The 52,953-nt window shown below is 34.8% G+C and overlaps 6 protein-coding genes across 10 annotated transcripts in view; 1 reads left to right on the top strand and 5 right to left on the bottom strand.

Moving 5' to 3' along the window:
• Nucleotides 1-2,139: 2,139 nt before the first annotated feature.
• LOC109181509 (E3 ubiquitin-protein ligase PRT6) lies at nucleotides 2,140-13,978 on the bottom strand. Of its 3 annotated transcripts, none has more exons than XR_002054210.1 (19): nucleotides 13,515-13,978; nucleotides 12,088-13,203; nucleotides 10,455-11,596; nucleotides 10,164-10,304; nucleotides 8,939-9,182; nucleotides 8,131-8,838; nucleotides 7,427-7,627; nucleotides 6,644-7,323; nucleotides 6,493-6,544; nucleotides 5,787-6,414; nucleotides 5,479-5,687; nucleotides 4,857-5,395; nucleotides 4,674-4,778; nucleotides 4,527-4,593; nucleotides 4,327-4,404; nucleotides 4,136-4,204; nucleotides 3,540-3,648; nucleotides 3,312-3,440; nucleotides 2,140-2,448 (listed from the first exon to the last, which is right to left on the bottom strand). XR_002054210.1 is itself a non-coding variant. In XM_019331313.1 (18 exons), exons 1-17 carry the CDS (start codon nucleotides 13,581-13,583, stop codon nucleotides 3,574-3,576), a joined length of 6,123 nt encoding a protein of 2,040 aa, XP_019186858.1. In that variant the 5' UTR covers nucleotides 13,584-13,978; the 3' UTR covers nucleotides 3,108-3,440; nucleotides 3,540-3,573. The 3 variants fall into 3 exon arrangements, 1 of the variants encoding a protein (XP_019186858.1); XR_002054211.1 differs by having other exon boundaries at nucleotides 3,353-3,440; XM_019331313.1 differs by lacking the exon at nucleotides 2,140-2,448 and having other exon boundaries at nucleotides 3,108-3,440.
• A 1,072-nt stretch (nucleotides 13,979-15,050) lies between these two features.
• LOC109181833 (probable serine/threonine-protein kinase NAK) lies at nucleotides 15,051-17,883 on the top strand. Of its 2 annotated transcripts, none has more exons than XM_019331762.1 (6): nucleotides 15,051-15,430; nucleotides 15,838-16,163; nucleotides 16,437-16,572; nucleotides 16,707-16,849; nucleotides 16,977-17,100; nucleotides 17,249-17,883. In XM_019331762.1, exons 1-6 carry the CDS (start codon nucleotides 15,376-15,378, stop codon nucleotides 17,692-17,694), a joined length of 1,230 nt encoding a protein of 409 aa, XP_019187307.1. In that variant the 5' UTR covers nucleotides 15,051-15,375; the 3' UTR covers nucleotides 17,695-17,883. The 2 variants fall into 2 exon arrangements, with proteins under 2 accessions (XP_019187307.1, XP_019187306.1); XM_019331761.1 differs by having other exon boundaries at nucleotides 15,051-15,436.
• A 919-nt stretch (nucleotides 17,884-18,802) lies between these two features.
• On the bottom strand, nucleotides 18,803-25,187 carry LOC109181832 (ribonuclease II, chloroplastic/mitochondrial). Its single transcript, XM_019331760.1, has 14 exons — nucleotides 24,825-25,187; nucleotides 24,328-24,487; nucleotides 24,134-24,247; nucleotides 23,952-24,029; nucleotides 23,753-23,884; nucleotides 23,119-23,340; nucleotides 22,705-22,887; nucleotides 22,351-22,413; nucleotides 22,172-22,278; nucleotides 21,944-22,093; nucleotides 21,112-21,271; nucleotides 20,467-20,862; nucleotides 19,919-20,143; nucleotides 18,803-19,352 (listed from the first exon to the last, which is right to left on the bottom strand). The coding sequence occupies exons 1-14, from the start codon at nucleotides 25,103-25,105 to the stop codon at nucleotides 19,227-19,229; spliced, it is 2,397 nt and encodes a 798-aa protein (XP_019187305.1). The 5' UTR covers nucleotides 25,106-25,187; the 3' UTR covers nucleotides 18,803-19,226.
• A 4,150-nt stretch (nucleotides 25,188-29,337) lies between these two features.
• Nucleotides 29,338-34,459, bottom strand: LOC109181834 (RHOMBOID-like protein 1). The gene is made up of 6 exons (XM_019331764.1): nucleotides 33,988-34,459; nucleotides 31,503-31,666; nucleotides 31,243-31,406; nucleotides 30,872-31,128; nucleotides 30,343-30,469; nucleotides 29,338-29,617 (listed from the first exon to the last, which is right to left on the bottom strand). The coding sequence occupies exons 1-6, from the start codon at nucleotides 34,275-34,277 to the stop codon at nucleotides 29,495-29,497; spliced, it is 1,125 nt and encodes a 374-aa protein (XP_019187309.1). The 5' UTR covers nucleotides 34,278-34,459; the 3' UTR covers nucleotides 29,338-29,494.
• Nucleotides 34,460-38,017: 3,558 nt separating this feature from the next.
• Nucleotides 38,018-41,763, bottom strand: LOC109182366 (uncharacterized protein At5g02240-like). The gene is made up of 7 exons (XM_019332530.1): nucleotides 41,443-41,763; nucleotides 39,624-39,895; nucleotides 39,508-39,544; nucleotides 39,323-39,420; nucleotides 38,741-38,802; nucleotides 38,540-38,663; nucleotides 38,018-38,449 (listed from the first exon to the last, which is right to left on the bottom strand). Exons 1-7 carry the CDS (start codon nucleotides 41,669-41,671, stop codon nucleotides 38,330-38,332), a joined length of 942 nt encoding a protein of 313 aa, XP_019188075.1. The 5' UTR covers nucleotides 41,672-41,763; the 3' UTR covers nucleotides 38,018-38,329.
• Nucleotides 41,764-50,596: 8,833 nt separating this feature from the next.
• The window catches only part of LOC109182337 (suppressor of disruption of TFIIS), a 2,840-nt gene continuing 483 nt past the window's right edge, over nucleotides 50,597-52,953 (bottom strand). For both annotated transcript variants that reach the window (XM_019332489.1, XM_019332488.1), the window contains exons 2-9: nucleotides 52,465-52,536; nucleotides 52,308-52,373; nucleotides 52,124-52,221; nucleotides 51,994-52,031; nucleotides 51,806-51,893; nucleotides 51,368-51,694; nucleotides 51,215-51,280; nucleotides 50,597-51,056 (exon numbers count right to left, since the gene is read on the bottom strand). In XM_019332489.1, the coding sequence (XP_019188034.1) occupies nucleotides 50,901-51,056; nucleotides 51,215-51,280; nucleotides 51,368-51,694; nucleotides 51,806-51,893; nucleotides 51,994-52,031; nucleotides 52,124-52,221; nucleotides 52,308-52,373; nucleotides 52,465-52,525 (900 nt within the window). In that variant the 5' untranslated portion in view covers nucleotides 52,526-52,536 and the 3' untranslated portion in view covers nucleotides 50,597-50,900. The remainder of the gene's footprint in view (nucleotides 51,057-51,214; nucleotides 51,281-51,367; nucleotides 51,695-51,805; nucleotides 51,894-51,993; nucleotides 52,032-52,123; nucleotides 52,222-52,307; nucleotides 52,374-52,464; nucleotides 52,537-52,953) is intronic.

Raw genomic sequence — 52,953 nt, 5'->3', positions numbered from 1 at the left:
CTAGTAAATTGAAATCTTGGTTAATTAAAGCAAATTTGATAGTTCTAATCTAGTTTTTGTTCAATAAAGAATTCACAATCTTGACATAACAAGCATGTTCCATTTTTTCAACTATTTCATAATAAAATTCATTAGAGTTAATACCATCTGAGATCCTCCGAGTATAGTGATTTTGTCATGTTTACTTCTAGAGGTGACCACGGGCCGGTTCAAGGTCGAACCAACTCTGAATCGGCACGAAAAAAAGTGGGCCTGAGCCGGGCTTAACTCGAACCGGAACCGCCTTGTTAAGGGCCGGTTCAGGTCCTTTTAAAACAAATTCGAGGCCCAGCACGGAATCGGCCCATGGCCCAAGCCCGAGCACAACCCAGGCCCCCTAACCGGCCCAGGCACGGGCCTAGGCCCGGGCAAACACAGCCATGGCAGCAAAGCATGCTAGCTTTGCTTCCATGACTAAATGCCTATAATTCTAAAAAATTTAGTAATTTTGATTGTGGCAGTTAGACTTATTACTTACTACTCATTCATGCAATGTGCAACGACCAAATATATTTGGTCGTTGCATGTAGCCTCTGTCGGTGGCTAGACTAGACTTGGCCTCCGGTAGAGGCTACTCCTGTTCTCGCCTCTTGGCTAGTGCAACGGCTAAATTTTTTTTATTTTTCTTCTTTTTATTTACCATTTTACTCTATAATTACTCTTATCCAATTTATTTTTATCACACAAAAATTCTTAATCCGACACTTTCTTACTTCTACTCACAGTAATTCTCCATAAATTAAAAGCACACCCTATTTAAAAGTCTTTTAAAAATTTTTAATTTATCTTCTAACATAATTTAGTGAGTAAATCAAATGAACTTTATAAACTATACCCAGTTTATAATATTTATAAGTTATCAAATAATATTAATTCAATAAGTCTTATATAAAGTTTTAATAGTACAAGACTACAAGTTCAAATGTATTTAACGTCATTTATAAATTTTAATGTAGTAGAAAATCATGTTAATTTTAAATTTTGAGATTAATAACAAAAATATTAATCTTAGAAAAGTGTGTGACTGTGTGTAATGTGTATATATACATTAATTATTATTAATATATCAAGAGGTTATGGTAGCTTAATTGGAAAGAACTTAAATTGGTAACTAGGATTAAAAGGTTAAAGATTCAAATTTTATTTTAAACAAAAATATATCAAATTATATAAAAATTTATATATTTAAAAAAAATAAACAATATAATAAATTATGGGCGTAACCCAGGATCGGCCCACAAAAAGTCCGAGCCCAGGCACAGGACTAGTCCTGGTATTCATGACCAGTCCCGAACTGCGATGGCCGAGGCCCGGGACCGGACCCGGACTTTGGCCAGCTCTATTTAGTCCTAAACTTTCAAATTGACCATACTCCTTCGACTTTCAAACTTAACTATTTGTGGTCCAAGTTAACTACACATAATCCTTCAACTATTAAATTTTAACCAACCATGATCCTTTCATGAAGACCACTACTGGTTAAATTTAAAAACTTAAAGGACCATGGGTGGTTAACTTGTACCACGAATGGTCGGACCACAAATGGTCAATTTGAAAGTTTAGGACTAAACGTGACAAAACCAGTATACTCGAAGGACCTCAGATGATATTAACTCAAATTCATTATTATAATAATAATCTAATAAAATTAAATTTCATGGTGTGATTATTGAATGTGATATATAAAATCAAGTCGGTTACAAGTATAACTTTCATTCATTTGGAATAATATTAGATGAAATTGTAACTAAAAAAAATGATTTATCATTTGAATAGTCATGACATTATATGAAAGTTGGTAATGATGCAAATAATAGTAGCAAATAAATTTCAAACCAATTAAATGATTATGAAAGTTGGTAATGATGCAAATAATAGTAAAAAAAATTATATTAAAACTCGATTCATTCAACCCTTCCAATGGATACGGACATCAACGATGTAAACATTTTAAATTTAATCCAACTATGACATAGTGAGAATATTTTTAAAATCAAATAACTCATCGCCTATGTTGTGTACCTCCAAAGAACCTATTTAAATTTCTTAAAAACCAAAACACACACACACACACACAAAAACAGAGCTAATTCAGCCCTAGGCATTAGAAATTTATGACTTTTATTGATTGGACTGAAATTGTCACTATAAGGAACCAATGCAATATTTTAGAAAGCTAAGAAACGGGTTGAGTAAAGAGTAAAGAGCCCAAGCAAATTAAAGTACATATATATCTCACGTAGAGATGAGAAGGTGAATAGATTACAAATTGACAGACTAATTTTTTTTTTTTTTTCATATGCACAACTATACAGTAGCAGCATGTGCGGCAGTATGTTTGCAGCCTCGCAAACCAGCTGCCACCGTGCCCTGGCAAAAGGAAACCAGACATATCTCCCACGTAGATATCTGCCACACAAAAATGTGTTACTTAAAGAAGAAAGTGATGCACATATATACCTTCAAGTATAAAAATACTTAAACTTCCTCTATGAACAACTCTTTATATGTAGGGCAAATACTTAAACTTCCACTATGAACATCGCTTAATCATAGAGTTCTTTGACTATCTGGTTGTCATATCCTACTTAAAACTAATTGGTGATAAGTAAGTGGACATTAACCATTTAACCACATCTCTCATTGGTAAGTCACAGTGCCACATCTCAAATTGAGTAGAGGGCTGAACTCGGAACGCTCAACACCTTCCCCAATAATTATATGGGGGAGTACCCTCTCCACCCCACCCCACCCTGACACACACACACACAAAGACCATAAAGAAGTCTCCCAAAGTTGCAACATAGATGGCGCCAAAAGAAGAATCAGAAGGGCAACATCAGTACTAACATTTTGCTGGTTAAGGTATTCGGCAATGGTTGCATATCAATGGAAACAAGTGTAAATCTCTCCCCTCTTTTGCCCCTTTAACCTCTAATTTCTGATTTATATATTTGTTAGTGTATTATTAATACTATTGTGTTTCTTGTTTTATCTGTTTCAAAATTTATGTACTTCATTTATGGTGGGGGCCAGTAAGCATAAACTGATAAATCTAGTCAGACCCGTGTTCCCCACCCCTTGAAGGGGGAGGAAGGGGGGCAAAGTTGGGGTCGAGCTTTTGCCATTCCTAATCACATGGTAGTTTGATAAGCCAAATTCAAAGCTTCAAATGTCAGATTTCATTGCTTAGCACTAAAAAGTGTTTACCCTAACCAAAATTACTCAAAGGGAACAGTTCTCTATTAACTAAATTGAAAAATTCCACCAACCTAAATATGCTGTACATGTGACCATAATGGACAACACTCACTTGTGGATCCCTCTTGCATTTGAACCAAAACTTGGAAATATGGACAGCAGCCTCTTAGCATCTGGCACAACTTTTAGAATTCTTTTACCTGCTTGTACCATAAAAATAGAATTAAGATAAATATCAATTGTTAAAGAAAGAAAATAGTGAGATGAATTGACTGCATAATCCAACTTCAGCAACATACCTCTATTAGAACATTGCTATGACAATGATTGAAGCTAAAGCATGAAAAAGGCACCAACAGATGTTTGACGGAGCACCTTGGAACTTCTATCAAGGCCATGAGAAGCCACCTAGAATAACAAAATGATACAATGTTAGCATGCAGCAAGAAGAGAATTACTTTTAAGTAACAGTTACAGCGAAGCTTGTGGATGCATTCTTAAGATTTTGATGGGCATAAAACTCTACAAATACAGAAAAAAAATGTTCTATTCATTGTAATATTTTTAAGCGAACTAGTCAGTCAAACTAATTCAGGGGAAGAAGAAAGATGAAAAAATGAGCTCATCAGTCATCATATGTACTGAGAAACAAAAACCAAATATTTAACATATTCTTGGAAATACTATGTCAAATTTTATATTTTTCTTGAAAAAGATATATCCTTGCAATTCTCAAGATCTTGGGCATTTTCTCTGTTTGTTCAACCTTTTCAGTCTCTATTACAATTTTTTCTTTCAAGTAAAATCCATCTCAATTACAAATAATTATACCACCAAACTGCATGCAAATAAAAACTGTCAAAAGCAGCAAGGGTAATATAGTGCTTCTAAATACCATATGCGTCAGAGCTGCATAGCGTTCCTCATTCAGATACAATGGCTTCCCTCTATGCATCTCAATGTCCTAGAAATTGTTGGAAAAGAAAAAAAAGTGAGATCAGCATTGATTGGGAATGTAACTTCAAGTTAAAACGTAAAATCAAGATGCACTATCAGGGATAGCTATTGATAAAATAACCAGATTACCTCTTCACCAAATGCATCCAAGTAAGGTGAATGCCACAGTGCTTGACGAGCAGACCTTTGAAGCAAGATTGTGGTTTTCTACAATGACAACAAGAAGTGCCCTCGTTGTTCGTTTTTTTTTTTTTTTGGTAATGATAAAGCAAAGATGAAAGTATGCAACAAACAGAGAGCTGTGTGAAAAGAAAAATCCTAAAACTTACTCGAATTAACAAGAACACCCCAGTACCAGCACCACAGGCCAGTGCATGAGCTTGGCAACTGTTTTGCCTTGAGATTAGAACAAACTGCATCAATGATCCTTCAAGAGCATAGAAATTAAAAGTAACATGCAGAAAATGTGTCCAAACCTGCAGCATGTTCTCCAGGATGGCGAGCACAGTTTACCACAGAGCAGGCATAATGCAGGTTCCTCAGGAACACTCCCACAGTCGGTGCATTGTTGCTTAATATACCTTTAAAAAAACCAGCAAAACCAGTTGGATCTTTGAAAGAAAATGGATAAATAATTTATGGAATTTAAAGAAACTAACCTTTGCAACAAATCCTGATAAAGATGAGGCAAAACCATTAATCTGAATGGGACAGCCGGGGTGGAATACAGAACACACTGTTTATTACAATCTTGAAACTCCTTGGAAAGACAACGGAACCATCCTGGAACTACAAACCGTAAAAATTCATCATTAAGAACAATACCAAGTGGGGGAATTTTAAATATCTTCTCCAGTTTTCCTATTTCTAAGAGATCCTCTGCAGAATCCTCAGCACTTTGCATCATCTCATCTGTTGATTTTGATAATCCATCTGACATGCAAGACCCTTCACTAAATGGAACCAAGGTTGAAGAATGAATTAATTTCCACAGTAGTGCACATCGTCGCAAATAAGGAAAGCTCAGGCTACGAATTGCCTCCGTGATATCACAAGATGTTTTGATATGGTTAGAATCAAAATAACCACCGGTAGCTCTTAAGTCTCCCATAACTTTGTAGACATCTATAACCAGACCATCATAATGGTCTAATTCACTCAAACTGAATTGTTGCTTTTTGCAGTATGTTGCTATCCCCTGCAACCAAAAGAAAATATTAACATTGATATAAGGTTCAAATCTAGACTTTATCAAAGTTCAGATAAATGAAAATTTCAAACCTGAATTATGGTTATGGCATAAAAGAGATGAACAAGAGACAAAAAGGTCTCCTCGCATGAAAGAAAAGGACAAGGAAGACAATAAATTATCCACATTAGTGATGAAAAAGCATCATGGGCAAGAATAGGATCAGAAGCCCGGTTCCAAAACTGCACATCAGGGTACTGAACTTCGATATCAGTAAGTTTCAAGATTTCTTGCATATTACCTGTAAAGCATATCGCCAAAACTTATTTTTAGCAAATCGCTCATAAACAACAGGATGAATTTGAAAAACAATTAAGAGTAACCAGCACAGGAGCCATACCACTGCATCTATTGCTTGGGTTTTCACCTATAAAAATGCTTGAGCATATAGACACTGCTAAAAGCTGGATGCCTCTTAATCTTATAAGGACATCAAGTGAGTTCTTTGTTCTTGTCCTATTTACAGTACTAAGCAGCAAAGACAATATAAAACCATTTGAAGACTTGAGTTCTTTATACAGCGAACCAAGGGTGCAGTTTGATGCCAATGAAGTCTTTCTGGATCGAGCAGCAACTTCTGTTGACATGAGGGAGTACTTAAATGTGTCATACAAAATTAATGTAGGGCTTAGCCTATCAGATTTCAAAATCTTATCACCGCCTGGATAGTACATTCCACCAAGTACACTAGAAACAGATTCAAGATTTGATCTTGACCTTCCATATTCTTGCATTGGAAGAGCTCTAAGAATCTCACAACTCTCAGCAATATCAGCCACACTTTGCAGGAGGGACATGGCTTCCTTAACATGCAGTGAAGTTGCTACTCTATTCGACGAGGCTAAACAGCCACTGGAATCTAATATAAAGCGGGATGAATCAACTGGTGGTGCTATTTTTACATCTTTGGGCAGTCTCGTAAGGACTGAATTTGCAAGCCCACGACAAACAGGACAGAGGAACTCTCCCTGATACCACACGGGATGTCAAATCAATTTCACATCATTAAGTTTAAACAAAGTAACAGTATGAAGAGAAGTCTGTACCTGATCCAGATCAACTATATGACCACCTTCAAAAACAATTCTTCTTGTATATCTGTATAGCAGTGAAAAAAATATTTTTAGGAGATGGAGAAAAAATGGTAAACGTAAAGTACCATAGCAATCCAATGCATTCCTTGATGAGGAAATTTACCTTTCTTTAAGTGATTGTAAATAGCGATCTAGACACCCTTGATGCACTGCATGCCCACAGGATGAGAGATAAATCCCATCACAATCTGAGGGGCCAAAGCCATCATATGCAGTAACCTGCTTCCTAGGCTCCGACACCGACTTATATTCATTTCCTGATCCAGAAGGATTATCCGGTGTTTCTCTAGCAAGAGCAGCAATGTATTTTCCAAGCACAAATGATTCAACATTTCCCTTGCAGACCACACTGTCCTGTTCAGATGGAGGTTTTCTCTTGCTCCATATAACTTCTAAACGTGAAACATTGTGGTGCATTCTTTCCTGAATCAATGAGTACATGTACTCATCAAATGACTGGAAGAGAGAAGTTTCCATTTTCTCCACTGCAATGTTTGGTGTGCAAGGAAGTTGAATGTTCTTCACAGAGGGAAAATGGGACTTGATAAATTCCATAAACCTTTCTACTTCTCTAGGTTGCCCTTCTGAAGCAAAATCATTGACTGCATCTTGAATTAATGGAGTTAACTGAAATGATGAGACAACATCTGAACTGCTTGAGATATTGCTCCTGGGAGAAGAAACAACTGTTTTTGCGACAGTGGACATAGGCTCTTTCCCTGAGCGGCGAGTTTGTTCCCATAGAGGAGGCCCTTTGTCCACAAGACTTAGAAGCCTTGATTTCTGGTTTAAAGAATTGAGATAAAAATCAGCATCATGGACAATTCAAATGATCACCCAAATTTAGTTATGAGATAGGGACCAGGAATGTCAAACTGTTATATACCTGAAGAAGAATTAGATATGATAAGGGACTCTTAGAAGTTGAATTATGGCAGAGAGAACAAGTTATTGACATATCTTCTTCAGAAGTATGTCCAACATCAGCATCGCATTCTTCTTTTACAAATTCAGAATCATCAGCTCCGGCATCTTCAGTGGAACCAATGCTTGCCAAAAACTTTGATTGCTCAGCCCTCATTTTCTCCTGTATGCCAAATAGAATAGCAGTTAATGAGTCAGAGTTCTCAACGAGTATTGAACTGCCAAAATGTCAAAATTGGAGCAAAGATACCAAGCTATGGCAATAGTTTCAGACTCACTTTTACCTGTCAAAATTTACAACTATAAGAATCTCACTTTTTAATGGAGAAATTTCTTATATAAAGGTATATCAGGTTCAGGTTCCTACATATTACAATAAATTAAAGCAAGAAGTCTCACTTGCTCAATTAATTTTACTGCCCCTAAGAAGTACATACTAAACTAGCCTTGTTCTGAGACAAGCACCTACGAAAGCCAGAAAGCAGAATATCTGATTTCTGGTAGAGAAACAGACGGAAGGTCACTAGAAGCATAGCACAAACAGCACTGTCCAATTACCAAAAGTCAAGAATGAAAGTATTGCTCCCACAAAGCAAAAAGACATGTTTGCATCTAGCAACATTAGCAAATAAATTCAGTCATTAATTCCATAGCATAACATCTCACCAGTATTGCAGCTTGTCTCTCTCGAGCTTTAGCCTTGCGCTTGTCACTATCTGAAAGTGACCCCGAGCCATTAACATCACCCCCGGGAAGAGACTGTAAGAGTTGATTGGCCATTTCAGGTGCAAGGCTTTGGAGTTTGGTCATGCATCCATGTTCAAGCTCAGCAAACTTCTTCAGCAAACTTTCAACCAAAGATGAAAGGTTAAAATTTCCAATTTCCATGAAATCATTCTCTTTCTGGTATTTCCTCATCAGCAAAACAAGAAGAGACAGCAAACTCTGGTCACCATATTTACTAATTGAAACTTCCTCAATAGCATGTGCCAAAAGAGGAATCACATCGCCTTCATAACAAGAAGGGTCACCAGATCCCTTTTGCACATAACAAATGTCCAATGCTAGTGATAGTAAATGCAGCACAGTTAAAAGAACATCATAAGGGGCACGAGAAGCATTAGCCTTATTTGGAAAAACAGCATAAACTAGACTAGAGCGGATAATTTGGAGAGTTGTCCTACAAGTTGCTACTCGTGCAATCCCACCAAGAGGTGGATAAACTTTCGTCCATTTTGGTAGTTGAGTGGTTAAAGCAGAAACATTACAGAACCGCATATATCTTTCTTCTGCAACTTGCAAATCCCTTGAATTCCAACGAGGATGATACAAATCAAGTTCCTTCCAATACGGCTTCCGCAATTTATACATGCCCTGCAACAGAAAAGGCAACAGAGAAAATAGGTCCAATCCATTCTTTCACCTATGGTATCATTTCACCCAATCAAATGAAACTTCAAACAGCAAACCAAACCTGATTCGTGCCAGAGGGGTTAGAATACACAGCTATGGAGTCCAAAACTTCCTGAAGCTTATCAATCTTCGATAGATCACGAGGAAGAGACTTTACCAATTGACTGCGAGTAGCATCTCCAATGGATAACCGATATAACAATTCTCTTTGCAAACATTCACTGCTAGTTAGCCCACAGAAACGGCGTTCTTTCACTATTTGTATAATAAGAATCAGCATTTCTTGCACCAAAGTTGATTCATACCTGAAAATTATTATCAAAACAATAGGAAATTCATAACATTATCCTACTAATAGTAGTAGTAGTAGCAACAACGACAATAACAATGAATGAAAAGAAGTTAGTAGATGAGAAGTAGAACTGGTTTTCCAATGATGTACCACATCACAGACCAATGGTGCCTGATCAAATGAAATGACTATATCATAGGTTAAGAATAAAAACTTCTAATGCCTTCTAGATTGTCCTAGTTGTGAACGAACAGGCAAAACATGAAACTTGGAATTCAGGCAAAACATGAAATTTGGAATTTGTTGTTGACAGACTAAAATATACAGCATATATAGAACGATTAGAATCAAAGCAGGAGCTAAGACATCCACTATAAGAACAATAATTAACCTAAAGAAATGGTATAATGTGTGTGTGTGTCAACACGAAATCCACATATTGTCCTCCAGGTAGCTCTTTTAGCCCATAACAGGGCGTTTGGTTGGAAGGAATTACAATTCCATTCCTACCTAATTCCCACATAATTCCGAAGGCAAGCAAATTCATTCGTTTGGTTGGAGGGAATTTTAATTCAATAGATTTTAGGAAGAAAAAAATAACTTTGAGACAAAATTACCCCTCTTTTTTTAACCTAAAATTAATGTTTGACATCTCTCATTCGATTATAACGTGCCTTCTACTCGCAACACAAAACGTCAATTAGTACTCCAACCTCAATCAAATATATTTTCTCAAAACTCTCTTATCTATTTTATTGCTTTTGTTATGCAATTCTAGGGTTTATTTATAGTGTGCTACATAAAATTTCAAAAACAGAATTTGAATTTGGTCATTTAGGATTTATAATATTTAGGTTTATATCACTGGAGAAGTTTCAGTGATAGAAAAGTGAACATGACATTTAGACTAGGCTAAGGAAAAACAATTAACAAATGCATAATTAAGAGTAAAAGTCACCATTCACAAACAGAAGAGAAGAAATGTATTACGTACTCACTAGACTGTTCAAAATTTAATAAAAGGTAATTTGATAACTCAAAACGTTCCAAGACTCTCTTGACAAAAAGATCAGCGGGAGCCAGGGCAGCACAGCACTGAAGCATAAAGAGATCAAGCTCTAAACCTTGTTCAGACCTGCAAAACCAGAAGCAAGGAAAGCAATAAGGCTATGTAAGTAATCCTCATATGAACAATCCAAGAGAAAAGAGCACAAGAAATTATATCTAATTCTTCATGCATGCAAACATATTAAATTATTAAGTATCAAATAAAGAACTCACATACCATCGAACTGAACGATACCATTCATAGGACAATATGGCAGCATCACCATTCTTACGCCACATTCCAGCATGTACCTGAGCACAGAACACCCTAATCCGAAGAGGATGCTCCATAACAAAAGCAGAGAATCCATGTGGATGACAGCCTCCCAGAACATAGCCAAAAAAATCATGATGTATGGGCAATGATGAAGCAACACTTTCACCATAACATTTACCTAATGCCCTCTGTAAAATAATTGAAAGTAGCCGATGCAATGGAATGTGAACAGATATATCTTGCACACTAACTGTATATGCAATATCACGCCAATCAGACAAACTAAGCACACGGAGGGCTTCTAATTCAGGAGTATAATCTCCTTCCTGTATACTGTCATTAGAACCACTGGTTCCAGTAATTTCTTGGTCCAAATTTTGAGCAGAATCTAAGTTAACAGTACTACGAGAAGGATGTTTACTTGTAACTTTATTGTTAACAGGTAGAGGTCCACCGTATAACTTAAAAACATGTCTGCCTCTTCTGAACTTAGAAAGTGTTTTCCTCAATGCTAAAAGATTACTGCCAGAGCTAGGGCTAGTATTGCGAGATAGGAGGTAAAGTAGTGGTCCTGATGTATCATCTACTCCCAACCAATTCTCAATAGCCCTCAAACACTCAAAAGCTAACCATAAGACAGATGGTGGAAATAGAGAATTCTCAGTAGCCTTAGACATATGATCAAATGAACCCCTATTTGTCACACTACTAACAGAGCTTTCCTGTGATAACCGTCCAACTTTTGCATGCCTCTGGCTATCTTGCTCTTCAAAATCTGGTATACATGAGTTGACCAAATCATCCTCTTCAGTCTCATCACAAGCAGAGAATGCACCACCCACTAATAGAGAATGAATGTTTGCAATTGAATGACCCAACACAAAGGGTAAATGCATATTTTCATTTTCTACTTCCACATGAATTCCAATTTCTCTCTTCTGGGGGTTCATTCCTTGCACAAAAGACAACAGTTTCATCCATGTTCTTAGTATATCTCGCCTATCACGAGTCACATATCTCGGCACAACAGAATGACTCATAACAAATCGGATATCTTCAACCACACGAAGAGTAGTCTCATACAAACGTTCCCATTTTGCAACCTGCAAATAAAGGATAAGGTCAAACTTTAATCTATAAAAGCACATACAAGCATATGTCTACATACAAGGTGAGTTCAAGATAAATTGATAAGATAAACACAAATTGCATGGACACTGAAGAAACAGTATGAAGATATGAACAGCACCCTCTATTAGTCCTTACAATTTCAACTAGTGATATATGGTACTTGAAACTTTTCCCACCAACCTTCTACCGGCATTAGGGTATGATGTAACAAGGAAAACTCATTCAATATAAATGATAGAAACCAGTTCAGGTGGCTCCAGTGCAATTTAGGAATCATTCAAAAGCCAAGGAGTATAGGACTATTAACGGGACATTCAGAAGAGGCTTGCATGTGATAGAATTATGTGTAGACATACATGAAACAGGAACAGCAATAAAAAAGTTATGTTATTACTTTACTGCACAAATAGATACTATGCAAATGGATCTTGCTCATGGGGATACGTAAAGCTCATTGCAATACCTGTAATCGACCGTCTTCTCCAGAACAAGAAACAAATATCTCTTCTAAACATTCTAACAGCATAGCCAAAAGATCCATTTCTTTAACAAGACGCGGAGTTAGAGTAGGCACTGTAAATATCTGCACAGAGAATGTAGAGAGCAGCGGATATTTTTTATAAACTGTATCAATACACTCTTTTATGGCTTCATTGACTACAGTGGGATAATAGCTCAGAAATTCTTTTGCAAACTTGTACTTAAATTGAGGTTCACCCAACAGTTTCAGAAGTAACTCATGTAGCTTCCTGACAACATCCTCTTCACCCATAAACCTCTCCGCTCTCACTAGAATTTCTAATAAACCAGCTGAAGAGAATACTTTCCCAGAAATAAAACTAAGTAAACTCTCACTTGAGTTACAGAATTCCAAGAGCATCTCCACCACTACAGATGTCAGCTCTTCTGCTGCCTTTTTAAGCTCAACAGTGTGATTATCAGCTCCAGGACTTGACATAGAAATAGTTTCTCCAGACAGCAGCCTTTTTCCCCAGCAAGAAAGTAATGAATCAAGGACAGGTCCCAAAGAGTTTGCATAATCATCTGGAAGTGGTTGTATCTGCTCTGCACCTCTATGCTTGGAACAGAAACCTTCACGCTTCCATGCAGTGACATCCCCACAATCACAGCATCCGCCACCAGTATATATAATAGAATAGTCATGGTCCTTGTGGTTACCATTCTGGAAACACGGCACACATATTGCACATGTAGGATCATGCTCACATGTCCGGCACCTATACGCAATATCATTGTTTCCCCAGACAGCCCCACAAACACCGCGTTGACCAACATTCAAACTAGCTAGGTGCTCCAGTGCTGTGCACGGATCACCTTCAAACATCAACCACTGTAACCAAACCATACTTTCATGGTATAAATCTTCAATACCTGAGCCACCCCTCGCCTTTGGAGATTCTGCTGCATCTTCTTTAACAGCCTTCACTGCCTCATCATCTGTAGGCAAGATAGCTGAGACAATCTCAGCAATTTGAGACTTATTATTCTTTACATAATCAACTAGTCCAGGCTGAAGTTGTTCCAAATTCTCCTTAGGGACTCCAAGTATCTCAAGCCTCTGATAACAATTCAGGAGAATCTGTAAGTCATTGAAACTTCTCCAAACAACTATGCAACTATAATAGTTAAATGAATGAATGCTATGTTCATAAAGCAACTAACAATTGCCTGGAAACCAATTTACTCCTTATAAAACAAAACAGTATGCACCATTAGGAAAAGACGAATACAAATCACATAAACTTTGAATATGTCCAAAAACTAATTTATCTACGAATCTTCCTACAATTGCAAGCACGATGTTCACCAAAACTACAATCGAGAGCGAAATTTGTAGTTATTTCACAGAAAATTAAGTACAAGCAGTACCTCACGGATACACAGTCGACTGAGGATATTGGGTTCTGGGGTCCGCGATGGAGGAGAATCGATATCCATTCGGAAAATCAACCTAATCCAAACGGCGAAATTGCAGCAGAGTTTGATTCCGGAGATTCCACTCCCCAGCTTGAACCACACTGTCACTCTAGGTATAACCACTATGCATTATTGTATCATTCTATCAATCATATGTGTGATGATGATATACACGTAGCATACGCATACGACTCCGAAATGAAAAAGCACGGAATCAGAAACCCTAGCTGTTGCGGGTGATTCTAGAGCATCCGATCCATAGAATTCGAGAAAATGATTATTCTTCTTCTTCTCCCTGGATACGTATTATAAGACGGTTTAAGCAATTTATCTGGAACGATCTGAATTTGGTGAGCGTATCAGCGTAATGGATAAAGGTTAATTGCGTACTTGCCAACTTTTTCTCTTCTTCTTCGTTTTGACTAATATCCTTCTGTCTAAATTTATTGTAAATTCAATATTTCGAGATGGACCATATTGGCCTTGGGTAACCGGAGTTTGGAGACCTACTGACCATTTTGTCCCCATTGCTCACGCTCACACGAGGCGGCTATCCTTTTCCCTCGTTTAGCACTAAATCTGTGGTAATAAGTGGGTAAAATTTTTTGCCCACTATATTTTGCCCTTTATTTATTTTATTTTATTTTTTTCATTTGATGCATATTATAGCTTGTAAAGTTGGAAAATCGGACTAATTTGAGGTGTTTTTATTCATAGTTACATCACCTACATAATGATGGGAAAAGAAGCAATTTTGACAAATTAAGGAGCTAAGCAGCGAATATAAAAGAGTAAAATGTCACATTGTAGCAGGAGAAATTGTGAAAAATTTGGTTAACCATGGTATGACATCTTTCCAACACGGTCGTGGGCATCATCATGCCCGTTGCGAGGTCATCATTGATTACGAGCGTCGACACACATGTAACGATGCTGTGTCCGCAAACAAGCCATGGCACCCCTATGTTATTACCCCTACACTGCTCAGTTGCGCGTTTTAATCTGTATTTTTTGTCTTTTGGACGGTGATTCGAACCTTATACTAGAGAGACATTTTTCCTTTATTCAAGAAAGTAAATATTCTTCTGATTTTCAAATTTGATCTTGTAATACCTTACTTATAAAAAATGTCGGACACTACTCTTGCTTCTTAGACAACTTACTAATAACCAATTGTGCATCACAACCATCAATATATACATGGAGATCGCGCTTAAAATTCTAGAAGTCAGCATTAGTAACATAGGCAAATTCATAACCACATAATAAATATATACAAATATATATTATGTTAATTGTATAAAATATAATATATGTTAATTATAACGAAGCACATAATTTATTAATTAAAAATACATAACATGTTAACCACATCATATAATTTGAATATCATTTTAAACAAAACTCTTATTATATAAAAGTTGGAGGTAGTATCCATGATAATTGGGTCATTCGGGTGTCGCCGGTCTCACAGTAGTCAACGAGTCAAAGAAAGCGTACCAAGTCAACCTTCCAAGCTCCTGTAAATGGACTCAAGCAATGGCTTCTCTCCAAGACAAGCTGAATTCTTGAATCCCATAAACGGCAAATAAAGTTCCTTTTATCCATTATTGCTTTCTCTCAAATTGCACTCATCTTGCCATAAAGTTCGCATCTTTATCATTTATGGTAATATATGTATATACGGTAGATACACAATATACGGAGTATTATATTTACAGGGAGAGGGAGGGATAGAGAGGGTGTCTTTGGCAGAAAGAGGAAAATCTATTGGATTGACAGTGGATAGAGAGGGTTTCTCATTTTTGAAGTTATGGGGATATGCATGAGCAACCAAATCAAGGCTGCAGCAGCCACTCTTTTTGTTGGTTCGGGTGTTTTTTCTTCACCACTTAAACCTTAATTTTGTTTTAATTATTTGTATGTTATTGGATCATCTAGTAGTTGATTGCTGTTTTTGGATCATTTGAGGTTGGTGTTCTGTTTTTTCCTTGCTAATTCTGTGAATCTCTGTCAACATTATTGAATGCCTCTTTGTCTTTTGTATTTATTTTGCTTTATGCAATATTTCCCAGGTGCTTAATATGAAGAAAACAAATAGATGTTAATTATTTTTTTGCAGTTCGGTTTGCTTATCAATCTCAGACTGTTGATTTATCTTTGAACATGTGTGGATTAAGGGGTCAATATTTTGTGCTTTGGTTTCAATACCCAAATTGCAGACTGTTGTGGATGTGATTATGTGAAGACAGCTTATCTTGGCTGTTTTGTGTAGGGGTGAATTCTAGAAGTGTTAGTGGAACTGGGACCGAGTCTAGTACTTCTAATAGGAGACTCTCATCGGCTTCTGCTCCACCTTCAAACAGGAGTGTGGGCGAAATCTTGCAATCCCCGAACCTGAAGAATTTCTCGCTCAGTGAACTGAAATCGGCCACCAGAAACTTTCGCCCCGATAGTGTAGTAGGGGAAGGAGGCTTTGGTTTGGTTTTCAAAGGATGGGTTGATGAGCACACACTCGCGGCTGCAAAGCCTGGGTCTGGGATTGTGATTGCCGTTAAAAAGTTAAACCAAGAAGGCTGGCAGGGGCACAAGGAATGGTTGGTGAGTATATGTCACCTTATTGAACTTGAAAATAGTTTTTGCGAGCTGGTTACTGGACCATAGTCGAACCCATGACCTTTGGCATAGGGCTGGCTCTGATACCAAATTGAAGCATGTGCTCCATCTAAACTAAAAGTCTAAGCTGATAGTTGGACTGCACATTTATGTTTATATGTTATATGCTCAACAGTTTCCGGAGACACTTTCCAATATGATACAATGACATTTTCCAAAGCGTGGGAAGTGATCTTTTTGAGCCTTTTGAACTTGCAGACGGAGATAAACTATCTAGGGCTGCTACAACATCCCAATCTAGTGAAATTGATTGGTTTTTGCTTAGAGGATGAACACAGGCTTTTGGTTTATGAGTTCATGTCTAAGGGTAGCACGGAGAACCATCTATTTAGAAGTGAGTTCTGCATAATCCACTTAAATATGCAGTTATTTCAATCATGGAATACGTTCTCGCTCTACTTTGGACACATCTAAGATGGATTCTTAAGATACCTCGTATACCTTTTTTTTTTTTTTTTGTTTTATCAGGAGGTTCCTTCTATCAACCTCTTTCTTGGGGCCTTCGAATGAAGGTTGCTTTGGGGGCTGCAAGGGGGCTTGCCTTTCTTCACAATGCGGAACCTCAAGTCATATATCGGGACTTCAAGACTTCTAATATCCTGCTTGACTCGGTACGTGACTTTTCTAGGTCTTGGTATCTTGTTTTCTATCATTATTTGAGCAGGTTATAATCGTTAGAACTTTTAGATACGTTCCTAACGAAGCTTTTCCTCTGATATCTATGCCTCACAATCACAGACCTATACCGCAAAACTTTCTGATTTTGGATTTGCCCGAGAGGGGCCAACCGATGACAAGAGCCATGTCTCTACTAGGGTTATGGGAACCTATGGATATGCTGCTCCCGAGTATTTATCTACAGGTTTATCTTTGTGCAATAGGGTCTCTTAATTTGATATATAAACTGACCGTATTCTTATATGATTATTTCTCGCTTTATTTTGTACTGTGATTATCGAAGCAAATGAAGTTCATAACCATATCCTATTCCCTTTTCCGTGATTAACTAGGTCATCTCACAGCCAAGAGCGATGTATACAGCTTCGGGGTTGTGCTTTTAGAGATTTTATCTGGTAAAAAAGCCATTGACAAGAATCGGCCAACTGGGGAGCACAGTCTTGTGGAATGGGCGAGACCCTATCTGAGCAGCAAACGCAGAATCTTCCGTATTCTAGACGCCCGGATTGAAGGCCAGTATTCACTCAGTAAAGCTATGAAGGCGGCTAACCTGGCTCTTCAGTGCTTATCGGGGGAACCCAAGTTGAGGCCGGACATGGACGAGGTGGTTAAAGCTTTAGAGCAACTCCAGGACGCCAAGGACCCGACCATAGCCGAAGAAAACAAGGGGCAGTTAACTCAGCACGGCCATCTAAAAGGCCAATCGAAGTCCTGCCGGGCTGCGCCTGCTCCCATAACGGAGTATCCCAGACCTTCATCTTCTCCGCTTTATGCATAATCAAAAGGCACAGCTTTTCTTTGCTTGGAAGTGATTCACTTCCTGATTTTACCAGAGATTACAGAAAGTATAGATATTTTTTCTTTTGACATAGATGTATAGTTCTGACTTCATTTTATCTTCTTTTTGTGTCAAATGTTACCACTTAACCTCAACTTTAGTAGCATGGTTAGCAAATGCTTTCAAGTCTTTTTGGTGCATTTAATTGGTGATTGGTCAAAATGAGATTCAACTTATGTTTGAGAAGAAGCATAGTTTATCACCAAATTGGAATCCCATATATTATCACATCAAATAAACAAATGCTGCTTGAATATAATTTTGATTTTTCACTTTCGGTTTGCATTTTTTCTAAAAGAGTGGAAAGTTTTTCTATGAGCTTTCTTCTTTTGAATAATAATAAATACTCTCAATGAGTAAAACTCTTACCATATGTTTTGATTTAAAAAATAAAAATAAAATCTGTTGTCCATTTTTTAAAATCTAAATGACTAAATAAATGAATTACGTAAACAAAAAGTTGGAAGGAAAGTATACACAGTATTACATTATATATATAAAATAAAAAGTTCCTCTGCTTAATCTATTGGTCCCTATTGGCTATATTGGTGTAGAGCAAATGGAGGTGGTGGATTATGAAGCCATCCAAAATCCCATCATGCTATCAATTGTATTTTCTTTGATTGTCACCACTCAACCTTCTTTGAGATTATATAGTATGTACAGAGCTAGAATCAAACCCAGTTGAAATAGAAAATTTCTGCGCGAAAACGGGCTGAAAACATCGCCTGGGCTGCATCTCGCTCGACGCGTCGAGCCCATGGTCCTCAATTTCTCGGACGAGCACTGCCCGACTTCGACGCGTCGAGTCGGGGCGTCGTTTTCTTGCATCTCGGCTAGTGCTCGCTCGACGCGTCAAGACCTGCTGGTCTCGGCCAAATTGCTTACTGGAAAATTTGCACGCTGGCTCGACGCGTCGAACTTGCTGGAAGACAACTTTTTATAACAGATATGGCCAATTGCATTTCAGACATTTTTGTGTAGAAGATCCATTGATATGATATACATAGCCTGAGATTTAGTAAAAAAATGCCCCCCTCCCCCTTTCTCAACTTGCATATTGGAACAAAAATTTTCACTTAATACAGTAAAGAAGTTGGATTTACATTATACAAAATGGACAGAATTTCCTTGAATTTTGGCAACCACCAATATGCGCCAAGGCCATAGCTAGCTAGCTTATGAACTCCAATACCATGGGAGGACTGATTACAGTGCATATAACCTTCGGGGATGGAGCATTAATGATCAGTCAAAAATGATGGGTGGAGAACCGCCACCACATTGGTTGCATCTGCATTGCCTCATTGCAAGAGCTTTGATAGTTGTTTGAGGTCAATGATCTCAGCAAAATGATGCCAGCGATTTAAGGCTATGTATTACCAACTCTTGCGGCCATCTGGGCTTGGGTTGGGTTGATAAATCTTTTGCACATTGTATCTCTACCATAATCAATATTGGGAAGAACACTGTTATGCACGTGGAACCTCTTTAAGAGAGAGAATGTCGTCACGTGGATGAGCTTCTTCAACTCGAACATCCACTTCGTCCCCAATTTGTACTCCGGTAGACACCCAAACAGAAGCTTGTGTTCCAATCTGCAAACAGCATACGATCATTAGTTTGCATGTTTATCAGGATAACCATAAGCAAGCACTTTATACATTTGTTCCTAAGGTGGAATATCGCTTCCTAATTAGAAGATAAACATTTGATGACAAATTGACAATTGAGGTGAAGTTACAAGATCTATGAAGAAACTTCATTACTTTCACCACGTTTCAAATATTACCTATTAACCTAAAATGTCAGATACTCTAGATATCTATATGTAATTCGAAACGACAAAACCTGACAGCTCATTTACTTTCAACTGACAAAAGAAGTCTCCCAAATCTCTCTTCTCCAAACATGTTTAAGAACATAACGCAAGGAAGATTCTCGATAATCCATTTCATCACTCTTAATGTGTACTGTACATATTTCATATGATAAAAGAAAATTTCTGGGGGATAGGAAATTCAGTGCTGTCTAAGATGCTATCATGCTGGGACCAAGTGCACAATTTGCCAGAAGCCAAATTTCTGACATTTTTGCCACTAAAGATGGGGCATTAGTACTAGCAATAAATAGTTTATTATTTTGAACAACTGGAATGTATTACCTCCAACAAGAGTATTAATGCATTCCTGTCTTTGATGAATTTGAGGACTACAGCACGGAATTTTGTATTTTTTGATTGCCTTCTCAGGTACTCCAATACCCAATAACGAAGACTGCTGTTGCAGAGCCTCCTTACCACTCTGGTGTACATGTTAATCATAGATGCCATCCCTTCTAGTTCACCAGCTGAGAAGGGAGGAGAATCACCCCTAATAAATGCTTTCACCTATAAATTGAAGAAAACAACCCAAAAAACTACACATGTTACAACAGTATTTAACCTGTAGATTAACTATTTAAGTCTAAGAAACAAAAGCATCACACGTTTGTTACTGAAAACAGACTACTTTCAACATGAAAGATATCACAAGAAAATCCAAGTATAGTGTCTCCAAGATATATCAACCACAAAATGCGCACAATTTGAGTTGTATTACTCACTTCAAAAATAAAATTTATTTTTAAAAAGTCAAAAGTAATAGCAAGTAATAATTAAATCTGTGACAAAAATGCAGTAAGATTCATTGTCATAATGCAGCATAAAATCACCTGATAATGAGCCAGGAGGTCCATATATCTACGAATAGGAGATGTAAATTGAACATATCCAGGAATTCCCAATATCCCATGACGTACTGGCTTCCTGAAATCCAATTCAGCTGCATGCATGATTCGAACAATAGCTGAATTTCTAACAGGCCCTTCCGGAAGATGTGCAAATGCAGAGGTATCAATATTTGATTGAGGCTGTCCTCTATAGGGCAAAGGTATCTTATTGTAAGAACCATATGTGGCTATAACTTCTCCACAAAGTATCATCATCTCAGAAACAAGTCGCATAGCAGGATCAGACTGATTTTCTACATAAAGCTTGATTGATGGCTCCGGATCATTGGGATTGGTCACCTTAATTCGTGTTTCTAAGTTACTTGCATCTATTGCACCCTGCAAAAGGAAATAAAATAGGATGCTAATGAAATAAACTAATACTCCATAATATAATGCAAGTATATAATTTAAGTGCATTTAACAAGGATGTTTTCTACAATAATCTAGAAGACAGTGGCTCAGCAAGATATCTCTTCATGTGAAGTTAGGTAATTAATCACTAATCAAATTGAATTTCTCCTCTCTATGGTTCAAGAAGCAAATTTTACATAGAAACATTAACCTTTAAAAAACATCAGTCCCAACCTGCTGTTGACGCCACCGAAACCGAAGTGTAGCAGCCTCAGAGAGAATCTTTAGCTCAATCTCCTCATCCAGGTTCAAATGAAGAAGTTCAGATGCACTCTCATATGTCAGCATATATGTTGGTTTAATGATTGAGTTTTCCACAGAGTATTCTTCAATGCTAGTAAATCCACAAGGAAACAATAAGATTATGTGCAAAAAGCTTTTATCCCAACCCTACAACATTTGACTTATTGGTCATTTAAGAGAACCATTTTCAGTGCTCAAGACTGAAGCACACAAATTCTACTAATAAATTATGGAACCTCAAAATGCAGCTGCAATGAATTTTTTTTAGGAATAGTTTATCCACAATAGACTGATAGCATTCAAAATTCTGAACATATATAAACGTGCCAAATTTTCCTAGGGAACCCCATTACCCACAATGGTAGGTTCTAAAACATAGTTCTGCTATCTCTCAAAATTTTGATCATCTAAGTGTGCCAAATTTCCTAGGAAACCTAGTTACCCACATTTCTAGGTGAAGCATGTGCTCCATCTCAACTAAAAGCCTAAGCTGATAGTTGGATTGCACATTAATGATTATATGCTCAACACGCCCCCTCACGTGTGCGGTGAGTTCCAAGCAACACGTGGACCGTAGTCGCTTATCGAGTGACGTGGAGATTCGAACTCATGACCTTCAGTCTGGCTCTGATACCAAATTGAAGCATGTGCTCCATCTCAGCTTAGGCTTTTAGTTGAGATGGAGCACATGCTTTAATTCAAACAATAGGCCTAAACACTTTTTTTTTTTTTTTTTTTTTTAAAAGGGTCTCGAACAGCTCACCTTCCATCAGAACGCAGAATAACAGATACAGTAACAGCGTTGCATTGTTGGCCTTGCTTAAGACTCATGCCTTGCATGGCCAACCTTTCAGGAAACATTGGATAAGTAGCAGTGGGCAAGAATACAGAAGTTCCTCTTCTCCTTGCTTCTCTAAACAGTAAAATAACTATGAATAGTATCTCAAAAACAACTACACTGTAACTGAATTAGCATGCAGTTCTGATATACTTGTCTATTATGCTCCCTGGCTGAACTAAGCTAGCTGGATCTGCAACATGTATCCAGATTCTTATCCGGCCATCCTCCAGCTTTGTTGCACTCAATGCATCATCAAGCTGCATGTGCTTTTGGAATGATTGCTTATAATTGGTAAAGAAATAGTACATCAGAAGAACAGAACAACATACCTCATCGGCTTCATCAACATCAATTGCATAAACCTTCAGGTGAGTCAGATCTACTCTATCAACCTAAAAATAAATGATTTTGTAAGCAAATAACATAATGATTCTATGCCTTTTCAAAGAGCAACCAAAACATTCACAAGATCACATCAAGATTCTTTTCAAGTTAGTTTCAGTTCATGAGGATAGTAAATGTTATCCATCTACAAAAGGGGATTCATGATTCATCTATAGTGGATATTTCAAAGCAGATGGTATATCCTCAATTCATATATGGAGAGAGACTCATAAATGGTCCAAGCTGAACACATAACTTTTGAAACTTGATCAAACTTAAGGATATAAAGCATAAGATACCTCATCCAGGTCAGTTGACTCTAACAAAAGACTTTCCGCAGCCAATACAATCTCATCCGGATGATCAGTACGAATGCTTAGCTTTAGTAAATCAAGATTGACATGTACAGGGAAATATCCAATATCTATAAGAAGGGTAACTGCGGCTGATGCTGTTTTTGCCATGCCCATGGCCTTCAGGATCTGACAATGGGGTGAAGACAAAAAAAAAAAAAAAAACAAAAAAAAAAAAAAAAAAAAAAAACCAAGTATGAGCTTGTGAAATGCATGTGGAGAAGTAAATAGAAAAATGGACTCGAAAAAAGCAAGATAAAATTGGCGTCCAAAAATATTTCAACTTGTCTTCCACAAAATGCCTTGTAAACAAATATAGTTATTGAAAAAATAAACAGATCAGGAGATAAAACATCTCACCATCCCTGTCATTCTCTTTTGATCATCATTTTTGCAAGCATCAATAGCAAAAGCTTCAAGAGACTTGATTTTCTGCCAGTTTTTCTCTTCAGTCTTCCACATAGAGTTTGGAGGTTTAGCATGCAGAGGCATTTCTTTAATAGATTTTAGCAACTGAACAAACTCCTCAATTTCCTTCTCCTCAGCCTCTTTAGCCAGTTTCTTTTGTAAAAGTTGATCTACCTTTTTTAAATATACATTTTAAAATTGAGTAACTTTAAGCATGTAATTGAAACCAAGCAAAATGAGAAATTATGAATTACAAAGCCGGGTACTAATCACGCTTAAGCCAATAGCCAACTAGAAGAGCAGAAAGTATAAAAATTAAATTCGACATCCCAGCTTCATGATTCATGAATCATAGTAATTGCCCGTGAGAAATGAAAAAGTGAAACATAGAAGTAAAATGTTATGCATTAAAAAAAAAACCATAGAAATGAATACAGCATATTCCAAAAAGTAAACACCCATTTGCATCTAAGTAATTCATATAGAAAGGGAGTAAATTTGAGTCAACATACTAATTCAAAATTGTGAGAAAATAAGAAAAGGACAGATATTATCAGAAGTCGCAACAAAGAAAAATACAGAGTACCTGTCTAACTGGTCGAGGTCCATAAATAGACTGTGGACCTTTAGACCCCAAAACTGTGAAGTATATGTCATCTCTAGATAATAATAGATGGGCACAATAACTCTCAAGAGGCTCCGCACTACCAAAAATCATCTGTCAAGAAAGGATACAGTCATTAATCAAACAAAAGGATTCAATAATAAACACTTCAAATGCATACCTCAGCCAGTTCTTCCACTGTAACAGATTTGTTATTTTCAAGAAGCTCATTCCAAGCGAATTCAAGAAGTGCTGGATCCTTTTATTTATATTAAAAAAAAAAAAAAAAAGTTAAGCTTTGTAATAAAATAGAAGGGGCGAGAAAGTGCAATTTAAACTTTCCAGACTGCATAAGGAACAAACCAAGTTATTATGAGCTTTCTGGACAAAGTTTGATATCTCGATGGGGTCAAAGTTCTCAATTCCAGGAACAATAAAAGTAACTTGCTGTGGTTTTATTGAGGTTGTTACACCATTCTGCACCATTAAGAGCCAAAGAATAATCAGACCAAATACTTTAGTGAGACTACTAGCAACCTCTTATAATTGTTGTAAACCTGATCTGAGACGGTCCAATTCTTTTTCCCATCAGGTCTAAGAGCAACTGCTAGCAATAGCCTTTCAGAGTCCTTCTTGAACTCTAGCAGCAACCCCTTTCGCATTGCTTGTTTTCCTACTTTATCCTCAAGAAGCTCACTAGTGCTGGTTAATCCCAATCTGCAGTAGGCTAGTAATCAATTTTGACCACAAAGAATGTAAATCTAAGTTGACTGTGTATGTAATATTTATTTAATCCTGTCATGAGGAACATAACATCAGCCAAAATAACTAAAGAATGTATGAATGATGAACCTGGATCACCTGATTAGTTTCACATTTTCATAACTTATAACTGTGACTGCCGTATCAGTTTGCTTAATTAAATTCAATGCAATGCAATAAACTTCAACTCTACAACTCGTGTGATGTTAGGTTTTCAAATTCGCAAAATTGAAAGAATTAGCTGAGAATGAACTAATAAAGATAAGAAAACAGCGAAATGACTGAGAGGTACTCGGTAGAAGCACGAATTCTCCCTCGTTTGCGCAAGGAATAGAGCTCTTCTATGACGGTCTCAACCAGGCTTTGCACAGAGTAGCTCCGAGCACCGTCATGGCTGAGAGGATAAGGCGTGCAACGGGGAAGCGAGAACCGAGAATGCAATCTTAAGTATCTGTGAAACCGCCGCGTTCTGAGTTGGCGCTGGGGACAACAGCTCCAGAACGTCGGCGCCAGCGGCGGAGGCGACGCTGCGGAGCGGATAAATATGCAGCTATTCATGGCGCGGGCTGCCATGTTCGGCGGTTACAACCTATAACTACCTGGTTCAAGAAATTGTTTGGGGTTTGGATTGAGAGAGCCAGTCAGCCAGATGATTGCAGCTTGCCCGATTAAGCGAGTTTTTTTTTTTTTTTTTTTTCAAAACAGGGTTACTTTGAAATTTTTATTATTACAAGGGGTTGTTTTCAAATATGATATTGACCGTACTTGGAAGGGCTGAGTCTAAATACGAATTAATAGAAGTTAAAGGGTTCAAGCCCCAAATAAATCCAGGATTAATTCAATCTTATGTCCATTCTGGTTCCCATAAGATATTTGACTATCTAGTTGCAAAGGTATATAAAGTTCGTTATTTCTGTACAATTACTTTTATTGATGCAATTGTAGGGAATTACCCAAACTTCTGTTGGCGCAGTATTATGGTAGCACATGGCTTTGTTTGTAATGGGGTTCGCAGGAGAATTAGAAATGGCAAAGCGACTCTGATTTGGGGACACCCCTGGTTATCTGATAATTCTAGTCCTACGGTACAAACGTTAATGCCGGATGAGTTGAGAGAGGCTTTGGTTGCAGGTTTGATTGATCAGCATAGTGGCTCATTGGATACTCATATTTTATCTAATCTTTTTATTCCAGAAGATGTGGCTAATATTTCCAGAATCCTTATTAGCTCAGACTATGAGGACTCGGGCTCGGACTCGTGGTATTGGCTCAAGGATCCAAAAGGAATTTATACAGTAAAGAACGCCTAAAGACAGACGATGGGAGAATATGATCACAACCCGAGTAGCTTTGATAAATGGGTTACATTATGGAAACTCAAAATCCCCCTAAATGGAAAACTTTCTTATGGAGAGCTCTATGTGACATTCTCCCTGCCACAAATAATTTGCTTTTAAAGAGAGTAGAGGTGAATCCTAAATGCCCGATCTGTGGGTTGGCTCATGGGGATGTTATGCATGCATTAATTTATTGTGATTATTCTAGACTTGTATGGAATATTTCTCAGTTGCCCGTCATAAATATTATGACCGACTCTTTCCCGACTTGGCTTATGAGTGTGTTGGCTAACTTGACAGAGGAGCAATGCGGATTGGCGGCAGCCGTCCTCTACTCTTTGTAGACTGACCGCAAATTCAGGGTCGTTCCAATAAAAATAGGGGTCCTGTGCAATATCTTAATTTGGACCCTTTTCTCAAGTAATTTATATATATAAATAATAGTTGTATCAAAATATAAATACTTTATAAAAAATACATCTAAAATTTCATTTAAAAAGTGACATACGCTGTGCACATTTAGACGCAAAATCATCCACCAAACTTTTGATATCAACTTCTTTCAAAAGCTCATTTTCAATGGAGATTAAACCTATTCCATTGAGTCTCTCTTGCAACATATTTGATTGTAAGTAAGATTTCAACAATTTCAACTTTGAAAAACTCCTTTCTCCAGAGGCAACAGTAATTGGGATAGTAAATAATATTCGATATGAAATAGTAGCATCGGTAAAACAACCAATCTGTTTTAATGAATTCAATATACTCACTACCCCTATCTTTTCTTTCGATAAAATCTCTCTAAGCAATTTAGCTCAATATACAATTCATTTTCATCAATATCACCATACTGTCCATTGAGATTTGGGAATTTAATTAAAAAATAAAAAAATAAAAAAAATAATGGTAATTGCTAATTAGCAGAAGATCCGAAGATGCTAATTGTTATTTGAGATTTTGAATTGGAAATTGTCAATCTTAATTAACAATGGTACTTGTCAATTGAGATTTAGGAATTGGGAATTGCTAAAACTAGGGAAGGGAATAAGGGGTTAGAAAATACACACACATACACACACTTTTTTTTTTTTTTTAGATTTTTAAAATAATTGCCAATTTGACTCAATTTCACCTTATCACAAATTGGCCCAATCTCTCAGGACTTAGCTTGAAATCTTGTTTACTATATATACATATAATTTTTATTTTTTTTTTAAATATGGGGCCCCCAAAAATTGGGGGCCCTGTACGGTCGCACATGTTAGACATGCTTAGAATCGGCCCTGCCCGCAATTCGATCGTGTGGGATGGAGCAATGCAGCGACCCAGCCGGGTTTGGAGACGGGCGACGGTGGCTATGGAATTTATAGCGTCGGCGCTGGACAAACCCTATTATTTTCTCTTAATATGATTTTTATTTTGTTTAGATATTGAAGTTCTTTTTTTGGGATGACTATTTTGTCCCTAAAATATAAAATGCGATAATATTCACTGTCAATTCGGCAGGAATGATCAAAACTGATAAGAATAACAAAGTTATGCCGAAATTGAAAAAATTTAAACTTATGCACCAAAAGTGATAAGACCTCAAAAGTCATGAGATCAAAAATGAAATTAATTAAGTAATTAATAATAATAATAATAATAATATTATTATTATTATTATTATTATTATTATTTTGATAATTTATTTTTATTATTATTATTATTATTATTATTATTATTATTATTATTATTATTATTATTATTATTATTATTATTATTATTATTATTATTATTATTATTATTGTAGTTGGTGGTATTGTTATTCTCTCTCTTTCTCTCTCACACACACACACACATATATATATATATAACATTATTGTGAAGGATATTTATGTCATTTGAATTTTGAATACTTATTTTGTATTTGTTTTTTTACCTAGAAATTTTTTACTTTTAATTCATATTAGAATGTAATAACAAATTTCGCTATCAACCAACTAAATTTATTATTACAATTTTTTTTACGAGTATTTCAAAAAAAAATGTTATCTCTATATTATGACATAATCACTTTTAGTTCTCAAGTTGTTAGTGAAGTAGTGTTTACAGTTCATTTATTAACAGATTTGTCAACTTTTATCACTATATTTTATAAAGTCTGGTTAATTAAGATTACTACTCCTTTCAAAAAAAGAAGAAGAAAGATTACTACTAAATTTAATTATGTTAAATTATATTATTTACTTTTGTTGTGGCTTTTAATATTCATCTAAAAATGATAAGATAATTAATTAAATAACATAATTCATATGCAAAATTAAAAATTTGTATTTTATTTCAACTATGGGATAATATTATCTCTATCTAGTTTTTAATTTATATTTTAGGTATATTAGATTTTTTACACTTAAATATTAATTTTTAATATGATTACATTTTTTCGATTTCTTTCAAACAAAATTGTTTCATTTTTTATATAATTTTATCTTCTTTTTTTTTTGGGTGATGCTTCATCTGGGCTATTCCTAACTTTTTCTCGATTTTTATGTTGTTTATTAACTCTCATATTGTTTTAATTTATTTTCAAGAATGCAAAAGAAAATAAAATTATCTAATTTATAACATTTCCAATTATTATATACTAAGATTTATTAATTTATTAGTACAATTGCAAAATAAATAAAAAAAAAACGAAAAACAAAATAAAAAATATAGGTATCTCACATTACTAATTTTACTTTCAATGATTCATGCACTCTTCTATGATAAGGGAGCTTTAATGCTCCCCTTTACACATATCTCTTTTTGAATTGAAGAGTGATTTACTATCTTATTTTATGAAAGTATTTAGTTAATTATTATTTTTAAATTTTAATTTACTTTTTAAAAATATTTTAGTAATATTAATAATTGTAGCGTTTTGAAAAGAAAAAGATTTTTCTCCAAAGTATAAAACATGTTACTCTAAGTAGCATTTATTTTGGATTTAAAACAATAACTGAAATTTGTGTTTACCAAAATTTATTTAGGGATTTGTTTAGATAAAACGGTTAAAATGATCAATATTTGATAACAAATAATTAAGCCACTGGTGAGTTTTCAAATGAAACAATTTTTCTAAATAGTTTACCATGAATGTTGTACAAAAGTTTAAACATTAAATTTGGTTTGAAATTGCGAAACACCTTGTGCTTAGATGACATGTAGTGATTTTTTTCATGTGGAAGGTCATGAGATCGAATCTCAATAGAGATGTTGTTGACTCTTTGTGCTTCATTAGGTTGAGAAAATATGTTTGAACAGATATTACAATCTAATAGAGTCAATAGCATTCAAAAAAAAAAAAAAAGGGTTTGAAGTTTATAACCAAGAACAATAGTAGCCATTTCTTCAATTCCGCCTATACAAGACAAAAATAAAGGAACGCAATGAAGACCATAGCATAACTATATGTCTATATATCACAAAAATATTTTTTTTTAAAAAAAAAATGAATATATTTACTGGAGATTGGTTGTCTATTTATAAAGCAAATCAAAGTGCATCTGCAAACTATCAATTTCAATGAATCCAATTACAGACAGACAGTGTGATATAAGAAACACCAATACACGACAGTTTATAAACAAGATTTGGAGTATCAACGGCAGAGCTGACCACATAGCCCTTGAATCTGAGACGTACTCAGATTTTGCAATTGATATGTTCGGGTTCTGTTGTTGTTTGAGCAAGTTAAGGTAAGCTGGTTCGCCATTTGCTCCGACTGCAAGGGTAAAATCGAGCTCGAGTTCATTAGATCATGCATGCACGTAAATACATCTCTAGATTTAGGCATATGCACACTTCTTCTATTGCTCACCAAAAAAAAAAAAACCAATTCTTCTATTGTTACATGTTATACAGTGTTAAGAGTCCTACATTGAAAATGAGAGAAACATATAAGTTTATAAGCCCATGGGTCAGACTAGCTAATGGATTTGATTCAATCTTTTAGTGTGATTTGGTCTATGCGCATTAAAGCCTAATTGAGTTGACCTCGACCCAATCTTTTAGTGTGGTTTGGCCTATTGGCATTACAGGCCAATCGAGTTGACCTCGGCCAATCTTAGATTCTAACATATAGCAAATTTTGCATAACAAGGCAACAACTTCTTTTGAAATATACTGTTTCTATGGCCTGCTTGGAGTTGCTTTGATTTCCATTACTATATCTATGGTTACAGGATTGTAGTGTTTACTATATCTATGGTTACAGGATTGTAGTGTTTACATGCAGGTGACTGTTCATTGAAGATATCAACAACAGGAGACAAACATGATGTTCCTATGTAGCTCTAGTGATTTATCAGTTGCGGTAATGCAAGGCTGTTAAACTAAAAGATCTCCCAATAACAAGGCTAGCCATAATTCATGAAAATTTTGATTATTAATAGCAAAAAGGTCACGTTTTGGATATATTAATAGCAAAAGAGAGTTAAAGATGCATACCAGACAGGAAACAGGTTCTGTGTTGCAGCTCCACTTTGAAGTAGGAACACAACTCATATAGTGGCACCAAGAACAATGGTCATTCAAGTTTACTCCACGAAGAAGCATAACAATGGCAGTGGTTAACCTATTAAGATAAATATAAGTTTAGAACCACAGATTTTTTCCCCTTTTTGCCAGAGGAATGATGTGCCAAATATATATATAATGAATACAATGTAATAAATGACTGCACTCTACATATTGTTCTTCCATGCTTATATTTGGATTGTGATATTTTTCATATACGGAGTAATTGATTTTACAGATATTGTAATCCGGACTATTCCCACTGTTTACAGAGAAATTCCAGACCAAAGTAAGGTTTATAAGTACCAGCATTACCTATGAAAGAAGAAGAAACACCGTATGGAAAAAATTTCTTCAGAAGCATGTTTCTTTGTTTTTTAGAGTTTATTCTTTAACAATAAATTTCAGTTGGATCTTGGGAGTTGAGACCTAAAAATAAAGTAAGGTTCCAGAGGCATACCCAATTATCAGAAGGATGAGAGAAGAAACCCAGAAAACCAATTGATACACCTTGAATTTTCGTTTACGTGTTGATGTATATCCAGCAGAGGCATATCTCTGGTTAACCCATCCAAATTGGGGGCGCATTAGAAACACAAAACCAAGCAAAAATCCAGATAGAAACCCTCCAATATGAGCAAAGTTGTCCACATGTGGGAGAATTCCCACAGCTAAATTGATAGCAATGATGACCACCAGGGTAATTAACACTGCAAACTGGAAAAGGGCAAGAAGAGAAGACCAGATTCAGGCTTTTAAAACGAAAAATAAAAATAAAAATAAAAATAAAAAAATCAGCCAGCCTCCTAAGGCAAATAGAATTCAATATACCTTGTTTGCATAAATAGTCCAATTAATGAACAGCTCAGAAAGCATGCTCCCCAATAATCCGAAAACAGCACCAGAAGCACCAACTGATATATTGGACTTAATAAAAAGTGCCGAAAGCAAACTTCCTCCAAGACCAGAGATGATATAAAGCAGTCCAATGCGCACTAGAAAACATTGCAACAAATTGTAAGGACCTAAAGCTGGATGATTTTTAATTTAAGTAAGATTAGCATGTATCTAATATAACTATTATTGCATACCAAATCCAAATTCACGCTCTAGCCGAATGCCAATTACTAAAAGACTCAACATGTTGGCCAGTAAATGAAAAACTCCACCATGCAACCAAATGCAAGTGATAAGGCGCCACACCTGATGTCCATGGACCACTTTACTCACATTCAATGCACCCATCTTCTGTAGCCTAAACAAAAAGAAAAGACAAAGTCCTTTAATCACTTATACTATTTGTTTGCATTTTGTGAAATACATAAAAAAGCTAGAGAACTAGAGTAAAACTCAAAGGAGATTTATAAACCTTAGGCCATCTCCAATCCAAAACACCCAAATTTTACACCAAAATGAATATTCCAAGCATATTCTTACACCAAAATTTTTTCATCTCCAACACATTTAGACCAAATTCTGCACCAAATTTTATTCCTACACTAAAATAATTTATATTCTCATAAATTAAAGGGGAAACGACACTTTTGGCCCCTCAATTGTTTTACTTTTAGAAATTTAGTCCCTATCAATTGATTTGAACAAACCTAGTCCTTTAATTGTTAATAATGTGCCACATTTGGTCCCTCATGTTATATAATTAGAATTGTTTTTAATAATTTATTTTTCATGAGGTTATAATTGTCCATTCCTTTCAACCATTTAACTTTCTTCTCCTTCTTCTTAACGTACGCCTTCGCAAGAAGTCAAGAACCCTAACTGAGCTCTTTCCTTCCCTCTCAAACAACCTCTATGTACATGAAATTTGAAGACTCAAAGGTAGAAGTTCGTTGTTTACAATGACTAGTAGAAGGTTATCTGGGTTAATTAAAATGCCAAAATGTAAGTATTTATTTGAAATTCAATGTTTTGAACATAGTTTTAGTATAATTTTTGCAAGAGAAATTTACTAAAATATGAAATTCGAAGAGGAATTTACATGGGTAATTTTTAAAACATTGTGTTGGCAAGAACCTATTTCTCAATTTCATTGCTATGTGCAGAAGCTATTTACACGAGGGTTTCACTGAGTTTTTAAACTTAACTTATATGAGGATAATTGTTATTCGTTGAATTTCCCTAGAGTTAGTAATACTATTTAATTGAAATCTTCATTTGTTTTGTTGCTATGTTGTTGTAGTCATTGGTTTGTGGATTTTTATTACGAGTAGTATGTGTCATATTCTATTCTGACTTGGGGAGTTGAAAGGAATGGACAATTATAACCTCATGAAAAAAATTATTAAAGAATTTCTAATTATATAACATGAGGGACCAAATGTGACACAATATTAACAATTAAAGGACTAGATTTGTTCAAATCAATTGATAGTGGCTAAATTTTCAAAAGTTAAACAATTGAGGAGCCAAAAGCGCCGTTTTCCCTAAATTAAAAATTTATATTAATACCTTTTTTTATTTTAATATAACATATAGTTGTAATTTAATAAATTTAAACTTTAATTATGTTTTATGTAATTTATTTTTTAATTAATATATATTCAATATTAGTCTTGTTTTAAGAGTCTTGATGAGATCTTTCAAGTTTCAAGTGATATCATTTATTTTTAATAATATACAATTTATGTTTAATATGTAAATATATAAAAACAAAAAGGATACGAAAGGAATTATAAAAACAAAAAAAAAATTAAAAAAAAGGAAGACCAAGGCAAAACAGTAAAAAAAATTCTCAAAGTTTTGCCGTTCATGAATAGTACTGCGCCAAATACTGTTCACTCATGGCAAAAGTTTTGCTGTTTTGGCGTGTTCATTGGAGGCAAATTGCATCAATTTTTTTTTTGCCAATATGCCATTTTCCACTGTTGGTTGGAGATGGTCTTAGTGCTGAAAACAATAAACTGGTTTTCAAAACAGATAATTAACGCTGACGATGAAGTCTAGTCTAGTCTAGCAACCACTTCTCGCTTGTAGATAAATCTCAGAGAGAATGACAATAGATTACTGAGCTCAAATTCCTCATTGCAAAAACTTGCAATCATTCTTATTAGCTTAAATATGTGGAAAGCCAATGTTAACCGCCTATGAGTTCAAAAGTAGGTGAACTTACACATCATTTACTAGCAATGACAATTTCAATGTCCCATAGTTTTCCTTGACTTTTGAAGAAAGTGTCAAATATTCTTAGGCATCCCAAAATGAAATTATAAATTATGAAAGGAACTTTGTCACTTTGCTGTTATTATGATTATATATAGCAATCACAGCACAAAATCAAGCTGATACATCCCAATACTCAGCTATCATCAGTTCATTTGAACAACTCAAGTTCAGCAAAACAAGTTTAGGCTGTTCAGACTTAATCAACAAATTGGGTACAACTAACAGCACAATTTAACAAGAAATTCCAGTTGGGCATAGCTTGAAGCTTAGAACTTTAGTACTTTGAGCATCACTTAAAAGTTAAATCGAATCAATACCCAAAACACACAGAGATAGACCAAATACCGCAATACAGAGTGCAAGAATTGAAAGAGGGACAAAGTAAAAGAAGCTCACGAGTCAGACGAAGGCCCAAGAAGAGGATTCTCGCTGAAGGGCTGAAAGGAGAACCTCCCCAGGAAACGAGCAATGCAAGAAATCGAGTTCTTAGGGCAGTCGTTCACATACATGGTGATCACGAACATGACAACATTTGCAATAACGAAACAAGGAATCAACCAGGGAACCGATTTCCGGAAATGCTTGATATCCCCGTAATTAATCGGAGTCCCGGCGGGGAAGGGCGGCGATTCCGCATCCACCGGGTGGATAGTGTTGCCGCACCGCCGCGGGTCTTTTCCGGCCATCTGCACAACTCGGACGGCGAAGTGGGTAAGAGCGGTAGTTTAGGAGAGAGAGGGAGGCGGGCATTCAAGTCAACAATGAAGCGGTGTAGCAGGTGTCAGAGGCATTATAACAAACACGTTAGCGGCAATTTGCCGGGGACAAGGGAAAACAAAAAGGAAAATACTATATATACTCCCTATTTTCACACACACTTTTGGACTTTTGTCCATTTTAAGCATCTTATTCCGTATACATTTTTGCTCCTTTCTATTTTACACGCTTGCGAGTTGATGAACTACCTTTGCTCCACTGTCACTTATGTGTTAAGTAATAATACATTTTTATTTTTGACTATAAATTAGAGAAGAGTTTTATTGTTTTGGTTATGGATTACTAAGAATGGTACCTCACTTTGTTAAGGTAAAATACCATGTATAATATTTTAGATACAACTAGTATGGAGTATTAAATTAGGAGATTCAACATAATGAAATTTATGAATGTATATGGTAAAATTTAAGGCTAAATAGAAACAAATATCAATATGAACAAGTAGAAATATTTCATTAATTTTACTATATTTCATTATTAAGGAGATTGATTTCAGTATAAATATAAAGTTATGTACCTAATTTGAAAATATTAATAGTCAATGACTAAATGTAATACAAATTATATAGTCATGTATTTAATTTGAAAATATTAATAATTAAAGGACCAAATTTGGGAACACAAGTTCTTTTTTTTCCTAATATCTAATTGCAATTTAATTAAATTAATGTGGTCCAATACGTGCTCCTTCAAAAATGGCATTTCTGCAATTACTTAAAGTTCACACTTTAGGTAGTCTGTCCACATCTGATGTTGTGCAATTGGATTTTGGTTAATTAAGTAGTTCAACTAATACTCAATCATGTTATATATGCTATGGTTTGACCAAGTTAGGGTAATATATTTTCAAATTAAAAATTGAAATAAATAATATATATGCTTATTTATTGTAATGATTTTGTTTGAGTACACCCTAATCTATTCATGGTATTTGTTCAACAATTATTTTGTTTTTTTTAAATATATATATATTAAAGCAAAATGATTAGGGAAATTTTTTTTTTTCTTCAAAGTGTGAAAATATTTATTTGTTTGAAAGCATTTATTTTTCATTCTAACTGGAAGGGGCGACCCCAAAATGCAATTTATAGAATATGAAGTGAAAGTATTTATTGTATTCACATTACTTTATAAATTCATGTAATTTTAATTACAAATAAAATCAACATCAACATAAATATTAAATTAGTCAACATAACATGTCTATATTATTAATTTATAAAATATTGCATATATTATATATATTATCTCTATCTCTTCTCTTCTCTATCTCTATATCTCTATCAATATTTACATTAACATCTACACCTACTTCAACACTATAAATAAACCATCATCCACATGACCACAACCAATACTACAATTATGTTTTGGTCGTGGCTGGAATTGAGAGGATGGTTATGGCTAGAATAGGGAGAAGAATATTTATAGGAGTTTAGATCTCTTATATATAGAGCTTTATACCGTGCAATAAGGGGAAGATGAATCAAGAAATGCGCACTAGACATGAAGAAAAAGTTGATGATAAAAATCATACCTTGCTTCTGAACCTGTGGCTTCAATTCTTGGAGTTGTTCTTTATTGGAGGCAGAGGCAACTGTTAGCCGTAGCTCATGAATGCGAAGAAGAAGAAACAACTTACGTAAAAAGACTATTTTGCCCTCATGAATAAAAATTTTAAAAAGGTTTAAGTTTTTCCGACCAATTTCTACGGTTGATTTGCCGGAAGGACTAAATTTGCTAAAAAAAAAGTATAGTTAAAAGACTAAATTGTTAGTTTTAAAAGTCATGGAGCGAAATTAACACGCCCCTTATAGTCATAGGACCAAAAGTGTAATTTATTCATTTGTTAAATTAATAATAGTCTGTGCATCGCACGGAACACTTACTAATTTTTTTAATAACATAATACTCATCATCACAATAATGTTCATTTTGTTTCAAATTCGCGAATCCTCATTAAAAATAAAAGTGAATTTTAATATTTTACTCGGAAAAATTTACTATACATGGTATATAATCAGTGTTGCAAAAATCGGGCCTAGGCGCTAGGCGGTCGGCCACCTAGGCGTCCTAGGCGCCCGCCTAGATGCTCTAGGCGCCGATTAATCGCTCTAGACGCCCTAGGCGGTCCCCAGGCGCCTAGCGATTTTTTCAACCATGTATATAATGTTATTGTTTGGTAAATATTAATAGTATAGAGTTAATGGTGCCTTTCTTGAATAAAATATATGGACAATTTCATATTGTAATCACCAATTTTGACCAAAGGCATGTTTGTTTGGTCCCTGCTGTTCATCATCATACTATTTGTTTGAATGCTTGAATGATTCAATAGACTGCTTCAAAAACAAAGATGAATTTGATTTATACAAGGAGTATTCTCCTTGAAGTCTTCAAATATTTAATCCTCTCCTTCTTCTTTGTATTTTATATGTCATACGTTTTTTTCCAAAAAAAAAAATATTATTATATTAGGTATCCCATCTTAGACCAGGCTAATTTGAAGGCAAAGTCCTTGTCCACGGGTTGATGGATAAAGTAAATTGCGAATTGCTATGTCAGTCCTTTGGTTCCCACCCATACCTATACACTTTATGCACAAAGAATCTTCATCTCCTCTAATCGGTCAATCATAAGCTATTTCTTATTCAAGTCACTCTATGTACATCATATATAGGGATGACAATGAGTCGGGGAAGGCTACATCAATCACCCGACCCACCTTATATTTTCTCCACACACCCCACATCGAGTGGACTTTTTCAAAACTCACCTGTATCCCACTGAGTACGGGTATCCATTACGGGTTCCCACAACTTATTATCTTATTAATATTTTTAAATAATATTTAAATTACTTACACATAATAAAATAATAGAATTCAATAGTCATATTAAAATAAAAAAATAATAGAAATATTTAAATATAATAACTAAATTGTTAATTTTTAAAAATAAACTTGTTAGTTTAGAACTACAAATAATAAAAAAAAAATCAGTAAAAGTGTTAGGAACTTGTATAATTAACTACATACTAATACTTATTTTACTATATATATATATATATATATATATATATATATATATATATATATATATATATATATATATACGGCAAATTATTGTGTAGACCATGGTCCACAATAAAAAGTACATTATTTTTGTACTGAATGTACATTACTTTTGTCCTGGGTATACATTATACAATATAATATACACTCTGGACAAAAAAGTAATGTACATTATTTTACAATATATAAAATATGATCCACACAATAATGATTGTATATATACATGGTGGGTCGGGTGGAGTTCTAATCGGATTTTGTACATAAAATTCGAATCCAACCCGACCCACAACGGGTTTAATTATTATAATTATTATTTTTTTTTTAACTCACCCCTGACCCACCACCCACTATCACCCCAAAAATTCATGTTGGGTGGATATCCACAGGCGAATTGAAATTGGCATCCCTCACAATATATTAAATATATAAAGTTCCAATAAAATATATTTATTTCTACGTTCACTTAATTCCATTGTCTTTTGGCCGGCTGTTCAAAGTACTGTTAAATCCTGCAATCACTACCTGTGCGTGTACACTAGGTATACCTGCAGTAGCCCAAAAGCCACACAGGAGAGGTAACACCTTTTAATTTATTACAAGCCCATGGTTGTTTGCTCAATACATCAAACAGAAAACCACTATAGCATGTGCCAGAGTGACAAATAAAAGTTAATAAATATGGATCATCTTGGCAGTTTCAAGTAGTGATATAAGTTGATGAACATGAGATAATGAAGCAAAAACAGAGAAATCAAGAGGGTACATGGGGTGCTTAACAAATAACTGCCCAGAAGATAATGAAGCAGAACTGTGATGGATATCTCAATAAGAACATGAAACAGGAGCTTCTAACAGCAGCTCAACGATTACCTTTCTCGTTTGGGGAAATTAGAAGCGCGTGGTGATTTGGGCGAAAAGAGCCTTGAAATCCTTGGTCGGGGTTCCAGTGCCCTCCGGTTTTGAGGACAAATCAAATGCCTTGAATTTCGACTCCTCAAACTGTAGCGCCTGCCAATACCAAGAAAACAGCATGGAGAGCAATCAACACAGAGATGCAGTGTGAATGTTGAGAGACAATCGAGCTTTCTAAGTAATTACCTGAATGCAGACTTCTGCAACATCAGGCCTGGCAATAGTTCGTGTATCTGTCTTGAGAAGTTCATCGTCCTTTCCAACAAGCAGTTCACGAACACCACCATCTTTATCTTGCAGACCCCCGGCTCTGAACAAGCCAGAGAGGTGTCAATAAAAATGAGAATAAGTCTGCTTAGTGCAATCTTTTCATTAAAAGTAAATGACCTTATAATGGTATATGGGATTCCAGACTCAGCCAAATACTGTTCGGCCTTTCTCTTCCAAACCTGTAATTATTTTAGTTAGAATTTCTGGATCAAAACATCTAATGGTGGTTATGTGATGAGAAATATGTCAATCCACAATTCCCACCTTTGGATGTTAATTTGGTCTTGTAAAACATGTCTAGATAATAAATTTCCAAGAAGACAGCCATGCGAAGAAACAAAAGGGAGGTATGGAGGGGGCAACCCCAGTCAAGTCGGTCAGGCTATTGACTTGTAACCAAAGATTACAAGTTCGACTCTCAATAGGAGCGGCCTATTAACCTTCTTTGTTTGAGTCGGTCAGGTATGGACAACCTAAGCTAGTTTACCTCCTTGTGGTCCTTTGCCAGCTAGGGTCACAAGGGTAGTGGCTGTGGGTTTCCCTCGTCACCCAAAAAAAAAAGGAGGTAAGGAAATGGCACATTGGGTGTTGAATATGATAGATAGAATGAAGAAAAAAGAAAATGGGTGGGTACCCATGAGCAAAAAATTATGTTAAAATAGGGCAGAAAAGAAACAAAATAGGAAGTGGTATGCAAACCAATATGTTTCCGTTTCCTATGCTGTTTAATGGGTTTTTAAGATCCGTTCCTCCCATTGATCCGACCAGAACAATATGCTTCACGCCAGCAGACTTGGCTGTAAATTGATAACATATTTGGTCACATTAACATTACTCTAGAAAACCAGAAAGCTAAAACTAAGAAGAAAACTGTTAGTCCTCACCAGCATCTATTTGATTCTTTTGACCAATCCAGTCAACCTACAACGTGCACCGATACTTAGATAGGCAAGACGTAATAAATCCAAGTTTGCACATTTACTTTTGATGTAAAGTTCACCTGTTCGGGGAATTGCCCATCTTCAAAGTAGAACTCTGGCCGTTGACCTGAAGTTGGATCGAAACCAGGTTTCATCTTTGGCACAGCGCTTGTAAGAATTATAAGAGCATCAATACCCTGTACTGCAGGAACTATGCTCTCAGCATCCCGGATATCACCTACATAAACATCATCTTCACCACCGATTTTTTTCTTGCTCTCTTCAGTTCTCACCAAACCTCTTGCAACATATTGGTCTGTCCTCTCCTTCAACCTTTTGTAAACAATTTGTCCTGTGAGGAAACCGAACCATGTTAACAAAAACATTTGTTTCTTAGAGACCATCCCATTTGCACCGTTCATACAAACATTAAGTTTAGAGGCCAAGCGTTAATCTGGTGACCATTAGGCATTTGGTCATGATTAATGCAGTGAACAGACTTAAAGTTCCATACATTTTCCGTCCCCAAACATACGCAAGACTCTTGTCCACTGGTTTCCATTTTCCTTTTTCTTCTGCTCTACAAGCATGATACTATTATATTAGGCATAATAAAATCAATTCAAAGACCCAAATTCTTTGCCAACAACCCTGTAATTAAGTGGCATCAGCTCGAAACTCTAGATTAGGAGGTCTGAGGTCACAATTTCAACTCCCAACCTCGTCAAATGAATTTTGAGTTCCGGTTTTTAACTTGGCCATGCAGTTCCCACCTTTGTTCTTTCCAAGGTTTCCAACAAAATATATTAGAAGTTTCGAGTCCAATCTCTCTCCCCATCAGAAGCACCAAAAAATACGACTCATGAGCTATTTGGGACACACACTTATAATTGCCTCTTAGATATCAAGGTAAAGAAGCACTACTACAGCGTTAATAATCATCATGGAGTGTGGATCACTGAAGGGCTTTAAGTTCCTATCCTAGTATCCTTGTAAGCTCACATGTGAAAACTTTTATATGTCACCAAAGAATATGAATTATTTATTTACTCCAAATATTGTTATTCTAACCTTCCATGATCACCACACTCCTAATGGAAATTCATTTTCTCAGTGGTGCCAAACAAACACTACACTTTATCATTTTCTACCTGGTTTACAGAAATGCACCTTCTATATAATAAGAGTTAATACCCATTTTGGTCCCTCGACTATTAGAATTTCACCACTTTGGTCCTTGACTTCTAAAATTACTCAATCTCATCCTTAACAATGCAATTTTTACCTAAAATAGTCCTTTGTACAAACCAAAATAGTCCTTATTATGACCATTTTGGTTAACAATTGTAAAGTTGCGGATAAAATTGAGCAAGTTTGAAAGTCAAGGGACCAAAACGGGTATTAACTCTATATAATAAGATCAAAGTTGACAAGCCAACACGGGTAGCTTAGTTGGTTTCTGAGTGGTGAACTGTGGGCAAGATGCAGGATCAAGCCCGGGCTGTGACATTATAGGATTTTCACCCTCCTGTGGGGTGGCTCTTTGTGCCCTCCCACTTAATGGACCAATGAGTGTTTGTGATTTACCCCTCCACAATCCTGTCAGGCCGGGGTGTAGGGGGAGTCTTGGCGAGGAGGGATTTCGCCTTTTGTGAGCAAAGATCAAAATTGACAAATATAAATGCCCAGTATCAGCACAGGGCTCAACACAAAACTAAGCTAAGAGACAAAATTTTAAGCACAACTATCTCAAATCGAGTAAATTGATTCAACAAAAAAACAGATTAAACAAAGCCCTTAAAACCCTATACCAGTAAACACACACACATGCAATACAACACTGTAAATGAGAAATCTGGAAACCAAAAACAAATAAAGAAAAAAGATTCCAAACATTACCGGTTCTACCAGCAGCTCCGGTGACAAGAACGGTGCTTTTCCCATCCGCCATGGCGACCACACAAAATCTCCTAAACCGCCGGCCGCTTCTGCTTCGGGCTGCAGCTGAATTGAAGTGAAGTAGTGGAGAAGAAACCTGTGGGACTCCCGTATTTAGTGAGTCCACCCGCCAACCACATTTGCGGCTCGTAGTTGGAGCTGCTATGGGGACACGTGTCATGGTTGCCATTCCTGATATGCGTTATGGGAATTTCGGGTATGGCTTCACAGTTCACACAATCACACTGGGATTCTGGGAATAAGCTATCCAAAATTCATGAGTAAAAGTAGCTATGCTTCCATGGAAATTTCTAACAGCGATTTTTTTTTTTACTACAGTATTTCACTGCATCTGTTAACTGTTCTTACTCTGTTTAGACAATTTTATCAGTGATAATTGATTAATTGTAGCACAAATTACAGTAGGATTATACAGCAGTAATAATTCAACCAACATTAGTATAAGTACAAACACTAGCTAGTAATAAATACCTCAAAATCCCCGATAGTTAGGTTGTTGACTTGGTAATCAGGTTACAAGTTGTACGTTTCACTCTCAATGAAAATAGTCTATTAGTCTTCTTAGTTTGAGTTGATAAACTATATATAACCTAATTGGTTTATCTCCTGTAATTCTTTGCCAAGGTGGTGTTTATCCAATACATGCACACCTTCGGGTAAGATAGGAAAATTATACTATGGAACTCAGAAAAATATTCATTTTTAATATAATTAATGTTCATTTTTAGTATATTGAATGTTTATTTTTAGACTATACCAAAACGTAAATCTTCAATATACTAAAAATGAACATTTATCCGAGAGAAGGTCATATGATCGAACTTGGTGGTAGGGTATTAACTCTTTGAATTGCAACAGATAAAAAAAATATAGAACGGATACTACATTGTAATTGAGCCAATCATACTACAAAATGTAAACATTTAAATAATAAATATTCGAAGTAATTAAAAATAAACATTTGATATACTAAAAATAAACCTTATGTCAATTATATATCTTATAATGTGAAACATGCTCCATCATATAATATTGCAAATAGTAATTACCAAGTTTTTAGTCATCCAAAAAGAGGAGCCGTAATAAATTTGGAACAGTGACATACCATTAAAGTTTAGGACTTTCTTATCCGTTTGGTAGATTTGATAGGCAATAACCTTATCTAATGCGGGGTGGAGCGTTAGGTCGTAAAATAAAATAATGGGCTGCGCAAATTATGTCCCGAAAATGTATTATGGTGAACACAAGTTCAAACGGTGTCGTTTTTACAAAAAAACAAATTTAGTTAATGTGTTGTTAATAGCGCTCGTTTGTTCAGATTATGAATTTTCTGTTATGAGATTATGAATGTACTGTACATTCATAATCTCGTAACAGAAAATTCATAATCGCATAAAAGAATAACATTTATTAAATTATGAATTTTCTGTTATGAGATTATGAATTTACATTTATGTAATTATGAATTTTCTGTAAATTCATAATCTCATAACGGAAAATTCATAATTTCATAACAGAAAATTCATAATCTCATAACAGAAAATTCATAATCTCATAAAAGAAAATTCATAATTTTATAACTGCACATTCATAAATCCATACCTGCACATTCATAATTCATGAATGTTGAAAAAACTTGCGCGAAGAGGAAGTGAAATCGCAAAATGTGAAAATGAAGAAAAAAAGTCGCACATTAAATTAAGAAAAAAAAATAACAGTGCACCATTACCGTTGGAACCGTATTCACCATCCATAGTAAACACGGTTCCATGACATAACGATTGGGGTTGGTCACCCTCTTAAATATGTGATTAAAGGACCACATGTGTAGTATTGCAAAAATGTTGTGTAGTTTTTCAGTTTTGTTTGGTGTTTTATGATGTATTTAATGAAATTTTAATTGAGCAGACTTGGGAAGTCTAAGAGCATAAATCTGAGAACTTAAAAGTGATCACATTTTGTCGAATTAATTTAAAGTCTACAGGATTTCGCCCTTAAAGTTATTGCGGAAGTATATCGTGAGTCGTGCAATCAATCCACCAGTCAGATCTTAGTCTATATGTACGCACAAGAAATTCAATCTAGACATTTCACTATCCTTGGACCTTTTTCCTATATATGCTTTCAGTAGGATTCGAACCCCACATTATCGCCTCCAATCATGACCGTTATTTCTTTATTACACACTCTGTATTTGAAAATATTTATCTAAGAAAATTTTACAATACTAAAAAGACATAGGCTCTATTTGATAAATGTCTGTTAGCTGATAGCTATTAGCCGTTAGCTGATTGAGTTAATTAGAAGGTATAACTAGTTGATAACATTAGCTGATTGTAGAAAGATGTTTGGTAAATTAGTTATTTGGTATAATTTTTTTTTTCTCAAAAAGCTAATTGAAAAAGGTACTTTGAGTAACTTTTTAAATTTTAGCATTCTGGAGTATAAAAAGTTAATTAACAAAACACTTATATTGATTTTAAAACCAAGTCAAACAACTAATAGTGGTCAAATAAATCAAAATTGACCTATAGGCTAACTATTTTACCAAACAGGGCCATAATGTCTGTTGCTATAAATAAAAATCACCACTAATATTTATATTTTTATAAATAATTATATTTCTATTTATAAAAACTAGTAATTCACCCGCGCGATGCACAAAAAAAAATTATGTTATTATAAATATAAATAAAAAATAGAAAAACTAAAATATTTTAAATTATTTAATATAATAATATTTTTGAGCTTATATAAAATGAGCATTAAACTTCACTACCTAAAAAACATTAGTTGTTATGTGAGCCCAAGTTTTGCTCAACTTCAAACTTAGGACTTCTGGCCCATTTCAAATTATATCGGACGTTATGCCATGGAATCGTGTTCACCATTCATGGTGAACACGGTTCCAACGGTGTTAGTACACCGTTATCTTCTTCTTTCTTCTTCTTCTTTTTTTTTTTTTTTTTTTTTTTTAAATTAATTGCGTGACTTTTCTTCTTTATTTTCACATTTTGCAGTTTCACTTTAATTTGAGGTGAACAAAAATTTCGGACATTCATAAATTATGAATTCATGCCTGCACATTCACTTTGGAACCATGCCTACACATTCCCGTCCGAAATCACAGACATTCATAAATTATGAATCCATGCCTGCACATTCACTTTGGAACCATGCCTACACATTCACTTTGGAACCATGAGATTATGAATTTTCTGTTATAAGATTATGAATTTTCTGTTATGAGATTATGAATTTTCAGTTATGAGATTATGAATTTTCTGTTATGCGATTATGAATTTTCTGTTATGAGATTATGAATTTTCATTACATTCATAATTTCGGACATTCATAAATTATGAATTCATGCCTGCACATTCACTTTGGAACCATGCCTACATATTCCCGTCCGAAATCACGGACATTCATAAATTATGAATCCATGCCTGCACATTCACTTTGGAACCATGCCTACACATTCAGTTTGGAACCATGAGATTATGAATTTTCTGTTATAAGATTATGAATTTTCTGTTATGAGATTATGAATTTTCAGTTGTGAGATTATGAATTTTCTGTTATGCGATTATGAATTTTCTGTTATGAGATTATGAATTTTCATAAAATTCATAATCTCATAACAGAAAATTCATAATTTGATCAAACGCGCGCCGTTAACTCCACATCTGCGAATTTTTTTTTTTTTTTGCCTAAAAACGACGTCGTTTTGCCTTGTGTTCACCATTCTCGGTGAACACGATTCCATGGCATAATTTGCAAAATTATATATATTATCTTATTGAGGGTTTCTTCATCTAATTAATTAAGATAACACACTAAAATTAATTTTATTTGTGTTAATAAAATTTCAACTCGAGACATCCAGAAAAAGGTTAACTTAAAAGAGACTTGTGTCATTTTATCCACACCTCATGGATACATGAGGAGTCCATATAATATATGATTTTATTAAATGTTAGTTTCTTTATGTGGATTTTGATAATAATACCCCATCAAACTGGAAGATTGATAAATGATTTTATATTTTTTATCTATGAAATTGTCAAATTGACATGATCAAATTAGTTGGTGAAGAATCACTCATACCTATCAAAATAGTTGTTGAAATTAAAGCCCAACTATGTTGGATTAAACTAGTGGTTAAGAATAAATAAATAAATTTACAATTTCTCCATTATCCACTATGAATAGTAATTACGAGGGTGTTTAGAAAATTGCTTATCAAATAAAGTCTAGCTTATTTAGCCAATTTTAACTTATTTGACTGGTTAAACAACTAATATAAGTGTTTGATAAATAATTTTTTACCTTAACTTAATGACGTCAATAAGCTGAAAATGAAAACGCTACTTTGAGTAGCTTATTGATATCAACTTATTGCATTTTTGTTTTAAAAAAATATAATTTACCCTTAATAGTTATTAATTATTGTGGTGTTTATATTTATTCAAATTTACATTTTTAATATAATCATAATCGTCTAAAGCCCAACATATGAATTGACTCTTTGCCTAAGACACACAAATACATACATACATACATACATACATACATGCATATATATATATATATATATATATATATATATATATATATATATATATATATATAATTATTTTAATCATTATATTTAATTATTATTAACAACTTATGCTTATTATATTTGTATTTGAAATTATATTTCAATATTGAATAATTATTCATTATGGAGTATTTTTTATAATTATAACAATATTAATAATAAAACAAAAAAATTAATAGTTAAAAAATAATTATTAACACAACGATAACAATAAATTATAAAAATACTTTAACAGCGCGTTTGGTTCACGGGATGAATTTGGAGGGAATAGGAATGCTATTCCACATGGAATGGAATAGGTAAGGAATAGAATAGGAATTGTATTCTGTTGTTTGGTTCGCTGAAGGAATAGACTTTAGTAATTGTATTCCAGTATTTGGTTGGTTAAAGGAATAGAAATGGAATAGGTTTTAAAGACATAAATACCCTTATGCAAAATAATAATAATAATAATAATAATAATAATAATAATAATAAATATGATTATGATATACTGAATGTTATATATATATATATATATATATATATATATATATATATATATATATATATATATATATGCATGTGTGTGTAAGAGAGAATAACAACAACAACAACAATAATAATAATAATAATAATAATAATAATAATAATAATAATAATTATTATTATTATTATTATTATTATTATTATTATTATTATTATTATTATTATTACAAATACATATTAATTTTTATATTTATTTTCTCACTTATCCCACATCGGTTGGAGAAGTAAGGAATGGAGCCTTGAGGCTCCTATAAAAGGAGTCTCAAGGGTCCATAATTTCAATTGCAATGCTCATCCGCTAGGCAAGCTTGCAATGTCCATCCGCTAGGCATGCAGATGAGCAGACTACTTAATTTAGGAGCTAAGGCTCCAAATTAAGGAGTCTTATACAGTTAACTTATTTTTATTTACATATATATATATATATATATATATATATAATATTGATAGATTGATGGATAAAAATTATAATTAATTAAATATATACATTTATATAATACATTATATTTATTAAATAAATATAAATATTATATAATATGCAAAGGGTATTTTTGGTATTTTTGATATAAAAGTTATTCCCAAGGACATGGGAATAGCTAATACCAAGGCCCCCCCTAGGAATGGCTATTCCCCTTGCGAAGGTAATAGCTCATTCCTAGGCATGCTATTCCCATGACAAAATGATCCAACCAAACGATGGAATAGGTCTATTCCAAGGAATGTTATTCCATTCCTGACCTATTCCATGAACCAAACATGCCATAAGAGTTAAATAATAACACAATATGCGTACGCCCTTATATGTCGTTTGTATATGTAATCAGCTAAGAGTAAACAACTGATTTAGCAAACATCTTTCTATAATCAGCTAATACTATCAGCTGGTTAAACTAGTTAACAAAATCAACTATCAGTTATTAACAGCCAAACATCGCCAATATTACAATAAATGGATATGGATCTCCTCTTCATACGTTCACGGTAAAAAGCACTACAATTGAGGTGAAAATAGACTCTCAAACTCGGAATAATGACTCTACAACATCTTAATGAAAAAAAAAAAAAAAGAAGTTCTCCAAATAAATAAAAATATACATAATTCACTCGAGGACTCGTATAGTACGTGAAAAGTATCATGTTATTGTTATGTGTTAAAAAAAAAAAGATGGATCAATTATCATGTAGTGTGATTAATTAGTCATAAGTTTAAACTCCGATGGCGAGAGTTTAGATTCTTTGAGTTGAAAATGTTGACACACTACCTGAATTCGTCTAGTTATGTCACTTATTAAACATATTTTAAATTCTAATAAATTCTTAATATCGAACTTATCCCAAACTTAATTATCACACACCTAAATCCCGTCTTATTAGGACATCGAGTGCTCAATTTTACCCACTCTATAGTCTATAGTCTATAGTCTATACCCATCAACACATTTTTTCCAAAACTTTCAAAATGAATATAATATGTATATTTAACATTTTTGATGAATGTAAATAGTTTTGAAACAAGTGTACGATGAGGAGAAATTTGGTTAGGTGTGATGGTGCATGACACCCAATGCGCCCGCCAAATCTCCAAAGTAGTGGTAAATTCTCAATTCTTGGATATGAAAATTCTTTAACATTGTACATCTTCAGTCTTCACCACACAAATGTAGTGATGCTGAGCTTTCACGAAATTATAACGTAAGACACCTGTAATCAACTTCGTCCATCCTTTCATTTTCTTATCTTATCGATCGAGTATATAATATATAAATATAAATGTTAATTTAACTACCAATTTGAACTTTTAATTGAGATGGAATACATACTTTAATTTAGTATTATAGCTAACTCGAAATTGATTCACAAGTTCAATCTCAATATTGTGCTCATCAGATGACATGCAGTGACCTTTCTTACGTGAGAGGTCATAAGATCGAGCCTCAGTGGGGGCAATTAATACTAGTACTCTACTAAGATTTGAACCCATGAGCTTCTATTTTGAGAGAGTCACTTCATGTCACTTTGTTCAATAACTTTCATATTAATCCTTAAACTCGATCTACAAAAGTGTAATTTACACTTTTAGCATGAACCCATAAACCCATGACATTCCATTTGAAAGAGCCACTTCATGTCACTTTGTTTAATAACTTTCATATTAATCCTTAAACTCGCTCTACAAAAGTGTAATTTACACAATTAGCATGAACTCATGACCTTCCATTTGAGAGAGTCACTTCATGTCACTTTGTTCAATTACTTTCATATTAATTCTTAAACTCGATCTACAAAAGTGTAATTAACACTTTTAGCATGTTAAGATCAAATAACCTGTTAAATTGGCATTTTAAGGTTGATGCGACAATTTTTAAAAAAACTTTTTAGTTTTGATGCGACCATATAGTTTAGGACTTTTTTTTTTTGGCCCTTTTCTTTATTGTCTTTGTATAAATATCAATGTGAATGGTAAGTGATAAATGTATTTAATAGTGATAAAGTAACTTATGATACGATAGAGATGTCAACTACCATGTAGTATGATGATATCCCGGTTATCATTCTAAATGAGTGATTAAGGTTCAAATCTCGGTGGTGGGAATAAATAAATGAGGGCAATATGTAAAATTAGACAAATAATAAATTGTAGGTAATGGAACCACGTACTTTATTTTTTTTAATTAAAATAGTTTGTAAGATACTATCTATTTTTTAAAATTTTTTTTTTCAAATTCTTTTGTCAAATTGAAAATAATGTTTTATTATCTATTTTTAATACTTTATTTACATAAGTCACTTAGATCAATTGTAATACTTTATAAAATAGTTTGTAAGATAGTGAAGGGAGCATAAAGATTAGTTGGTCTTGAATAAATTTTTTTTTGAGAACTTTGCCTACAAAGGCATATGAGCTTATATTCAATGAATTAATTTTAATCAGTGATTTAATCAAATCAATATGACGCATAAGAGAATATATATAAACCATCCCCTAATCCAATATTTTAATATTTTTTTGCATCCAAATCAATGGGTTTAAAACATATGAGGTGAATGCATATTTTACGTACTCTGAAAGAATTTTACAAAGAGAAGCATATGTTCGTTATTTACGTAGTGACGCTATAAATATGATAAAAATACAACGTACAAAGAATATTGAGGATTTCCTAAATATTTTATTTTCCTAAGAGATGATATCTTTCCTAAAAATATACATATACATATATATATATACAAGATCCCCACAAAATGTGCAATGGCATCTTTGTAGTTTTGTAAAAGTTTTGAAAAAGTATTTTTCTTGAGTACAACACAACCAAGTTGAAACATGAATGCTCTATTAACCTTCTTAATTTGATTCAGTTAGTTTGCCACCTGGCGCCTGCCGTTCAACTATGAAGAGCTTGACATGGTACTCGCATGGGCAGCTCAACTGGTCATAGAGATGAAAGTTTAGAAGAATGACCAGAGATCGAGTCTCACCAGAGGCATTGTGGGAGCAACCTCTCAAAGTGAGGGGTTCCTTGTGCGCAGTAAGCAAATATCTAGCCTCTGTAGTTCATGTTCAGTTGAATTACTATGATTTACATCCTCCCAGATGCTCTGTCAAGTCGAGGTGTGGGAGTCCCTTAGGGTTGGGATTCAACGTTTTGGAAGAATGAAGAACTTCACGAGATGAAATTTACTCAGTAGTTTGTGCACACCCTTCGTGGGTAGTGACGGGTTTGTCTTCACACCCAAAAAAAAAAAAAAATTAAAATTAAAACGCGTTTTTATGTTCAATATTTGTCATTGTTATTGTTTTGGAAATATCCAACAAACTTGCGACGTATAAAAAAGTGAAATTATTAGCCACCCAAATCATATTTGATGTGATGTGCAACGCGACAGGGACCAATAATTCAACCCTATCCGTGTTTTATATTGTTATAGTCACACACAAATGAGTTTATTGGTTAACCAAACTGGAAGGAACAAAATAATTGCCATTAAAATAAACTCATTTACAGCATTACATTACATTGCACAATTATTCTATGTAGTAGTAGCAAGTACAATGAACACATCTACATCATTTTTTTTTCTTTTTTTTTTCCTTTTAAATTTTTAATAATCAGTGATGATGATGATCAACACAATCGCGCAAGATTGCTCCCTCCCCTCTGGGCATTAAGCACGACAGACAATCCCAATTTTTTTTTTGTTTGTTTTTTTTTTGTTGTTTTTTTGATTCCTAAAACGTTGTTGTTAAGCATATGAGGACAGGTAGCTAAGCAGTGACAGATGCTGGAACAGCAACCCCGGAGTAGTTGTTGTTGACTTCAGCCACCTTGTCGGTTTCCCACAGTTCTGGCAAGGCTTCTTTGATGTTGTGGATGCTTTCCAAGGCGTAATCCGCACCTTGAACTCTCTGAGATTTCCCCACCTGTTCGGGTTTTGGAAATCCAACTATCAGCTTAGACTTTTAGTTGGGATAGAACATATACTTCAAGTTTGTATAAGAGATAGAACACATATAATATATAAACATAAATGTGCAATCCAACTATCAGCTTATGCTTTCAATTGGTGTCTGAAACTTACCAGGACTGTGTGTAGGCCGACGAGCTTCCCAGCCTGGATGTTTCGGGCGCTATCTTCAAAGAAGAGCTGAAGAGGAATCAAGAAAACGCGAGGAATGAGGATCGATGTTGGGCATTAGTTATAGAGGGGGGATTGAAGTTTGATCAATCTTACAGTTCTATGTGGATCAATGCTGGCGAGTTCAATAGCCTTCTCGATGGACGCCACGGAAGGCTTGCACAGAACGGGCGTCTTAGGCAATGCTGATCCAGCGTTCGGTTGGGAGAAGTGCCCAACGATGTCGAAGATCTCTGAGCGGCTCGAAGATGCAGCAGAGGCTGCAGAAGAGCCCACAAAGGCGATGTCGTCCTCATCATCAGATGCAGCTGTTTTGTAAGTGGGATTCAGTGTCTCGAAGCATATGATCCCCTCGAAACAGTCCTCCAATCCAAGAATTCTAAGAACTTTGATGGCGTGGACCTTATCAGCATTCGTGAAGATCTGTTCATACACAGCAGAGGCAATAAAAACAAAATCCCAATAAGTTCTCGAGGAACACAACCTCGAAAACGAATATTAGCAGTAGAAATGCAAAGTTGGGAGGTAGCTTACAAGCTTCCTATAAGGCAGGCTTAGCAGAAGACTTCTTAGGACAGGGTCGGGCCTCAGATTCTCATAAGGCAATCGCCCGTGCACAAAACTGCATAAACGAGATTCGGTTTATTCAATTATCTAAACAATATTGTACTCTACAAGTCTGAAACCTCAACTAAAACAAATGGAAACAAAAGAATCCTCACCTATGATATTCATCATAGTCAAAATCATAGCCAATTGCCTGACAAAAAACATAACAGATTCCCCATAAGCCATTCTTTTCTTCTAAGAACTAAAATAGAGGAGATGATATACATATACTCATATACATACCCTAAGACCTGCCATTGTAGTACCATAGTTCTTATACAGCAAGTTACCCAAATCAACGATTGTGCTTCGGTCTATACCGAGCTTCTCAACCATGTAATCTAAAAAGTAAAAACCATATTTGAACAATCAGTAACATATCGCAAAACTTATAATTACAACACTTAACTCCAAGCTTCAAAAATACCTCGAATGTTCTTGCCACACGCTGCAGCTAAACCCGAGCTGAGGGGATAAAGCGTATCGTCAAGATCTGTGAATACAACACAAACTAGTTGGCCTCTTCAGCTTTCAACAATGATCATTCACAGAAACTAGTAAGGGCTCTACACAAGAAACCTTACCAAATAGCAGGCAATCGTATTTTGACCTCTGAACCTGTCCAAAGCGGTCTTCGTACGCCATCTTTGTCTAACCTGAGTAGAGAATCGAAACTTGTTAGCACGATACACAATGATGATCAAAACACAGCAAAACCAGCTTCAAGAATCTCAATCTAAGCTTGTTTATGCCTCAAAAGAATTTTACTCAGATCAATAATTCAAGAAAATCTGGAAACTACCAAACCAGGGTACAAAAAGAAAGCAAAAATTTGGTTTTACATGAAAGAGCATTTTATGTTTATCCCAACTACTGGAAATACAGCCATGATAAACGATCAAAAGCTTCTTTGCTTTCAAGAAATCCATTAAAAAAAAAGTCTGGAACTTTAAGACTAGAGAATTGTACATTCACAACCCAAAATTACATAAGAACACATACAATATATGAATTTAACACTTTGCCCAGAAAACAGCTTCCCCTGCTAATGCAGAACTCAAATATTACCCAAA

This window comes from Ipomoea nil, unplaced genomic scaffold (assembly GCF_001879475.1).
Source record: "Ipomoea nil cultivar Tokyo-kokei standard unplaced genomic scaffold, Asagao_1.1 scaffold1043, whole genome shotgun sequence".
Lineage (NCBI taxonomy): Eukaryota > Viridiplantae > Streptophyta > Magnoliopsida > Solanales > Convolvulaceae > Ipomoea > Ipomoea nil.
Note: the sequence above shows the minus strand (reverse complement) of the source record. Positions and strands in the feature narration are given on the sequence as shown.

Coding starts and splice junctions, on each gene's coding strand:
- LOC109181834 (XM_019331764.1), bottom strand. CDS start 34,277: ATGGCCGGAAAAGACCCGCGGCGGTGCGGCAACACTATCCACCCGGTG. Junction 31,667..33,987: donor CTTGGGCCTTCGTCTGACTC/GTGAGCTTCTTT, acceptor CTTTTTGTTTAG/GCTACAGAAGATGGGTGCAT. Junction 30,470..30,871: donor CTCATCCTTCTGATAATTGG/GTATGCCTCTGG, acceptor TTATCTTAATAG/GTTAACCACTGCCATTGTTA.
- LOC109181832 (XM_019331760.1), bottom strand. CDS start 25,105: ATGGCAGCCCGCGCCATGAATAGCTGCATATTTATCCGCTCCGCAGCG. Junction 24,248..24,327: donor ATTGGACCGTCTCAGATCAG/GTTTACAACAAT, acceptor TTAATGGTGCAG/AATGGTGTAACAACCTCAAT. Junction 23,885..23,951: donor CAGTGGAAGAACTGGCTGAG/GTATGCATTTGA, acceptor CTTTCTTGACAG/ATGATTTTTGGTAGTGCGGA.
- LOC109181833 (XM_019331761.1), top strand. CDS start 15,376: ATGGGGATATGCATGAGCAACCAAATCAAGGCTGCAGCAGCCACTCTT. Junction 16,164..16,436: donor AGGGGCACAAGGAATGGTTG/GTGAGTATATGT, acceptor TTGAACTTGCAG/ACGGAGATAAACTATCTAGG. Junction 17,101..17,248: donor TCCCGAGTATTTATCTACAG/GTTTATCTTTGT, acceptor GTGATTAACTAG/GTCATCTCACAGCCAAGAGC.
- LOC109182366 (XM_019332530.1), bottom strand. CDS start 41,671: ATGGCAACCATGACACGTGTCCCCATAGCAGCTCCAACTACGAGCCGC. Junction 39,545..39,623: donor ATGGGCAATTCCCCGAACAG/GTGAACTTTACA, acceptor TGCACGTTGTAG/GTTGACTGGATTGGTCAAAA. Junction 38,664..38,740: donor ATCCCATATACCATTATAAG/GTCATTTACTTT, acceptor TGGCTTGTTCAG/AGCCGGGGGTCTGCAAGATA.
- LOC109181509 (XM_019331313.1), bottom strand. CDS start 13,583: ATGGATATCGATTCTCCTCCATCGCGGACCCCAGAACCCAATATCCTC. Junction 7,324..7,426: donor CATATCTAATTCTTCTTCAG/GTATATAACAGT, acceptor TCTTTAAACCAG/AAATCAAGGCTTCTAAGTCT. Junction 5,396..5,478: donor ATGCCATAACCATAATTCAG/GTTTGAAATTTT, acceptor TTTTGGTTGCAG/GGGATAGCAACATACTGCAA.